We start from the raw sequence: 72,089 nt of genomic DNA, 5'->3' as shown, positions 1-72,089 counted from the left end.
ACATTTTTATAAGGCAAAGAGCGTGGAGTTCCCATTAGACTTTGCGCATAGAAGGATAGTTTTTACATATTTTGCTTTAAATTCTTTGCTAAAACTTCAATGTATTCTCAGTAGGTTATAAAAAAACTGATCACTAAAAGAGGAATAAACCTTCTACCAAGTTAGAAATTTAAAAATAATTTTATTAAAAGTTGATTTTAATAAAATGAACAATTATTAAAAAAAAATTAATGTTTTTATCATACGGAAAGTTTGAATCTCTATTCATAATTTAAATTTTTTAAAAACAACAAATTATAAAAATAAACTAAAAACAAAAAAATCTGATGTGGACCACATGACTTCCTTGTACGCCTATTAAATTAGATATTCTCATTTTTTACTGCACTTCATTTAAACTTATTTCATTTGAAAGTGAGATACGGTCCTCCAGTTCTTTTAATAATGTGGACAGTTACACAATTGCTGAAAATATTAGTGTTTATTAACATTGAATATTTATTCAATTAATAATTCAACAATCTTACATAAAGTATTAAGACAAAGTATTAGGATAGAGTAAAAATCCCTTTATTACTCGTGTTACTAGATCAGTATTATTCGTATCTTCGTGGGTTGCTGATTAACAAAAGTTTTAGATTTCTGGTGTGTTGTATTAATAAGCAATAATAATAATAATTAAACTATTCCATTTACTGAACTCCTGTATACTGGTTAAAAATGTTAATTTCGACCTTACTTTAATTTTTAATTATTGGATTATTTGGTAAATAATCAAAAATGAAAAAGAAACAATACAACATTAAGAAATATCTCAAAAAATTGCAAGAAGATGAAAATGAAGGGGAAGATTAAGAGAAGATGATAAATATAAAGAGGAAGAAAATGTTAAAACCAAAGAAAGGCTAAAAGGAGTTAAGAGAACATGATAAATATGAAGAGGAAGAAAACGTTAAGACCAAGGAAAGAATAAAAAGAATAAGGGAGGATGGTAGTTGTAAATTCTAAGAGAGAAAGTTTGAAAACTAGAGATTAGAATTTGTCCACAGATTAAGGTCAGAAGAATTATATCAAACCAAAGAGCGATTAAATGATTGGCAACAAAGACAAATAAATGAAATGATGATCAACTCCAATTTAGGGAAAATATTGTCCGAAACGCGAGAAGAATAATGAACTGAAAGGTAAGAATTTTTTGCAATTTATTAAAAATCGGGCATATATGTTTCAGTGTATATGTTGTTCTTGCATTTTTCAGTCTCTCTATAGTTGACTTTAAAGTAGATAAAATTGAAAACAAATTCCAGAATAATTAAATAAAATTATACAGAAATTAAACAAGAAAATTTAAAAAAAATACGATTAAAAATTATAATTTTCAATTAATATTAATAATCAGATGTTTCACCAAATCTGTTATATAAAAACATATGTAATAATGCGTATAAAATTCCTACACACATTTTTAAAAGTATAAAAATTTTATTTCACCGATAGCTCCTGAAAGTTTTCATATTTTTTTGGTTTTATTATTATTGAATTATTTATTTTAAAACATTTTTAACAAATTATTAAATCAATATATTTAAATTTTAAAAAAATGTTAAAATATATTACAAAAAAGTTAAAAAAACAAATTAAAAAAAAAAGTTAAAAAAAGATGTACTCTGAATCGAACCACATAGGTTCGAATTATTGAAAGAAAGGCAGTAATCTGAAGAAAATTAATTTTATTTTACAAAAAATTATTTTATTAAAAAATAGCATTCATAAAAGATAAATATTAATGCAACACAACCTCCTGGTTGTGTTGTAACACTGTTGCAATGAAAAGAAAAGGGTAACTTTAAAAGACTAATTATTATTATTATAAAATTATATTATATATAATTACGTAAAAAATTATATATATTATATACAAAAAAGTGTAATACAATATTGCTTTTAAGAACATTCAACAAAAATTTACAAAGAATGAAAAAATATAATTTCCTCAGAAGTAATATTATCTACTGTACAATAAAAATTCACAAAATATTGAAAATTAATAATAAAAAATGATAAAATAGCAGAAAAGTATTCTAAACTAAATTTTTCATTAAAAATAATTACTTCTTGTTTTCATTACTTTCTTCTTCAGGGAAATCATTTACTTCACTGCAGTTACTTATGTTTTGATAAAACAGATGACACTCTGATGGTAAATATTTAAGCAGAATTAACAGGTATTTTAATTGTGATATTGGTTTTGGATCGACTAATGACAAGTACATCTGGAAACTTGAACTCTCAAATTTTTTCATAAATTAACTGAAAGAAATTCTTTGTCAACATCTTCATATTTATAATTAATTCATCAATATTTTCTTGCTGAACTTTAATGTGAAAAAATTATATCAGGATTATTGGCTGCTTATTGAAAATTTTCATGTAAATAAATGGAAATGTATTACTGTACAGTCATTTTAAATTCTTGAAATCATGTAATTTCATTTTGCAAAGATACTTTTTTGAACATTGGTGAACTAGCTGATGTCAATCCCTAGGTATCAGTATCTGTAAAAATTCATTATTTCTTCTTGTTTCATTCTATCAGCGCATGGACATTTACTGCTTCCATATGCATATAGCATTTTAACAAGAATTTATGACTAATACACTTTATCTGTTGATATCGGTGTAAAGTATAGATAAAACACATATCCAAATTTTTGTTCTGGGCATAGCAATTGTCTGACCATAATACTATTTTTTCAGTTTTTTAATTGGCAATGTTTTGTTCAGCCCGTCTTAGAATCCAAGAAGATATTTCATTACCACCATGTCATAAATTGTGAAATTAATGTCCGTAACTTCCTGTAGTAGAAACTTTTAGATGTTTGTTAACATTGGTGTTGATAAATATTTTTGTAGATCAGCTGTCGACACATTTACTGTTATTTGCATCTTGAGTATTTTACTGTTTGGTCATAACACTTCCATGATTCCTTAAGGTGCAATTCATAATTACTTTAAATAAATTTACCATCTGAAGTTAATTCACCCTTTAATTTTTCAAGCATGAACAATGGCTCTCATATTTCAGGATAACATTTATGTTTTGAATAACATTTTGAATTGTTTCCTACGGTGTTTTCATAGCAGTTGTATGCCATCTGTAACTTGATCATTTTGAGAGCAATTGTGAGAAGGTGAGGTTCCCTCATGGGCTTATTTATTTGAAAATAAAGGATATGGTTCATTTACATTAATTTTCTACTGCAACATTTGTTTACCTATTTTTGCACAATAAACCGCAACTTTTACAGTTGTGCAACCAGTCGGAAAATTTACTATTTTACAGTGTTTGTTAATTAAAATTAACAATTTCAAAATACAAAATATTGAAAGCCTTCAAAAAAACAAGAATAATTAGCATAAGATCGATACAAAGCATTTTCAGTAAGTTTTTCCCAAATGCCAGGATAAAATTACCCACATTAAAGCACAAATATATATTATAAGCAGCTGTGACCACAACATGGATAATGTGAATTTTATAGGTAATGTAATTTCTATAACAAAAATTTTCCTGATTTCTTTATTTACTTACTAATGATTTTGAACATGTATTTAATCTTTTGTTTAAAAGCTGATTTTTCAATTTCAATTACCCAAAAATCAATTTCATGATAAGCTGCATATTACTGACCTAACAACTAGTCATATTACTTTGGCATATTACTAAAGGAAGTGGCACTAAAATTTTCAGAATCTTTGAGTATAAGCTGAAATACAATTGCAATTAGCATGTAAAACATTATGTTGAGCAGTCCACTGGAACTCTGACATATCATGAAAACTACTTATATTATTTTAGTGATTAAATAAGAACATTAGGAAAAATTAGCACATTTAGGAGTTTCTTTGAACAGCTATTGAAACATTTATGTCAACTGAAGACTAAACCTAAGAGTAGAAAAATGTAATAAAAACTTTCATCCTGATTTGATCTTACTTCATTTATTATTAACAAGGGCATAACTGTTTCAGCCCGTGATATTACAACCGTTTTATCTTTTTTAACATATTTTAAACACTAATTAAAAACTATTATTTTAACAAAACATATCCCATTCAAGAGAATAAATATTATTCTTATTAATAAATAATAATAATAATAATAATAATAATAATAATAATAACAATAACAATAAGAGTAACAATAACAATAACAACAACAATAATAATAATAATAATGAGATGTTTATTTAGAAAAAAACTTCTATAAAAATTATTAGAATTGTGAATGTTAGAAAGGTACTAAGATGAAATGAATACCATTATAATTGAGTTAAAATTACTTTATTTAATATGATTTTAAAATACAACAATACTGTGTGTTATGAAATTCCTTCTTCTATCAAATGTCACTTTGTGACTAGTCTCACACTAGCCACATTAAAATTATAAATACAAGTTAGAGGTATAAAAGACCATGTGCACATGATGTACTTAAGACTAATTGTTGTAAGAGATATACAGTGATATCTGCACTTGAGTTTGTCCTTATCTGCACCGTAAAATTTGTCCTTTTAGTCATTTTAAAAGTAGCTATCTAATTTATTATTCTCAACTGGGAATAGTGTTGTATACCTCTGGAAGGAGTGCCAAAAATACTATATGAATCATTCAGACCCATTTTTGACAAAAATGGCAATGGTGTCCTTTACCTCCAGACTACATCTGGTACACATGGCAATTTTTTGTCATAAATGGAATGAGAACCTGGTTTAGCCCAAGCATATCTTCTTTTCTGCAATCATTTAACGTAGTGAAGTGTATTTGTTCTTCTTGTTCACTTTTGTATTTTAGCTACAAATGAACTCTTTTTCATGAGATTTTTATTTATTTTATTTCTCACACTGAGTTGAGATAGTATGTACCAGGCATTGTTTCACAGAAAAAATGTTACATGTGAGATAATAATTAGATTTGCTTACTTTTAGAATAATGATGCCCATTGTACAAGCATTCCCACTGGTGAACAGACTGGCAAGAGCTAAATATTCACTTTATTTTGGTGGATTTATGAAGAGTGAGTCGGAGAAGAGAGAAGTTTACAGCAAAGTCTCGTAGAGTCAACCAAAAATGGTTGGTTGGCCTATTAGTTAATTTAGCAATACAGGGAAATGTATAAGAAAGGCTATAGAGGAAGTCAGACTACAAAATATAAAACAGATAATTGAGGATGTAATTTGCTAAATTTTCTAAAGAAGAAACGCAGTTAAGTTACAGTTTTAAAATCAGCAAAGAACAGAACAAAACAAAAGAGAAAATAGCATCAAACCAATTGATTAATAACTCCAAAAAAATTATGTTGGTTTGGCATGCTGGTGTGCAACAGTATATTTACTGATATCCTAATAAAAAAGACAGTTGGAAACACCATTTTACTATTAATTTTCCCTAGTAAGCCAGACATGGAAAGTTTCTTATTCTTGACAAAAAGAGATTGTAGCAAAAACTGTCTATGCTGTTTTTGTAGTCATGTCAGGTAACCAGCCTACTATAATTATGCTTATGAGATCTAACAGACCAAGTTTTTTATCTTATATTCTATAATATACTATATTATAGAATATAGTATTATAATAATAATAATAATAATAATAATATAGTATATTTATGGGGTTTGTTGCTAAATGACAAAGGAAATATCCGAGTTAATAACTGAATTCAGAGATATTCTATTTCTAGTTACCAATTTCATAATAATGTTTCTAAATGTCCTCCATAAATATCCGATTTAAATGATTGTTGTTTATCATAGATTATTCTAAATACAACAACAAAACTGTTTAATATTTCAGTACACAATTAAATTATATTGTAAAATTCTAACAGTTTTTTTTTCAATGCTTCAAGATAGGCTTGCCCTATTTGGTTTTATCTGACAGTGGTAAAAGTTCCTGGTATGATTCCAAGTATACTTAAATTTACAATTCTTCTCTACAACAATTATCCAGGAGTTGCTATCACTGCAGATTGTTACCACAGATATTATTTAATTTTGAAAAAAAATTAAAAAATAGATATGATTACATAAAAACAACTCTATGGGGTAAATAAAATCAAACGAGGATAAATTTTTTTTATTACAGGTGTTTACTTTAGTGAAGAGTAGAAATTAATCATTTCATCAAACAAAATAAAAATAAGATCTGTTTGGTTGCATTTGAGAGATTAATTTTTCATATGTAAAAAAAAAAGCAAATACCTATTTTCTTTAAAAACAGATTATTCAGATGTCAGCAACTAGTAGTATTAGAAACAATTTAATTTCTTAAACATAACTGATTTTTGAATATTTACACCTCATTCTCATGTCATTGGGTCATTGGAGGGAGGGAGGGTTGCTTATTGTTCCCTAGTTGAACAGATTGCAACATAAACATTTTGAAATAAAAGATCTGTATTATAAACTTATTTAACAATCTCATTACCCTGAAGTTTTTGATTCAAATCTGCTACTGCCTTTTCAGTATATTTTATATCTTTGTAGGATACTGAAATAAATATACTTATATGTAATATCTGAAAATTTTGTTTTGTGACTGTGTACTTTGTTATCTGAAATGATTTTAGGATATCAAAAAATGTTTTGGTAATGAAATCATCTCTGGACCTTCTATAATACATATTCTAGACAACATTTCTAATTTTTATTTTATTTATTTATTGTTTTTTTTTTTTTTGAGCCTTATTTATAATATTATTTTCTTTCAGCGTTACTAATAAGAAATGATTTAGATTAATCCAAATACATGGTCTCTTTTTTATGTGGGCTTTTAAAAATTTAATTTTCCTAGAATTTCAATTTCTGAATATTTATTTAGGTAGATGGTTTTTCCTAGTCCCAATAGTTACTAAAAGTAATAAATAAGCAAAATAAAGTTTCTGTTTTTAAGATCATAATATATCATGAAACTGACATGTGATTTAATGTTTCTCTTGCAATTTAGTTGTGTTCTTTTCATGAGTGAGGAGATCAAAAAATTACATCATAAAAATAAAGGTGATAAAATAAATTTTAAGTGAGATCATACTTAAAAAGAAAGCTTTTAAATGAATGAACTAGAGAATGATTGTTCAGCAAAAAAGTGTATCAATGAATGCCAGCAATCAGAGCAGCCAGTCAATCAAATTTTTTTTATTAACTTTTTTTAATGATATAAGTAAAGGCCATCAAGAAAAAAAGATTTATTCATACATATTTTCAAACCTATTATTGCATACATGTTAAAGAAAGGAGCCAGCCTTTCTTTAACTTGAATGTTAAAGAAAGTCAATATCTGTTCTTCAGTAGTCCAGTGATGGGCATGTATATATATATATATATATATATATATATATATATATATATACATGCACTACAGTGTATATATACATACACTTTTTTAGAGCTAAAATAAAATGTAAACTATATTCTATGACTAGTATTTGTAGAGAAATTTTCAGTAAGACTAAAAATGGAAAGACAATATTTATCATGAAATAATGAAACATTTTTAATTTGACAAGCTTTTTTCTGTTATATCTGTATTTTTTTCTTCACTTATATTTTTATTTTATTAATTGTGTTGAGGGTTTATACATAATAAATTAATTTTCTTAATACACTTATTCAGTAAGATTTCCTGTTAAATGTTAAAATACCATCAAAATTTAAATACAACTACCCTTTTTTTTAATTTAATTTTCTAATACAAAATAAATTATAATACAATTTAACTAATTAGTAGTAGTAAGGTATTAATGATACTATATTTGATAATTAAAAATGGTAATTGTAATAGCTCTATAGTGGAGAATAATAATACTAACAACAACAATAATATTAACCTTAGATTAGAATCAAATTTTAACAATGATATTAACCTTAAAGTTTTTCTCTGCTGGATCGGATCGTCTGCACGCCTAATCTAATCCTGTTAATCGTCATGTCCTAAAGTTACGTCAGGTTCGGTAGTTCAATACGCCTAATCAAGTTTGTTTGTCGGTCTAGTTCGGTGGGTCACGTTCGATAAGTCACGTCCGGTAAGTCACGACCGGTAGGTCACGACAGGTAGGTCACTGTCGGTAGGTCACTTATAGGATCTGTACCGCTGATTAGGTCTTCTAACTCCCATCTGTACGCTTGACTGGTTCTTCTAACTCCTATCGGGTGGGTCGGGTCCTCTCCAAAAGACAAAACCCTCTGAAAATTTAATTATTATAAAAGAGAATGTACTGTAAGTGAATTGCAAGTTACGCAAAGTTACTTCAGTCATTGGGATGTGCGCTCCGCAAGTGCAGCCATGAGATTGGCAAGACACTGTCTAAGGGATGTCCCCAGGGCAGCATGTTGGGTCCTTCATTGTGGGTGGTGAAGTTGGATTCTCTCCTGCGGTTGAGGTTACCCAGCAGGTGTTGCATCGTAGCTTATGCTGAGAACGGGCTCCTGCTGGTTGAAGGAAGCTCACGAAGGGAGGTTAAACTCCAAGCCACTCGGGCTTGCAGAATGCTTGAGCTGTGGGGTCATCAATACAAGATGTCATTTAGCCCACGATAATGCTCCTCAAAGGCCATTTGACAGTGAGTTGGCAAGTCTGTGTTTCAATAGCAGGCCAACATATAAAGTATGTTCAGATTCTAAAGAATCTTGAGGTGTTTCTTGATAAGAAACTGCAATTTAAGAAGCACCTTCAGTACATTGCAGAGAGGGCCAACAATATCTTCTTTGGTATTCGACATGTGGTCAATCCTGATTGGGTCTTAATTTCAAGACCATGAGCATCCTGTTTAAAGGCGTGCGCAAGGCTATTATACTACATGTGGCACCTGTTTGGGTGGATAGGCTAAATACTAAAGTTATCAGGACATATTATTAAGGGCTCAATGCCTAATATTGTTAACGGTAACAGGTGGTTACTGTACTATTTCACAGGAGGCAGTCTTGGTGATTGCAGGCATGAAACCGATAGACTTGATTGTGTCTGAAAAGCAGCAATGGTACGTTGCTAAGAATCTGGTGAGTTGATTTCGGATAAAGTTTGAGAAATTTAACAACATGATAAGGCCTGCCTTACAAGGCAGGCCAGATGGGATGAGACAGAGGGTGGGCGTTATACGCATAATCTCTTTCCAAATCTTATTGGTTTGCGGGACACCTCTTGGGTGCACCCTAATAAATATGACCTCTGGTAAAGCCCATAAGGGGTAGGAACAGAGAAGGTGGCAGAGGGTGTCTTCCCCTATGGGGGGTCAGGATTTAAAAAAGAGAATGGTGGCGTATTTTTAGTATGAGTGAAGTTTTGGAGAAAATTTGTTGGAAACTCAGAAGACAGTTACAAAGAGGTGATATACCAAGAGAATGACTGCCTAAAGTTGTTGAAGCTCTCAAGAAGCTGCTTCCAAACTCAAGGTTGGACACATGGTTTCTTCACCACAATAACACTCCAGTACACCACTTTAAAGTTAGCTCTGTGTATTTGGCCATGCTGGAGTAAAACTTTTAGAGCACCCTTCCTACACCTCCTGACCTCACTCACTCCATGTGACTTTGCTCTGCTCCTCCAGGTGAAGAACAGACTGAAAGAGAGGAATTTTATGAGCAATGATGACTGCCTAAATGTTTGGGACAATGAACCCAAATCTCTGACAAAACATGGCAGGGTTTCTTTGAAGACTGATTTTAAAGGATGGGGAAGTGTATAATTTGTGGTGGAAATTATTTTGAAAAATTATAAAAAATAAAGTTGTATGGTGAAACTTTCCTACTGCTCTGTGTATATTTGTAATTTATTTTATTTTTTTTGAACAGAAAGATTATTTTGAAGAAGCAAAATTATGGTTAATTTCTATGGTGTACCTTGACCTAGCCTTCTCTACACTTATCCTGTATTAGCATTAACAATTTGTAGTTATCCATTAAAAGGGACTTAGTACCCAGCATCATTTCATTTTGATTATCAGTTAGAACTGTTTCAGTATCTGGGCTTCTTTTACATACTTTTATTTTTCATTATGATATTCCCTGAAATATATTATCTATTGTTCTGTTTGGTCACATGAATATTAAATTTAAAGTCTTTCCTATCTATTTTGTTTAATTAAAACTAAATTATTATAATTTTGTAATATTAACTTTGTTTTCTTTTCTTTCAAGAAACGCTACTTTACATTAAAACCTCAACACAAAAGTGACAAGAAAAAGTCAGATTCATGCTGGATGATACCTCTTACATACACAACTAGCACAGAACTTAATTTTAAAGAGATTAAAGTTAAGAAATGGCTTTATTGTGATCAATTGCAGATAGATAACATAGCCTTTAAAAATGACTGGATTATTTTCAACATAAATTTTCAAGGTATTAAAGGTTTTTAAAAATTATTTATTTATACGTGCTATTACTGCAGTATATATGTTTGTAATACTTTTATCATTGTGTAATATTCCTATCAGCTTTATCAAACCTAGTCTTCATTTGTTAGATATTATACGCCAAGATTTACGTATAGCTATTTAAAATCAGCTAGACAGCTTATTCCCCTCAGAATTATTATTAATGTTTCATACATAACTTGAATAAAAGTGTAAATACAAAATTTTAGTCCATGATGATGAATTAATTATTCTTTCAGTACCATGAATTATTATGTTAAATATAACAGTGTTATTACAGATACTAACCACAATTTTTTCTATCCAAAATTTTCATCATCTAGATCCTTATCTCAGTATTTCTATTCATTACAGTAATATATTGGTCATTAATAATAATTAGTTAATTTTTTTTTCATTTAGTATTTAAAAATAAAGCTTGGAATTAATAAATATTTTGAAATGCAGTATAAATTAAGGTTACAGGTGCTGATGGGACCAAGTGATCAGCCACCCTTTTTCCTTCCTTGTTCAATTTATTACTATGAAAAAAACTTGTAAAAAGCACAAAACTACCCAGTTATCCAATATTATTACATTTATCTGAAACATATTGTATATTATTTCTCTATCAAAAGAAAAAAAAATTGTTTAATTACAGTATGACCTAAAAATTGTTAAATTTTTTATAACTACAAGATATCATTAATGTATAACTGTAGGTCCAGTTAGATAAAATACAACAATATGTTTAAAGCTGAGTACTAAATAGTTTTAAAAAATTGTAAAAAAAAATAAATAAATAAAATAATTGTAAAAAAAATTGTAGTTGTTTAAAATTATAATGAAATTCAACGCAATCTACTGATGGAAAAGACAACTCATACTTTAAACATTAGAAAAACAAATATTGAAAACCATTTCTGAGGAAAAATAATTGAAAATGCCCACCACATTACATACAGTTCTCTCACATTTTGATAGCATGATAATATGATATGTAAATAATAATGATATGCGTAGTAGTACTGACCACATTTTTGTGGACTACACCACCAAATGATGGATTACCATCGTTTTCCCTTTAATCCAATTCAGTTCCCTTTAATCCAAGTTTCCACAGGTTGGGCCTTCTACAAAATTTCTCCATCACCGTATAAAACCATTTTGTTCTTGGTCTTCTAACTGTTCCCTCTGCATGCATCATCCTGTTTGGTAATCTTTCCTTATCCATCTTTTCAATATGTCCAAACAACCTGAGCTTTCTTTGATCTTCCAGTTGACTCGACAAGACTTCCCAATTTCAGTTCCTCTCTAATCATACTGTTCCTTACCCCTTTCCCTTCTTGTCTTCTCTAGCATGCCCATACTTGACGCTCTATCTTTCTGCCGCCTGTCCAGATTTCTGCCGCATAGGTAAGAATTGGTACAAATTATGCTTCATACATAATTCTCTTACAAAGGTACTTCCTTGTTCCATATCAGTCTTCTTACTCTCTGATAAAATCCACTTTCCTTCAGAACTCTTTTACTTATTTCATTAACCTTTCTGCCACACTCAGAAAAAACTGTTCCCAGATAAGTAAACACTTTTACCCTTTCTATTTTTCTACCATTCGTAGTTATATCCATTGAATTTCCCTTTTTTCTGTTTTGCACAGTCACTTGACTCTTCTCAACACTAAACTGCATACTGCATTTCTAAATCTCTTTAGTCCACACATTTATTACACACTCTATATCCCCTTCGGACTCCCTCCACATAACCAGGTTGTCCGCAAATAACAAGTTGCTTGTTCATTCTGCTATTTCCTTTCTAACTTTTTTGAAGATTCCAATCATAATTATTATAAACAAAAGTGGTGATATCACACTTCTTTCTCTCAATCCATTCTCTATCCAAACCAATCTGACCTTCCCAGTCTTGTCCTGATGCAAATCTCGCTCCTCTCACAAATAACTTTAACCATTGTCTTTCTTTTTCTTTTTAATTTTAACCATCTGGATGTCTGCTTTATCTACATTCCTTTCTTCTAGCACCTACCACACAATTTCCCCGTCCATGCTATCAAAATGCCTTTACTATGTCCAGGAATGTCATTATAATTTTTTATTATAATCCCACTTCTTCTCACTCACTTGTCTCAGTACAAATATTGCATCCATAGTGGATCTATCACATCTGAATCCCATCTCTTTCTCTTTCAATTCCCTCTCAGTCCTTCTTCTGATGCGGTTTTCCAATACCTTTTCAAACAGCTTTACAATGTGTGAAGGTGTGGTACTACCTCTGTAATTATTTCACGACATCTTTTTGTTGTCTTGTTAAATATGGGGATTATTATTTCCTTTTTCCAGTCTTCTAAAATCACCTTCAATTTCCATATACGTACTTCTGAATAGTCTGTACAGCGGCTGTAAACTACAAACTCCTGCAGTCTTCACCATCTCGGTACTTAACTTATAAATTTCTGGTGCTTTGCCTCCTTTCATTCTTCTTAAAGCATCCTCTATCTCCTTCATCATTATGTAACATCCATCTTCCATCCTCACTCCCCTCACCACTCTCCTGTTTTTTCTCCCTTCTTTCCCCCAATCAACTTGGGTTTAGGAGTTCACTAAAATATTATTTCCATCTACAAAGAATTTCTTCCTTCCTTACTATTACATCCAAGATTGTTCTTAATAAACTTTGGATCTTCTCTCTCTTTTCTTTTAATTTTAATGACACCAAACAGTACTTTCTTATTCCCTTGTGAATCTCTTTCAGCTCTTCTATGAACTCTTTTCAACATCTGCTTACAACTTTCTTACTTCTCTTTTTGTTTCCCTAAATTTATTCATATCTTCATTCTTATGGCTTTGTTTCCATGTCTTCCATCCTATCTTCTTTTCAAGTGCCATCTTACATCATCATTCCACCACTTTGTTTCCTTTCCTTTTCTTTTCCCACTGGTTCTATCATATTTACCCACTTGGCTATATGTAACATGGTATTTTTTAAGCATTCCCACTCATCCACCACCTCTTTTATTTCTCCTTTAGGAAAGTATTTCTTTATCACTTCTTCAAACTCTTCCCTTATTTTGTTTTCTTTCAACTTCCATACTTTAAGTTTTCTTTCCCTGATAATCTTCACACTGGGAAGTTTCCCAAATCTAAACTTAATCATTACCAACCTATGGTTTCCTCCAAACTAAGTATGTTGCCAAATATTCTATAAGAGGTGTATGTTATATGTAACCTGACATACTGATGAGTGAACATTTGTTGTGACTGATTAAATTTTTATCAGCGTTTTTTCTGATTAGGTAGTTACAGAATCCATCTTTGGGAGAGGTGGATGTTTGTCGTACTCTTTTGTGTATGTGATACGACTTTGCAAAAGTTTTTATTTTGCGATTTTTTTTTAATTGTTAACAAATTTGCCTATGAAAACTAAGACCTTTATTATGCAAAATCTCGGGATACTGAGGGTGACCTTTCTCAATGGTCTCACCACCCTGACCTTTAAGCTGAAAATTTAATGATATCAATACCCTATTTATATTAGTAACCTGACCAATTTTGGTTAAAATCGGTTGAGTAGTTCTGTTGATATAAAGTGTGAAACACCGAATGCATACACATAGATGCCATCATTTCCATTCAGTTTTTTTGGTTTCCTTAAATGTCAAAACGTGATGATCCAATGAAAATCGCATATGCTCAAATTCTGATTATAAATCTTTTCCTTCTCCCTGCTATAGGGCTAGGGTTATAGCAGTGTAGTATTGCTGTTTTGGGTGTAGTAATTAACCTGCTAAGTATTATATCATGTTCAAAACAATTTTTTTTATTGTGTATTATCATAATTTCATCAACATATATTAATTTAATATTTTATATAATTTGTATTCCTAAATTAGTAACTATAATACTATCACACCTTCCATATATTGTAAAAATGTTTCTGATATAATGCTAATTAAAGGTACGCCCATTATTGAGCCATCTTCCTACACCAATAACCTTCAAACCCCAGACTTTTCCTCAAAAAATTATGATCATCTTTTATGCAATATTTTATTCATCTGCTAAATGAAGTTTTTGTTAATATTTTAGTGAAGCTGCATCAGAGGTTTGGAATACTGCTATCAAGAGCAAATTCAAAGGGAGGATGATCATAGCAGGATATCCCCTCAAAATCTTATGTAGAGTAATGTTATCATGTTTTTAATACAGAAAAACATGATTTGTCAAGAAAAATTTTGATAAATCAATTATTTACATCCTGATAATCATTTTTCATTGTTTCACATTAACAAGGTCTGTTTTAATTGCAAAATAATTTTGCTTGTTCAAGTACTTTATGATCAATCAACGTTTTTCAATATTCATAAAAATGTTTATAAAAACGTGTAAAATTTCTACTAAGAATATGTTTTTTAACTTACTTAAAACTGACTCATCAATAAAATTTAAACCTTTACCATAGATTTAAAGACTGTAGCAACAGCTACAGTCTTTAACAAAATGTCATCTATATTTAATTATATTTTTTCCATTTATTATTTTTTCTTAAACAGATTAAATTGATATACATAAAGTTATGTTTGTGATAAAAATTTCAATAATTTTATGAAAACTTTCAATATTCTCAAATTCATGATGTATTATGAAGTATAATTTTGTATAATGAAAAATAAAGAATTAGAATCATGAATTTTAGATAATTTAAAGCTGTTTAAAAGTTATTAAAAATTGCAATAATAAAAACATAAATTAGTCATCTATTAAGTATCTTTTTAAATTTATATAAGAATAATTTAATAAATTGCAAAAAGAAATAGAAAGATGACATCTTTGATGAAATTGGTGCTACCATCTAAAAACAATTTCAAAATACTACCATCTAGAATAACAATTTAAATTAAATTGAAAAATAATTTTTTACCAAGCTGAATAAAAACAATCTAAAATTTTTTAAATCTTTTAAGTTTTCCTGCCTTCATCAGCAAAAAAGATCCAGGGATACATCTATCCACGAAATGATTCCTGAAGGATTATCTCAAGAGTGTAGTAATTTTGGACAACTAGAGTGACATAAATACAAGTTCCCTTGAATAGCAGATGCATCTGATATGGTTCAGATGACAAAAAATGAAGGTTTAGTATAAAGAGAACCATAATTCTCAAAGTGATAGAGTTTACTTCAGATAATTATTTCACCTGACCAGAAACACCATATAAATGATAGGAAGTCTTTATACATTAATTTTTACTGCAAAGGAGTATGCATAAAGGTTGATAGCCTGACTATTGCCAACAAAAGTTATCAATATAAAAAAATCTTTTTTGTGAATCATGATCTAAAGAAGGTAGCTCGAGCAAAACACATCTAAATAATAAATACCAAATATATGTTATACCAAATAATAGTTTAACAATTCATGATGTGACTAGTGAAAATTAAATTTACGATTTGTAAAATTTAAACAATTTTGCCCCACCAGATAGATAGTTAGTAAAAGCCCTCATTGATGAAATAATAATTATAATTGTCAAAGTGTAATCTAATAACAGATTCAAGGTCAAGGAAAAATGGATTATATATTTTTGAGTGTTATGCTCAATACATCTGCATCTATATTTGTAGGTGATCCTTTTTGTAGTTTAACGCAACACTTTCATATTAAGATCCACTTCTAACTGCAACAATGTTTTCCTTCTGTTTTTTGAGAAAGAGTATGAAAACTTATTTAATTTTAATATGATGAACATATATCATTTTTAGCATTTTTCCAAAGAATGAAAGAAATATTTAATGGAGAGACCAAAATCAGGTTTTATACCATTTAAGTAAAATCATACATGTTTTACTCTCATAAACCACCTTAAAATGTAAAAATAAGAATTTTTTTTAATATCATTTTTTTTACTAGGTACATATTTCCATTCATATTTTATACCACTCTACCTTAGTTTACCTATTACTTCATCTAACTTTCGTTTTTTTGTACACTCTTATCTTTATATATTCTTTTTACTTTCTATATTTCCTTCCAAAACAAAATTTATTGAAATTCAGTGTTTTAATATGATTCACCAATCTTGACTTTAGTTTTATGACATCCTTTTATTTTATGATATCCTTCCACAAACTTCTCTTTTCTATTATTTGTCATAAAACTCATTTCAAACTTTATCACATAACCTTAAAATTTTCCTGGCACTTCATTTTAAAAATCTTTATTCTTTATTTTTATGGTTTTTCAATAGTTCATATTTTATTGCCACAAAGTCTTATATTCCCTATAAATATTTCTAATAACTTATTTCTAACTCTAAAATTTTTGTTTAATTTGAGCACATTTGTCTTCTGCAAAAATGTTTTCTTGGTTTGTTCCAAGCTGCTTTTGGTGTCTTGTTTATTTCACCATCCTTCATAATTTTACTACCTAAATTCATTTAACATTGTATACTAATAATATTTGCTTAGGCAACTGTTAAAAAGAATGGGTTTTGGGACAAATACAGAAACACATTTAATAAAAGGGAACTTTTCTTTTTCTGTTTAGCTTCCGGAATCACTGTAAGTTATTACTTTAGAGGATGAATCAGGATAATATGTATGAATATAAAAAAGTGTACTCTTGTACAGTTTCTGGTCGACCACTCCTGAGATGTGTAGTTAATTGAAACTCAACCACCAAAGAACCAACCACTGGTATCCATGATCTAGTAATCAAATCAACAAAATTTACTGAAATTCAATGTTTTAATATATGATTCACCAATATTGACTTATAAACTGCCTTTACTAGAATTTGAATCTTAGAACTCTCGACTTTGAAATCAGCTAGTTTGCAAAGACGATTACACACTAGACCAAGTCAGTGAGCTAATAAAAGTGAACTTAGAGAAAGCCAGTGATGCAGTACCTACCCACTGGGTTGGTCTAGTGGTGAACGCATCTTCCCAAATCAGCTGATTTGGAAGTCGAGAGTGCCAGCGTTCAAGTCCTAGTAAAGCCAGCTATTTTTACACGGACTTGAATACTAGATCGTGGATACCAGTGTTCTTTGGTGGTTGGGTTTCAATTAACCACACATCTCAGGTATGGTCGAACTGAGACTGTACAAGACTACACTTCATTCACACTCATACATATCATCCTCATTCATACTCTGAAGTATTATCTAAACGGTAGTTACTGGAGGCTAAACAGGAAAAAGAAAGTGATGCAGTACCTGTATAGAAACTGTTTGAACTATTAGAAGAAAGTAATGTAATCTTAGAGCCTTAAGGATTCTGTATATGGTTAGAAAAATCAGTACTAAAAGTGGGAAAAATTTTCTGCTCCATTTTCTGCATCAAAGAGAGTCAGCCAGGTTTGCTGCTCATTACTGTTTTTGTTGAATTCTATAAAAATAACTTTCTGAAAGAGTGGAGTGTAATAATGTAGTCAGATGATTATGGTAGTAACTGGGGAATTCCTAGTCTCCTGTTTGCAGACAATCAATATTTATAGAATCAATAAAGAAAATTAAAACATATCTGAGAGCTGGGCAACAGCTCAGCGAACAAAAACTAAACTGTTAAGTCTTGCAGAAAATATTGTTATTTCAGGTTAAATCTAATAATGATTAATACTAAGATATATGAAAAGTATGAATTAATTCCTTGCAGAAGGAGAAGTACTACTTTAAAAACGTACTTACAACAGATGATGAAATGCTAATTATGATTCTATATGGAAACAATACTGCAGCAATTTACACAAATCAAAAAAAAATTTCCCAGACGAAAAATTGGGTGCACATTGACAGTTTTTTTTAATGTGGAATCATAAATCAAATATGTAATCATAAATATTATCATAAAATTTTAAAATACTTAATAAAATTTCAGGAGAAGACCTGAGTAATGGAGAAACAACTTTTGGATCCTCTACAGCAATGTCACAGATCTCACAACCTTTTGACCAAAACTAAGGCAACTCTGTTATGTCAACTATCCTACTTACCCGACCACACACCATCAGACTTTCTCTTCTTTCTCAAAATGAAATCCTTTTTGGAAGAGTGATTTGAAGCTTTTAAAGAAATTCTGCAGATTTAAGAATATGTGTGCAATCCTGACAGAGATATCAGCACTGTTACTAAAAATGGTACCCGACCTGGAAGCAGTACATCGTCTCAGGAAGGGAGAACTAATGATATGAGGCTCACTAGGTTGTCAAAAAATAGCATAAAAATAAAAAAGAGCTTTTAAACGTATCTCTTAGAGTAATTTTTAGTGAAATAGGATGATAAAAAATGCACATAATAATATATTACAAAATGAGTTTAATAAATCACATTTTATATTTATAAAAAGGAAGTTAAATCTTAAAATAAATCTTTGTCATTAAATTTATTTATTTTTTACAATGTAGTGAAAGTACAATATAATGATCCATAATAAGTTCATTACGAAGACAATTTTTTCTTTTTTTTTAAATATGGATTTAATTCAACAAATAAGCTTAATGATTTGGATAACCAAAGTTTGATATGATAAGAAAAGCAGGTTTTTTTATGAATGAATAACATCAGCTAGGAATTGGGATTCAAACTAAAACATTTCATCTTTAGATGAAAAATAATTTTACATCATCTATTTTGAATGGAATTATTTTAGGCCAGAAAGTGAAAAATTAAGAAACTGATAATAATAAAGTACCACATCAATACAGAATATGTAAGTTGATTGATCTAGAACATGAGTGGAAAATATATGAATTACAACTTTGTAAAAATAAGGAAAGTATTGCGATGTAATTTTGATAATGGAGAAGTTTAAATAAACATGTGTAATGTGTTACGTTTTTACATAATGAATTTCCCTAAAGCAGTATATCTTTAATGAACAGAAAATTTAAACTCTAGGTTTCAATTATCCTTTATTTGAAATAGAGATATAATGTTTGTTTAATACAATTTATATATTAAAAATTTACCCATATACATTCTCATTACATTCATACTCCATAGTGTTTAATGCTACAAGTAATGGTAATCTACATTATGCCTTCAAAAGATTCATAAGAAATAAAATGTTTCCAAATGTTGTATAAATGGAATGTGTTAACCTACTAGAAATTCCATAATAATAAAAATAATTTAATATTATGATAATCTTTTCTGGCCATTATCAGCTCTACTTAGTTTTATTCCATTTAATTAACAAATGTAATAAATACTACGGTTGTTGTAGACTAACGTCTTGTTTCAGCATCTTTCTTCTTTTGTAGATTTTTAATACTTTCTTTAATAACACTTTTAAGTTTATCATGTTCTCTTTTATACCACTGAATGTTAGCTTGAGATTTTTTAAAACTATTTTCAATATCTGGCATATAATCTTTAAAAAAATGTCCTCTTGTTTTAAGAAATCCTCTTAACTAAAAAACAAAACAAGAAAATTAAACTAAATGATAATAATTTTTTTTTTGTACAATAGAAGAGCAAAACCTTGGTAAATTGACAATAAAGAAAATCATACAAATTATATTAATTAAATTAATATCAATTTAAATTATAATATTAAAGATTTTTAAACAAATTCTATTACATGTATTTGATCTTTGACCTTCTTAACAAGCTAACATAAAAAATATTAGTATTTAATCCTGCTTAATCCATGAATAATATCAATACCTCTAGCCAACAGCGAAAGACGTGTTAATCTTGGCACTCTAAACCCAACTTTCAAAAAATTAACACCTAACTTGGCATTAAGGCCCTTATAAACAAATATGGCATTCTGCTTTTTAGTGAGGGTAAACCTCAACACATAAACAGCTCCTGACAACTAATGTTATGCCTGTCAAAGCCTCTTTCTTGCAGATGGTAAAAAAAAAACTTTTTACCAACCAATTTTAGTGTTAGCACACACCATCTTATAATTCCAAACTCGATAGTTTATTTTTTTAAACCCGTGCAATAGTCCAAGATCAATCTAATTATTATTATAATAACAATATGCGTTAAAATGACAATTCAATATTTTTAATTTATGTATATTCAAAAGGTAAGAGCTTAATCTTAGTTTGCCAAGATATAATTTTTTGAGATTATATGCTTTCAATTTTCTTTTTTTTTGTTTAGAAACTACGAAGCATAATTTCCTTTCTGCCCTGTAGTACTACCATACATTGGTGCCCTTTATGTTGGTGTCATGAGCAGATGTTTATTTATTGGCAGTTTCCTAGCTGGTCTAGTGGTTAACTTGTCATCGCAAATTAGCTGATTTTGAGAGTTTGAAGTTGAGAGTTCTAAGGTTCAAATCCTAGTAAAGGCAGTTACTTTTATACGGATTCGAATACTAGATCATGTATACCGGTGTTCTTTGGTGGTTGGATTTCAATTAACCACATATCTCAGGATCTATCAACCTGAGACTGTACAAGACTACATTTCATCTATATTTATACATATCATCTTCATTCATCCTCTGAAGTAATACCATACAGTGGCTCCAAAGGCTAAATAGAAAAAAGAAAAAAAAATTTCCTTATACACCAATTTTCTTGACCATCACTGTTGTACAAATCATTTTAATCTAATCTACCTGAAGTTTTTTATGACTATTCACTATGTGTTTGATTTGATAATAAGTGCACTACAATTGTATGTTGGTTGTAATGAATAATATAAATTTTTTTGATATTTATTGTTTCTGATATTGTTTTTTTTTACAATATTCCTTAAATACTATTTGGCAAATTTAAAAATTAGAATATTTTACCATCTTTTTTTTGATTATACAGTTATACATTTTTAATCATAATAATGGCAGAAAAAATCTGACCAATCCTGAGAATATTCAAAGAAACAAGGAACATCTATTTATTTGTCTGATGAAATATGACCATAATTTCTTATAAACCAATTTCCCTTCAAAAAACATATAAACAAACTTGTTACTATGTTTTTATTTTTTCAGTACATAAGAACAATAGATTAAATGATCAATCAAAAAATCAGAAATTCTATTAAATTATAACAGCACATGTTAAAATATGTCAACAAAATGCAGTGTTGAATTGTTCAGGTGTCAAATTATGAATTTATATAACATAAATAACATATTAAACATTTTGACAATGAACATAGGGATTAATCAACCAGGCAGATTGTTTTTGGGTCATGTGATTTATAATTAGTTAATTTTATAGTATTTTGTAAATTCTTAGTACTGATAAACATTATTATAACCAGAGGTTTTTTCTGTTAACAACATTTCTTTCAGAAAGATAAATAACTGTTAATGTACGAGGGATTTTTAAATTAAACAAACAAATTTCAGAGGTATAAAGTCTAACAGAATAGAGCCCACAGAAAGCATATCAGTCAATATATATATATATTTTTTAAGTTTACTCAATGCTCAGATTTTCTCCAACCAAACTACACTGTTAAAAAAAAATTTCCAACTTACTTCGTTTACTTCACTCTCTGAAATTAATATAGAAGCCAAATGCATAAAGAATCTTCCAATTTCTAATTTTTTTATATTCGGCCTGAAATACGAAAGTAAAATTTAATTATATGCAACATTCAATTCAAGTAATAGTTAAATTTGATGAGTTCAAATAACAAAAACTTATATTAATTTTGTAACTCTGCTTAAATAAATACATATGTACTAATAAATTAACTACTTACAAAGCAATAAAATAAAACTGATTGAGAGTAAAGTTTAATACTGATTAAGAGATACAATTTGATTAGTAGGTCACCCCTTTAATCTTTTTTAAAAAGAAAATAATAAATAAAACTTAATTATAGCATTATTATTATTACTTCTTGGTTTATGGCTCCTGGAATAAACTGTCATTTCTAAGTTGTTCCTGAAATTTGGTTGAAAAGTGTTATTTATAATAATAATAATAATAATAATTTTTCCTAGGATTACTAGGTTGATTTTTTTTCAGCTCTATTCTACAATTATTTATTATTTCCTACTTCTCTTTTAGGACATCTTCAGCTTTTGTGGGCATTTAACATCTAACATTCTTCATGTAGTACTCTAGTCGTACAGTACATATTTTAAATATGATACATAATTTTAAATGTTAAAATATTACATTCAAACAAAATGTACAAGTAATTACATTTTGGAACTTATACTTTTACTATACTAAGTATACAAAGATGAATATTTTTTATGGAAGAAGAGAGGTAATAGTACAGTTACATATATGTTCGTGTTTTATTGCAAATTTACAAAGAAAAAGTAAACTCTGCAATAGCAGAACATTCACATAAGTGTAAAAAGTGTAATAATTGCAAAATATACTTGAATATTTAACTTTATACATGTAGCCTCAACTGTGTTAAGTGCAGGCAAGTATCTTTTCCATCACAATAAAATATTTTACAATAATTAATATATACACTTGTTATATGACTAAAATGCAATGAAAAAATGTAATAAGATGTATACCAAGGCTACAAAGGAGTGAAAGTATTAACGTACTTAAAAATTTATTTTTCTACCTACTAACTACCACTTTTCAGTGAAACATGAAAAGTAAAAATTCTGTAAAATGAAAAAGACCACACCATACAAAGATCAAATTACCGAATCGTTCTTTAAATGATAAGAAAGCAATCAACTCTATATATACAAGTGATTATATTACGTAGATTTTTTTTAGCATATAATCTGTTTCATTGAGCAGATTAGAAATGATAAATGAAATTTAAATTTAAATAATTAAATGGACTCCTCCTACTTCCGTTATTTCATCCCCTGTTCAGATAGCAGAGGAATTTAATTATTTCTTTTCCAGTATTTTAAACAACAATAATATCGATCCATTTCTAACAAACATTCAACTTGAACGTTTGTTAGAAATAATTAAACAGATCAGATTAAACAGTTTTGTTGATCAATCAGCATTTTTATTTGCTGTCGACACACAGGAAATTAAAACTTGTATTTTAAGTCATAGAAGCAATTGTTATCACCCTTACAAATTTAATAAATGTACCTTTCAGCAACAGAGGATTCTCTAGCTGCCTTAAGGTTTCCATTAAGACTTATGTTGTTATTCCCTTCCTTAATAAGGGTTTGGCACTTAATTTACAAAATTATATGCCAATTTTAATACTATCTGTATTTTCTAAATTATGTGAAAATCGACTTTTAACTTTTCTTCAAACGGTTACTTTAAAAATAAACTTTCAGCATGATTTAAAAAAAAAAATGTCTTCTCAAACAGCCACTTCCCAGATTTCGGAAAATATTTTAAATTCCAACGATAACAAAGCCCTCTTCAAGGTACGGAAGGCAGAGCGTGCTTCAAGAAAATTTTTCTTGGTTCCTTGCTATTTTTATTGTTTAATAACTTTTTTTTGTGTTTGTTCTTCTGCTCCCTGGGTCACCAATAAGTATTATTCAGCCCAATCGCTTAATGACCTGATCCTCAAAATCTTGAACCATTATCGTAACACTTTTTGCAGATGGCACAACTGTATCTGAAGATTATTATATAAAAGGAATTGAAAATTTTAAGATAGCAGCTCAAAAAATTATTCACCAGATGGATTATAAGCAACTAACTTTAAAAATGGAAAAAATGTTGTACTGTGCATCTTAGGTAGACATAATATTTTGCTAGTCACACGAATAGAATTCCCTTTAACAATAAATATATTTCTACTGCTAATAAAATGAAATTTTTGGGTATTTTAATAGATGACAATTTCTCAAGGGATGATCAAATTAATTTTGTCTTATGCTTGTGTTTATTTTTATGAATATGTAATTTTTGCTAAAAAAAAAAATGGTCACTTAATTTTCAAATAGCAATATCAACTTTGTTTTCAAGCCAGACAATGAAACTGTTTTTGTCCAACAGAACACAATAGGTTATGAAAATCTTATTATGCTTCCATTGCAGTTTTTAATAAATTGCTAAATCATTTGAAAAATCTTCCCACCAATTTATTTAAAATTTAATTAACATATCTTTATTTTACACAAACAATATTATTCCATTTGTAAATTTAATCAAAAACAAAATTTATCTACATCCTGTTCATGTGTATGTAAATATGTACTCAAAATAATTTTTAATAGTCATTTACTGTACGCTTCCTACAGTTAAGATATGTCACAAATGACATAAGCTAATTTTGTAGCACAAGCTTATAAGAAACCAACTCAAACCCCCTGAACAAATTATCCACTGTTTAGGCTTCATAGATTTTGTTTTCAAACAATGCAATAACGATTTCAAGCCTTAAACAATTTAACATGGTTAAATTGGTAACATTTCAACCAGTCTGGGTTGAATAAATTTTGAACAAGTGATATTAATTGGAGAATGCTCTTTTATCTGCTCTTTTATTACCTTGGATAATCCCAGGTGAATTGAAATAATGAATACAATGCATTGTTTCATTACATCATTATGTGATGGAAATGAGGTATTTCAGTAACCAAATCAGGCTCAACTTTAGAAATTTAGTTTGATTTACATGATGCAAAGTCCAATTTTAAATTTTAACTTATAAGGTAAATTTTAACTTTATAAGGTACGTAAATTTGTAAATATACTGTGTAATAATTAGAATGTACTTCATTTGATAAGATATGATTCTGAGGTTATAAAATTACATTGAATTGCTCAATATACAATGTAGTGTATATTAATATTACAATACCTATGGAATGATATTCAAGATAAGTTGGACAGGGCAATAAGGAGGGTAATGCTAATAAACAAATCAAGAAAACTGTTCAACAAACAAATGATGCTAGTAGTAATTAATTAGATTCAATATTAACCACTGAAGAATTTCACTTAGGTCAAAGTAAAAATGACAATATTTTTTTTTACTTATAAACTAAAAATTAAAGTAAATAAGTTGTTTAAATGTTATGTGTCTACAAAACAAGAATAGTAAATTGTAAAATTAAGTGAATGAACTGAAGTTTAAGGTGTATGTGTAACCAGCGTGTCAACTCACTTGAGATATAGTGTGTTCCATATGTTAAAAGAGAAAAGGTTTTTAACGTAAATCACAATGTAGCAAAGGTGGCATGTTTTGATTTAAAAAACGAGATATGCGTGCATCAACTAGACAGATTCGGATGTGAAAAAACATCTGAATTATTATAAAATTTATGTGGCTCGTTAGTCACCGGCCTACTGATCAATTCTGATCACTTTATCTCATTCTAAATAATCCTTCCACTTGTTGACAGTAAAGATGAGAATCAATCATTTGACTGGGTGGCAGCAGCTCATAATAGTGAACAATTCCTCTCCGATCCTATCCCCTGCAACACATACACTCAAAACATTATTTTTCTTGTCATTAATCTAAATTTTTGCCACTACTTTTGCAGCTACTCTACTTGCTACAACAATATTTTCCCATGCATTACTGTCATACAAGATCCATTTTTAATTGAAATGAGTTGTTTCAATTTCATTTTGTTTTAACACTGATTTTCGACTGGGAATTTGATCCATTCAATTTTTCATTGTTAAAACATATAGAAAAAATTGAGATTTTTTTGGCATCCAGCCATCTTCAAGTGTTCAAAACTGTTTCATGGTCAAAATTTAGTTTATTACTGTTATCCATGACTGCTAATGTGGCAGTCTTGCTCATTTTTCCAATGATTTTGTAAACTTTTCAGTCATTGGCTGATGACAGCTAGATGCATGACTGACATCAAACTTCCAAATTGAAAACACTTGAACCAGCTTTGTACTATGAACATATACTGCACTATGTTCATAAACATAGTGCAGTACATTTGAACATACTGCACAATAAACATCATGGATTTGTTAGTCACATTCTTTCCTTTCTGTAATAAGATTTCAGAATACATCAAATTTCTTCATTTTTTTATTAATTTTCAAGATCCAATAACTTTTATAAATGTAAACTAATGTGATCTGTTACCACATGTTATTCTTACTATCGCTAAGCACGATGCTAGCCTGTAAATGTCAGAGGGACTTGTAGTCCACTTACACACCTGCATGCACATTCTTCTCCCATCAAGCCAGCTGACTGCACAACTCTCCCACCACATCAACACTACGGTCCCACCACTCTCAGGTACCTATAAAAGACTGATGCCAGCACAGCAAAAGCATTCAGTCATCAACCTCCACTAAGAGAAGAAGAACAAAGAAGACCAAGAAGGAGTTCCCTGGCTGATCCAACATGGGACCTCCTGGCGAATGCCAACATCTCTGCCAGAGCTCCAGGCCTGGCAGGCCTGCCAAGAGGGAGCCGCTGGGTGCAGATGCCACCTTCACCAATCCAGCTTGCCAGGCTTCAAGTGCCCTGGCCGGCCTGACACAAAGCTCACTAACGCGCCAGTAAGCCTAGCAGTGAAGACGGAGCTGGACAAGCACTGTTTGAGGAGAACCACCTCAATTACGCAGATGGAAAACAACTGATGCCAACTCAACACTGTGAGGCTGCAGGGGCCATCACTGCCACGCTGTAGTGGAGACCCAGCCGCCACTGAGAGGAAACTCAATTCAATTCCAACCGACAAGCTCTAACTCCCCTACTACAGCCAAATCGATATCGCCAGGAACCCGCTTCCAGACCCTACAGTCCTTCTCAGGACTACCTCACAAAACCCACATATAAACTTTTTCCAGGCCATCACTCCACAAACCGCAAACAGCCTGTTTCTGGGTTGCCATGAACCCATTCGTGAACAGATAACCTGTTTAAAAATACACAGTGATATGTTACCTTTCAAAAACACTATATTATATAAATGTTTTGAAGTTTTAAAAACAGGTCATTTTATTTCTAAAACAGGTAACTTTATTTGAACAGGCTTTTTCATATAAGAGTTTTTCTTTATAAAATAAGTTATAAGAAACATCTCGTGAATAAGTAGAAGAACATCTACTTACTAATGATTTATTTACTGAAAAAATTGTATTTTAAAAATATTTAACATTTTCTGAAAAAAGGTAAATTGCGATTATCAAATTTACAGAAATGGGTACTTTATACAAATCTTTTATATCTATGTCCTTTAAACAATATAAACAATTTTTAAACAGTATTTACTTACAGTTTTGGTTTCAGTGTAAGAATTCTAACATCTTTTGTTGCAACAGCAAGAACATGATAACTACGTCCAAGATTAGGAGCAAATGCAATGTCATGAACAGGATCACATACAGTTAGTACTGAATCAGTCTTGGTCCAACGTCTTGAATTTTCATTGTATTCGTAGATTAATACTTTACTACCCGAACCAGTATTTGGATCATCACTACCAACTGCAAGCATTGGTGGATGTAACCTTAAATCACAGAGCAAGTAATTCAGCAACTCTCAAAAATTAAAATTAAAATTAAACCTACAAAAGTAATTGCAACAAGAAGTAATGCAGATTTATACGGTTTAGAAAATAAATTTCCTTATTATAAATATATAAGCAATATATTTATTTTATATATATATTCCTCATTATAAATAAATTTCCTTATTAGAATATATTTTAATATAAGATTTTTTTTACAATAAAAAATAATTTTTATTGTTACATTAATAAATTATATAGTACACTAACATACAAAGCACAGAATGTTTTTAAAGGTCAGTTTTGAATTTACCAAGCAGATAGAGCTTAAGTAACTCTGCTACTTTAATTAATAGACAACTATCTGCAACAACAGCTTAATCATCATGTAGTTAGCTGTTTATATTCATCCATTAATAATGAATGCTACAATCTGTGATCCAACAAAGTGTGAAGTACAAGGAGTAATCTGTATTTTGATGGCAAAAAAAACAATTTTATGGCTGAAATTCACAGGCAAATTTGTGAATTTATAGGGAAAATATTATGAATGATGCTAGTAAGACATAGTGCCATTCATTTTGAGGACAAACTAATTATCATGATAAATAACATAGTGCTAGCTGTTGGTGATAACAGATGATTTGACTGAAAAGGTTGAGAAAATCGACTTCACTGAGCAACAATTGTTTTTGATGTTTTCTGATTTGTGAAGTTTTGACTGAAAAGTTGAGCTACAAAAAATTACATGGCAGATGGCTTCTGAAGATGCTAACCTATACACACACACACACACACACACACACACACACACACACACACACACACACACACACACACACACACACACACACACACACACACACACACACACATGTGCACACAAGGGAAAATATCTTGCTGCAGCACATTAATTTTTGCAGCAGTATTATGAAAATAAAGGTGATGATGAATTGTTGGATCACATTGTTACTGGAGATCACACCTGAATTTGTTATTTGCAATCAAGGCAACTACTGCAACTACAGGTTTGCAATGGTGCATTCATAATCTCCTGGACCTAAGAAGTTCATACAAGAATGTTCAGTAAAGAAGCTTATGGCTACTGTTTACTTTGGTACAAAAGGGTGTCTGGCTTGACATATTTAATAATCACACAACTGCTGTTAATAAGTAATAAATTTTGTTCAAATTTTTCAGTTTTGTTTTAATTCCAAAACCGAACTTACTATAAAAACACCTTGGATTACTATAAAAGTACACTAAAATACTGCTACAGAAGTGCACTAACTGCTTGAAAACTGGTTAGTCAAACATTTCATGTTCATTTTTTTTCTTTTCTTTTAAGGCCGCAAAGGACCACTTTAGTCAGAATAATTCGTCTTTTTTGCTGATCTTTTGGCCTTTAAGTTCTTAGCTTTTACTTTCTCCTAATATTTAGTCATTCTTAATAATCTTGCTTTATGATCCTCTTCTGAATAAACCCTTTTTGTATAATTAAAAGTTCTTACTTTAAAGTTGGTATGCGGATCTTTAATAAAAAATTTTAATTTTTCGGATTTATTAAGTAAATCTTCGTAAGTCAAATTTAATTCTTGCACGTCTTCTTTAATTTCTTTTATCCATAATGGCGGATTTTTTAAAGACCAAAATTGATCGATAATTCTCTTAGTAATCCTATCCTGTGGTAACAAGTGTGCACAGAAAGAAAGTCGCTTCTTTTTCATAGTATCAATTAAGGATTCCAAGTTTTTGTACAGAAATTTATTAGGCAATAATCTGTACTGATTTTTGTGTTTATATTTTTTGTTTATGCAGGTTCTAGGAATCCTGCGTTCAACTTCAAGCAAAGGTTCAGTCCTATTTTTCTGATTTAATCTAAATAAGTCTCGCTCGCGTAAGTAATTACTGGTTTAAATACAGTTTTGAAATGTCTAATTTTAGTGTTAATCAAAGCGATCTTTTGTTGCAAGTATTTTTGGTTACTTGTAACACTTTAAATAATTTATTAAGTCTTTCAGTCTAACTTTGTTTTATTTAGTAATGTAATATAAAAATTTTTTCTTATTTTTTTCTCCTTATTTTCTTTTATAATGTAAAATATTTTTTACATTATAGTTATTAAAAAATTCACATCTGGTGACTTTTGCTAATGATACAAGATCACATTTAACAGCTCTTTAAATGATCTTGCTCATATAAACGATGAAGTAAATGATATGATTAAGGGCTGGTTTTCTGATAAATTAGTACATAACCAGGAAAAATTAAATTCAATGATTTTTGCTTATCAAGACATTGGGGATATTACAAACAAAACTGTTAAGTTAAAATTCTTAGGTGAAGTTACTGATTCAACTCTGAACTGGTCATCACATATTGAGTTCACTGGTAAATGTATAAGCAGTCTTTCTTTGTTTTATAATTTGAAGGAAAGTGTATGTGATGTGAGCCTTGCTTACTTTGGATGTATTCACAGTTATGTTAGCTATGCCACCTTTGCCTGGGGCCATGCTTCTAATGCCAGTTTTTTTTTTTTATAACAGCCATTTGCCTGATATGTCAAAAAAGATTTAAGATAATATTTGGCAAGTTAACTATTTCTATTTGAGCTTGATGTTTCTTTATGTTTTAATATTGAGTAAGGGAAACAAAGAAATAAATGAAGAGCCAATGTGACTAGCAAATAGTAGTTTTAGACTTTCAACTAATACATCTTATGGTTGTAACCCAATCTACTGTTAAGCAGTGAAGGGGTTGGTGTGATCACAAAGTTGTACACTAAAAGGAAAAAAGAATAAAATGGATTTTTGCCATTTCAACTAATAGTTTTATCTGAGTGATCAATGTTAATTTTTTTTTTTTGCTGCTTAATGAAAATTCAAATTGCTGGGAATGGTACCATCAGTAAAGTACAATAAACAGAATCACTTATTTATTTTATACAAATTTGTTTCTGTGGTATCCATGCAAGTAGGTTTTAACAGTCTTTGTATTTTACTGATGTAAATGTCTGCCGAGGCATTTGCCAAGGCCTGGCTGATGACTGTGAGATGTAATCAGTAAGAGGGTCTAAAGACAACCTCCGGTAAAGCCCCACAGGGCTTGGAACAGAGGGGTTGGTGCGGTGACCAGTAATGTCACAATGTTAGACATTGATGTCCTATGAACAGTAGGACATTGAATGTCTTATGGGGTTGGGAGTACTGATTAGTGCTCATTAGTAATATAAATCAAATCAATTTATACAGTAAAAAATCTGCAACCACCTAGCATTCGCGTATAATTAGCAGCATAAATAACAAAATCATTGTTGTAATGCATCTGTCTCTTATTAACCAACAGCAAACTTGTTTCAACAGCAAAACTTGATTACAATATTATCTCTGATTAAGATGGTAGTATGTGATTTATGTTTTTTTTTTACAAAAGATAAACTTTATATTAGTATTTAGTCTTATATTAGTATACCAACTGGGTTCCAATATAACACTGTTAAGCTAAAATTATCATGATCTAAGAGTTAAGTATCTTAACTACTCAAATGCAATTTAATCATGTAGCTTTTTAACTGATTTTTATCTGTCCAAAAAAAAAGGTTAATATTTAATGCAAAATAAAATGTTAATATAAGGTGAACAGAACACAGGAGCTACCTCAAAGTGTCAAGAACTTACGATTGTACAGAATAACAAAGGGAAATATTAAAAACATGAAAGAAATACAACCAGAAATTTAAACAAACTAAAATTGTTGGAATTTTATTAACAATTCTATTAAAAACTAATGTTTTTTTCAAATATTTAACTAGTAGATTATTTAATGGTTTAAAGAAAAGCCGCACATTTATAATTCCTATTCAATATATTTCTTTGCTGCAACAAAGCACTGTTGTTTTTAAAACCAGAAATTTTGTTGATATAATCTGCTAGCTGTTGTATATAGCAGGATAAAATCACTAAAGCTTCCTCCTTGTTGTTTTATTGAATATGCTTTCTTCTACTTCAGACTGATATTTGAGTTGTATTCCCTCATTACCTTCATTTCACCTCTTAAGTTCAATAATATTTGTGTATAAAAATTTCAACTGTTTATTTAATGTTTCAAACAATATTTCTTTATACGAGAGGTTATCTCTAAAATAAAGACCACTTCATTGTAAAAAAAATTTATTCTGAAAACATAAATATTTTTTATTTCTCTTAAACTATATACCTTACACTACTTCTCTATATAGTTGACATGAATTAAGACATTTATCATAGTGATACACCAGCTTCAATATACCGTTGTATTCTTCTGCTGCCAGTCCATTTAGCCAATTAACAGCATTTTTAAAGTTCATCGTCACCCACTAATCACTTACTACTCAAAAATTCTTTCAATTTCCAAAACAAATGGTAATCAGAAGGAACTAAATCCCGACTATATGGTGGGTGATTGTAAATTTTCCATCCAAATGTTCTCAGTAAATCACACGTCAGACCTGCAACATGTGGACGTGCATTATTGTGCAGCAGGATGACATCGTCAATCAGCCACACATATAGCCGATTTTCAATGGCATGCCACAACTTACAGTTTCACAGTAGGCTTCTACATTTATTGTCTTTCCACATAGCATGAAATCAACCAGCAGTATGCCAAACCGATCCCAAAAGACTGTGGCCATCAGTTTGCGTCCAAATGGTTCTGGCTTGACCTTTGTTGATCTGGTTGGTGATTGAGGATGACGCCATTCACTTGACTGCCATTTTCTCTCTGGTGTGTAATACGAAATCCATATTCCATCGCCAATAACAATTGAATTAAGGAACTCATCTTCTTTTTCTGTGTAGCATGTCAAAAAGTCCAAAGCAGATTCCATTCACATTTTTTTTGTGATATTCCGTTAAGACGTGTGGCATCCAACGTGCACCAAGCTTTCTGAAGCCAAAATGGTCATGAACAATGCGACCAATAAGAACTCTTGAAACATCAGGCAAAAGAACAGCCAGGTTGGACATCGTTGAGCAACATTATTTTCTGATTTCATCATCGACACGTTTCAACAAGTCCTCCGTGATCATCAATGGCCTCCCCGAACGTTCTTCATCATGCACATTAATTCTGCTATTTCTAAACCTTTCACACCATTTTTGGTCATTTCTTTCATTTATTACATTTATCACCGTACACAGCAACCAACTGCCTATGAATTTCAGCTGACTTAATGTTTTTATGACTTAAAAAAGGTGTGACTCCACGTATTTCGCAGTCAGCGGCAATACTGATTTTCTTTTTCATTTTACAACGTAATCAAAGACACTACAACGCGACAACAATGCAGTGTGCACATTACTAGCGTGGCCATGAACGACACAAGTTTGCCAACCTTAAGGAGAGAAATTTCCCAGCAGTCTTTACTTTAGAAATCCCTTGTAATTTGATTAATAAAGCTAGGTGGTTTTCTACACCTTTCTCTTTAACTCCTTTTGTAAAACCTTTCACCTTTAGACAACACCGGATGGATGGTGTTTAGTCTTTACACTACAAAAAGTTAACTGAAAAACAATAAACCAATATATTTTTTCACCATTGTACATAAATGCTAAAATTTGATAATTTGTCCCACCAATAAACAAGTTTATTAAGATACCTCTTTAGAACTTTGCAAACAATTCTCATAAGAATTTATGAGCATTTCTTTCATTTATTAATTGTCATGAAAACACAAACTTGCAAGATGTTTCTTAACTTTCTGATTAAGATAAAGTCAGAAAGAGTAAAGCTGGAACTGTATGGCATTCAAATCAGAATTTCTTTCTGGTACAATTTCAAAAGAGAAACAACAGTTTATCATATGGATAAGCATCATAATTTTGGAGAGAAGTTCCACAAGCAAATCTGCTTGAAAGCTAGTTTCTGAATGTCCAAAAACATTTCTTAGATTGAACATTATAATATCATACCCCATTCTAAAAAGTCAACAATATCAACAACAACCAAACATTGTATTACTATAAAACTGTACCAAATATTATGGCTCACTATTAACAAGAGATTTAGCGGACATGAATGACTAACCAGTACGAAGAATGGACACAAACAATCCACATTTCCAACATACATGACATCTGATATGGTTCCATTATGTTTCACAAATTTCATATTTTTTGGCCAATAAAAATTAATTTAAGTGCTCTTCTTTCTAAACATAAACTATGATGTGGTCAATCTATGAAAATATAAATTTGGGTTAAAAAGCTAACACCGAGGCAGATACAGTATTAAGGAAGAAAAATATGAGAAGTATAGTGCAATATTTGTGGGGATAGGTTCGAAGCGGACAGTTTGATTTCTTAGTATATACAATTTTATTATAACTTAAATTATTTTTACAATCAAAAAAGAAAAAGAAAAAAACAAATGAAATATAAAAGTAAGTAATATTATTTTTATTATGTACACATAATACACATTCAATAACACTACCAATTAATAAATAAATGAAAACTAAGCAAACATAATTTTTTCATTTAAAACCTTAGTAACATCTACAAATGCAAAGAAAGACTAACATATTAACAATTTAGTAATTGATACCTTGAAAAAGACGGATTCCATGATAGACAACTACATGGTAATTTACAAGATATTTCATGTTGTAATGTCCACTGACTTAAATTCATGACATCTGGAGCTTCATATATTCTTATCACACCATCAGCAGAACAAGTGGCCAGTAATAAACCTAATGATTTTGGCCCAAATTTAACATCTGTTACAGACGTACGGGAATCCACTAGGTTCGTTCTACGCACCCAGTGACGCATTCCTCTCTCCCCCGGTGTAGTACCCTCACCAACTAAAAAAGACATCCTGCTGTTATGAGCACTACAATGGATTAACAATAAAATTTAATAACTATTTTATTTACAAGTTACCATGTATGCTCGTTTTGACATCACACATACTTCATTATGTGTAGCATATTAAAACTTACTTTCATCCATCTCATCAATGCATTTGCTACAACAAAGACTGGTTTCTTAATTAGAAAAAATAATAACTGACAACGCAAATAAAACAGTGCATGTGCACAGTTTCAATTGTTTATTAGATAGCAGCTATATGACATTTCATAAGCAGCAATCTACTTGCTTTTCAGTGACACTGCGAAATCATTGGAAAATGACCCACCCAAAAAAAAAACAAACAAAAACAGACAGAAACTCTTCGATCTCTGCAGAAACCACACCCTAACCTTGAAATCCACACATTTCAAAAGGAAACCTCAAAATGTGGAAACACCCCCAACTATACTAAAAGAGAATGGCAACAAGACCATACCTTCATGGACAAACACCACCACAAGAAGATCTATAATGTAAAAGTCCTCTGAGGAATTGACAAAGGCTGAGATCACTATGCAGTCAAAATTAAAATTTTGACTGCATAGATAATTAAAAGGTTGCCCTAAAACTAAAAGAAAAATGGACCCTTCCAAAGTAATCAAGAATGAAAATTACCAAAAACCAAAATGCAACCAAAAAATCAACAATCACAGATAAACTTGAAGATCTAGACAACTTTAAACAAATCACAGAATTAGCCCCAATAAAATCCAGAAAAAACCATCAATGGTGAAACAGCAAATGTGGTGAAATAGTGGAGAAAAGACATCAAGCATGGCTATTTCAATCCCAAAAATCAGAAACATCCTTTCAAAATCTAGTAAAACGAAGAAAAGAAACTACCCAAACCCAAAGGATAATTAAAAGGCAACACCAAAAAGATAAATTTAAGTAAACAGAAGAAGAATTCAATTATATACAGTCAAGATTGAGACTACTACAAAACCTTAAAAAATCAGCTCCAAAAATACGAACCCCCAACCCTGTTAACAAACAATCAAAACAATAAGCTGGTCCACAACAATAAAGACAATGTGGAAATCCTATCTAAATATTTAAACAAACTCCTAAATTGCGAAGAATAACAGAACTCCTAACCTTCAACACCAACACCCTATCACAACCCTACAGGGGGAAGACTCCCATCTTATGACGATACCAGTCACCACAGCACCTACTCCGTTCTAAGCCCTGAGGGGCTTTACTGGATATCATATTTAGACCCTCTAACTGATTACATATCACAGTCATCAGCCAGGCCTCAATCGGGATGCCACCAATGTAAATGCCTCGGCAGACATTTGCATCAGTAAAATACATATCAAATTTTACCTTCACGTAGGCCTCAAACGAACATCTTCACATCCAACCTATCATGATTCCTCAAACTAACTGACCGAAACCGTGGAAGCACGAACCCCGGGCCTAGTCCAGATTTGACAACATTGTTTGTGACTGTGAATGCCTTAGAAAACGAATGAGTTTAAAGTTTAAATCAGTATTACACTCAAACCAATTAAAATTATGTCTTACACAACAAAGAAATTCAGGCCTAAATAAGTACCAAATAAGTCGACCAATTTAGGTCACCTAACAAGGGAAATGCAACCTCATTCCGGTCCACGCAAGAGCCGGGGACAACCCTTGCACCCCCACCTGGCCCCATCATGGTGTCTCACACCAACACCCCAATAACAACACCACTAGAAAACATCAACTCTCCCAAAATAAAAGAAGTATACCAAACACCAAGTAAGATGTAGAATTTCCAAGCAGGGGGGAGAAGATCAAACTTTTGTAGAGATATGGAAACATTCAAGAAGATCAGCAAATCTTCATCAACAGCTTGTCAACACACAGATCAAAGAGGAACTACCAGAACACTGGACGACAGCCCCATCCATCCACTGCACGAAAAAAGGGAACAAAACAGACCCTGACATTGACAGGAGAATCTCACTCCCACACACAATGTACAAAATTATTTCAAGAATCATCCTCAACTGGTTCGGTTCACAACTTGAGAAAGAACTAGGAGAATACCAGGGAGGTTTCAGACCCTGGAGGAGCTGTCCATACCAGATCATGCGTCTGAAGCTAATAATGGATTATAACAGGAAAATAAACACCGATATGGTGATAACATTTGTAGATTTCAAGAAAGCTTATGACATCCACAGATGTACACCTCAGAGAGTACATCCACAGAGAATACCTACTAACAATTCTAAGACACCTTGTACTAATACCAAATTAATAAACATGTTTAAACTGACCCTCACAAACACAAAGTAAAAAGTATAATTCAGAGGCGGGCTCTCAGAACCATTTGTGATCAAAACAAGACTGCATCAAGGTGATGGGTTCACTGCTATTATTCAACTGTGGTCCAGAAATGGTAATGAGGGAATGGCTCAAAAACTGCACCCAAAAGTAAAAATGGGCCAAAAAATCAAAACAAATTACCTTGGTTTCACCAATGGCTTGGCACTGCTAGCAAATGACATTGATGAAGCTAATCAAAGAAATTAGAACTTCAAAATATTGCAAATAAAATTGGCTTCATTCAAAAAAACAGAAATTATGCCCCAAAAAAAATACGAATAAACATAAATGGTAATAAAATCAAAATAGTAACGCAATTTAAATACCTCAGAGAAATAATAACAAACAACCTCTATCCAAAAAAAGAAGAAACAAACTAGCTGAAGCTCAAAAATTATCCTGGTACACTTAGAATAAAAAACGCCTATCAATAAGATAGGTCATTCCACATCAAATCAATGAAAATAAATCCACTTCTCAGATTCATGTCCAATAATTCAAATAAAATTTACAGGTTTGGCTCTACACTTGAAATAATGCAAAAAAATATTCAGATTTTTCAATCACTCAATTTTTTGTGTAATAAAAAAGCCAAAAATTGCATAAAGCAAGGTTTGGGTAATTACAAAAAAATAAATTTCTTAGCTCCTATAAGAGATGGAGAGCTCTCATTTTTGGTGTCATTTAAAATCTCTTTGAATGAACTTTCATATGATATGAAAGTTGATATGATATGAACTATTAATATCACAAAATCATGCCATCACTTGGCATAATTTTTTGATATTAATAGTTCAAGGTCACCAAAAATATTATTTGACCTTGAATGTATCCAAAAGAGTATTTTTCTTTAATTTTAATAAAACATCATTTTTGCTTCCTAATGTGTTATACATGTGGTAAACATTTCATAATGGGATTGCAATGGGATCATGTTAAAAAATAATTTTGTAATAATTAGGTACAGCAGTGAAGCTTTTGCATTGTTTAAAGAGGTATCCGTTGCTGAAAATAGGATTTTCAAAGTTCTGTGAACTCAAACCTAAGTAATGTGTTCTTGCAGGTGCAAATGTAACCCACAGTGTTTGAGTATGTACAACACATGAAAACACAAAACTTATGGTTATACATTGTAGAATGAAAGAACTGACAGAAGGTGATAGACCAATTAAGTCTTACAAAGATTTTATGAGGTATGTAGTGTGTGCTAATCCAACTGAAGCTTGCTACTTTGGAAATTGCAAAAATTGTCCTGGATTTGAGAAAGTCATGGGAAGGATTGAGGAAGCTTTCGAGCTCAACTGCATTGAAAACATCACCTACAAACAGTAGATACAAGTTCAAAAAAGAACATCTCTCAAGACATTAGTCAAACCTACTGAAGAATTCATCATTATACTTTTTGAAAAATTTCTGAAACTTCAACACTCATTTCTTGCTAGTCAACAATCAGTTACCTCACTCATCTGAAGCAATCTCTGAAAGCAGGTGATCATCATCTTGTAATCTGCGACTTCGCTGAGAACTGTTCATTCATTCTCCAGGATGCAGCCCAAGGTTTCCACTGGAATAATTCACAGGCAACAGTTCAGCCCTTCACAATCTATTTCCAAGATACAAAAGAACAAAAGCATTGATGCATACATCTCGTCATAATTTTCAATTGTCTCACAGATGATACAATAGCAACACACCTTTTTCAGAAATATTTAACTGGTTTCATGCAGTTTCATTTTACCACAAAACCAAGCCTGGCTTATTACAACAGTGATGGTGCTGCCTCTCAGTACAAAAACAGAATCAATTTTCTCAACCTCTGTTACCATGAATCCAACTTTGGGACCACTGCAGTGGCACTTTTTTTTTTGCCACATCTTTTGGCAAATGTGCATATGATGGTGTGGGAGGGATTGTTAAAAGACTTGCAGCTACACCAAGTCTTCAAATGACCAAAAATGATCAGATTATGACTTCACAACAGTTGTATAACTGGGCAAATAGACACATTGTGTTGATACATTTCCATTACAGTACAATTGAACATAAAGAACAGGCTATGAAGAGGAGGACAATGACAGCAAAAACTATACTAGTACTCAGAAACTCTACTCTTTTGTTCCACTGTACAAGAATCACGTGCAAGTGAGGGTGTTTTCATTTTCTAACAATTCAACAGTAGCAAGCACAACAAATATTGAGGACGATCATGAATTCACGGAAATGGTTGGGTTCTTGATCTGCAGATATGATGAACACTGGTGGTTGGATTGTTCTAGATTCAAATGAAGAAAATCAAAAGTGAAGATGAAGTTCTCATATCCACATGGACCTTCACCTTCCTTCCACAACCCAGACTTTGAGGATGCTTTAATGTACATAAGAGAGATGTTATTTCAAAAGTAGATCCCAGAGTAAGTCCAACAGGAAAAGTTTATAACTTCTCAAAGCAAGAAGTGGACAATGCTAACCAGAAGAGGTAAAAAGAGGTGTAATTCTTCACTGTGTAATTCTTCTGGAAATATCTTTGGAAGCTATACAAATTGCAGTAAGTGGTGAGTATGTACAAGTTCATTATTTTATTTAACCATGATCACATTGGAATGTGAAATGTTTACCACATGTACAACACATTAGGAAGCAAAACTTTTTTTTTAATTTGTAAAACTACACTTTTGGATATATTCAAGGTCAAATAAATTTTTTGGTTACCTTGAACTAGTAATGTCATAATTCCTGCCAAGTGAAATATCACATGAAAGCCATTACAAGAGCTTTAAAATGACACCAAACTGAGCTCTAGATCTTATAGGAGCTGAGAAAATTAATTTGTAATTACCTGAGCCTTACTTTTTGCAATTTGTTCACTTTTTTATGAGATCCTACACAAAAAACTGAATGACTAACACATTTCAAAAAAAATATTTTTTTGCATTACTTTACAAATGTGATCAATCCAGTGAATTTTGTTGAAACTTGAGTTGGTCAAGTTGTGAGACTTGCTGATTTGACATGGAATGACCAAAATGCAAAAATAAGATACTACAACACAGTTACAAAATCTGAAGCCACTAATGCAACAGAAACTCTCTTCCACCATGAACGAACAATAAAAGACAGACAGACTCCAGACAATCGAAAAAAGGACTGGAAGAACCTGCATCAATAAAAAGTACTATTGTGCTCAACAAAGTCGTGTACAAAAAGTTATAACCCATCACTGATACCATGCATAAGCGGAAACTAGGATTCTTTAGACATATCATGAGGATCCAAAATTCAAGATTTCTGCAACAGCTAGTATGGTACAATCTCAAATCAAAAAACATCAAGACAGGATGCAGATGGATCAGAGAAATAACAGAGTCTGAAAGAAATTGGCCTTACACCAGAAGACAACACAGATAAGATAAAATTAAACAAGAAAATCAAGAATAAAAACATTCACTTCACACTCACAAGAAAAAAACTAATAACAGGAACATTTTCAACAGTAAAAAGGGCATAAAGATCGGAACGTATGAAAAATACTGGGTGGACAAGGTCCAAACTGTTCCATCTAAGGGACTTGGATAATGGATCGACTAAAGTGATCCTCTGCGGTCATAAAAGATAATAATAAATTAATATACAACAGCATACAATAAAAAATTTCTTTGGTTTTATATAATTTTACATTTTTATTTTAATTTTTTGGTTTTACGAAAATAAAAAAAAATTGTTTTTATTTTATTTGGGCTAAAAGTTCATAAATATATAGAATATATATATTTTAGAAAATTTAATAACTAAGATGATTATAGATTTAATTTTCTAAATTAGTAAAGGTATTGACTGAAGCACATTACACAATTTGATTTATCTGTAATGAAAGATTGTAACAGTACTGCTATTATATTTACATTTATTCTATATAAACATTTTAAATGTACTTATAAGATTACCAGTAAAATGCGTATAAACAGTTCAATATTTGTTAAGTGAAAATAATGGTTAAAATTTATAAAAAATAATATTTTGATAAAGTTTACTAATCAATTTATAAAAAGAGGCATTCCAATCAATACAATTTAATTCACAAAATTATTCAATTATAAACAAGAATTTCATAACTTTAATTTATATATTAAATTCAATGAGATTATTATTTATACACTATTTCACAATGTAGTTTCTGGCCATTTTGATGTACTTGTTGCAGAACTTGGAAACTTCTTAATCCAAGAAGAGAAGTTTAATTTTCTAGTTTAACATTGGCCCAATATTAGTCAAGGGTCAATGATGATGAAAGGGTCATCATAACAACTTTATCTCCTCTCAAAATTCCTCAAATGGACAGAACAAACAATAAATCAACAGAGCTAAGTAAAGAAAAATATATGCACAGTAGATGCAACTCAATGAATGTCACTTGTACACGTCTTAATTTGTCACAATTTTATATAGATTTGAATACTAGATGTTGGATTCTGATGTTCTTTGGTGGTTGGGTTTCAACCACACAACTCAGGAATGGTCGATCTGAGACTGGACAAAACTACACTTCATTTACATTCATATATATGATCCTCATTCATCCTCTGAATAATACCTTATAGTGGTTCTGGAGGCTAGATAGAATAAGAAAGAGGAATTTGTCGTAATAGTATTGCTGTTGTGAAGCAAGTTATTATTAAATTTTTTAATAATCTATTATTTTAATTTGATAAATGAAGGTGTAATTCTACCTCAGATTTACACAAAACAAAATATATATCTTGTATTTTGATAATACAATAGAGAGGGAGAAGGGTAGCCCAAAACCTTATCAATGAATGCAAACAAACTGAAGTACTTATTTTAAAAAAAGTTGACAAATTACTTTTGAAAATCATGAAATAAGTGTTGGAAGTAAAGAAGCAATACTAAGAGATAATCACAAATTCACCAAATTGAGCTCTGTCTTTTCTTCCTTTTGCAGCCTGAACCTAAAGAAAGAATATTAATTGCCGTAGCAAAACTTCTGCAGTAAAATGAAAAGCATAGAGAAATATTTAAACTCTATAATAATATAGGATGGAACACATATGTACTATTTTATCTGCGTCTAACCAAGTAACTAAAAAATGGAGATTCAAACTTACCTTCAACCAAAAATTACATTAACACAAGAGGAAATAATGGCAACCTTCACTTGCAATTTTCACAGGGAATACTCTGCCACACTTCTTACAAAACAGATAACCATTAAAATCTAGAAGTCATTTCAAGATGAAAGTCTTCTGTTTGTCTACTTGCATACTGTTGTTTTAATTAAAACAATGGGTTAATTATTGGGGTTTTCTGCTGAAAGCCCAATGAGAACTCAAGAAAGATGTTCTAGGCCAATCTCCATATAGCCTTAAATTTAGTGATATTTACAATGTAATTTGTGTGTACAGATTTTTAGGAGGGATGAAACTGAACTAAATTGATGCAGTACAAATGATGACTCCACAGGGAACCAAACTACATAATTCTTTCTGAATCTAAAGTTTTCTGAGAACTAGAATAAGTAAATTACAGTGGTAATAGATTATCCTGAATAGTATTTCACAGAAATCAATAAAAAGGAAAAAAAAATAGCTACAAAATTCTTTTTTATACTTCAACCCTATGTTTACTATGTTTGGCACAGAAATAATAATTAAAACATAAATGAATAACCATTGAATACTATTGTTATTAAAAAATATGACTTAATTTGCAAAAAAAAACTATGACAAGTACATAGTTAAAAATGTACATGAATTAATAGGTACTACAAATTCACATAAATTTAAAATATTTTTACAATGGTTGGCATTCTGCTTAATGGAGATAAAATTTCTTTTAATATATCTGAAAGTAAAAATATTTTTTTGACCAAAGTGAAGGACTAAATGCTAAGTTGCTAGCCTTACGCAAAACACTTTTAAAAATATATTAAATGAACAAAAGAATTTAAGATCAGTGCTTCTAGTTGAAACAAAGTAACAATTCCTAGTAACAATGATGAAGACTTCCTAATGATGATACTTTTTTTTATGCATGATATAAATTTAGTTAAGCTTAACAGAACTTAAGCCTGAGTAATGTGCTCCTCAGCAAGGTAACAAAAATGAATTTAGCATAATACATTTATGGAATATGAATGATAATAAAATTATATCTATACATTTATTTAAAGATGACAATTTTTTTAAACACTTAGCTGGGAAAAGTGAAGGATTTGAACATGCACACTTGTCTTTCTAACCTTCAAAACTATACTCTGATATTTTCAGATGACAATGGTCATGATCAAATGTGACAGTAATCTAAAATATTTTTATCTAAATTTTTTGGGATGGAAATTATTTTAAACTACCACTTTTTTAAATGATGAATCAAACCAAATTTAATAAATTTTACGTTTTTAAAATGGCTCACACTGAGCAAAAAACATTGAGCAACAGCAAAAAACTAACACCTGAAAATAACAGAGTGCAATTATATTCAAATTCAACACCTTTTAACTCATATCTATAAAACCAAATACAACTACTGCCAAAAAAAGTGAAATTCATGGGTTTTTTCTGGTTAAGTCATTAGTAAAGATGACAAATTCTCCAGGGATGATAAAATTTATTTTGTTTGTAGCAAAATTAAACCATATATTTTTGCTTTGAAGCAAAAATATATGGTTTTTATATATTATAAAAAATATATTATTATATTTTTGCTTTATTCTTATAAAATATTTATTTTTCTTACATATGTTTAATATGTTTACATTTGATGAAATATAACATCGTCTGGGACTCCCTCAAAAAGTCAGAATGAGTTTTCAAGATTAAAAATGGTTAGATCACAGTTTGGCACCCGTAAATACAAAATGTGTAATCTGGTATAATGAAAATTAAAAATGTTGACTTTTACTTACATTTATATTTATAAATGTGCTCTTTGCTTAAAGAATAATCACTTAATCTTAAAAAATAATATTATCCACCTTTATCAAATCAGACAACAATACTATTTCTGTGTAATTCAATACAAAAAAAACTGTGTAATTCAGCTTACAAAACAAGGGACCATATTATTCTTTTGTTTTAATAAATGACCAAACCATTTAAAAAATCCTCCCACCAAATTTATTTAAAATACAATTAAAAAAATATATATCTTCTTTTACACAAATAATGTTTCAATAAGCCATTAAAAAATTAAAAATATACCAATTTCTTCCCATACAGCAGCAGTTCGATCGAATGAACAAGTAGCTAACACTTGACCATACTCTGGATGAGCCCATGTTACTTTCCAAACAGAACCACTATGTGCTTTCCATGTTGCGGTAAGATTCCATACATCACGTTCATCCTGATCCCAAACCTAAAAAAAACAACATAAATACTAATAATAATGAATAAAATCATTCACATGAGAAATAATTTTACAAGCAAGAAAATAAGAAAAAATAAAACTAATTTATATGAACTAAATAAAACTAATAACGAATAGAACTAATAAACGAACAATTTTAAAATGTTTGTTTAATATGGAAACAATCATCCCAGTTTATTAAAAATCATAAACTTTCCCAATTTCTAAATTTGTTGATAAAAATACAATAATTGGTAAGATCCCTAATAGAGATCCCTCACCCACTTAGCTTTTTTATATGGCTTTCAAGTAGTAACATAAAAAATAATAAAACTATTCCTTTTTACACATCTTATTTTTAAAAAAAGTGATTGCAAACAAACACTTACAAAATAATAAACTAAAAATATCAACCCTAAAATTCTACAACATCGTCTACTACAGATGGCCCTCAAGTTCACTAGCTAGATACCATCACTCTTTGTGCCTGATTTCATGTTTCTAAATTGTTATTCAGGAATATCAATTCAGAAATAAGTCTCAATGCATAGGAGAACACATTGGAGTAATATACCTTCATACCATTTTGGACCTAGCAGCTGGTGATCTAATCATTAAAATAAATGAATATGGTTGGTACACACAATACTGTGAAACTGAGTGTGGTAATAGTTAAACTAACGTATGTACAATTACTTGGTACCATAAAAATTTAGTAAACTATGTCTGGAGGTAAATGGAAAGGCATTCATAACCTTCTAAGGCCTGACCTTTACTTCTTAAGCATTCAAAACTACACTGGAAATAACACAAGTTTTTAGATTTAAATCCATTTGATCTTATAATTCTACAAAGACAAAACATTTCTGCAAACTAAATCTTTGTACTGACAACTGAAGAAATTATCAGTTTCGTGATGATCATTCCCTAATTCAAACAGAGTGGCTAAGCAAAGACCAGTCAATATTCAATCACATAGTTCACAAGCTTCAATTATTCTGACCTTAAACTGTAAAAATTAGAAGGTACTAAAACTAAATGACTGTTTCCAATATCATCAAGGCAAAGCTGAAATCTTCAAGTCACTTAACACCAGTCTCAAGCAAAGGTAAATAATTAGTTTCTCATGATAATTTTGGTAGTTTTAAACACAAACATCAAAGTCCAAGGATGTTTTGGTAAACACATCAATTTTTAGGAAAGGAGGAGGTAGCCTTCAGTCTAAACCATTTTATTCCATAATAACTCATGACATAATGAGACTTCACACACTCGTGAAGGGAAATGTATTGAGGTCTTACTTTTTGGCAAAATGAAACTGGTAATTGCCATTTTTGGTCCCAACCTGACTGTTGAATTTGCTAGACACTGACTAAATGAAAAATCTAAAGATTTTTATTAATCTTTTCTAAACTCCACCAACTAAGAATTAACATGATTAGTCTATTCATTTAACACTGAGGTATTTTCAGAAATCCCTAAAAACAATATGGAAATTAAAAGGTTAAATGTAACCTACACAATCAATTCACTGAAACTGTATGCATTCACTCGTGGAATAGGAAAAACTTTAGAATAAAGGAAACTTAATTTTAAGGGGTATTTCTTCTGCTGCACATTAATATTGAGTTAATTTGTAATCGGTTCTGGAGGTTTTTATCGATGCAAAGTTATAGTTGAAGTTATGGTTAAGTTTTAATATACGAAAGGCATTTAGGCCAGATACTTGGGGTAAGATCCAGATCTCTATATATCCAATAAACTAAGAAATTAACTACATAAAATAAATTAGATTCATACACTAATATAACCTATTAAAAATATTTTTTTTACAAAAACTAAGTTTTCAGTTCATAATGGATAATAGTTGCACGCGACTAACTAAATTCACATCCAAATTTCTTAAAACACCAAATATATTTAATTTAGATACTAACAAACATACTCAAATACTGTCAACTTAAATGAAAACTAACCTTCACAAAGTGATCACTAGAACATGTTGCCATCCTCTGACCATAAAAATCGTAGGCAACATCGTGAATAAGATCTTTATGTTCAGCATTAATAGTATGTGCTTCAAATAACATTAAGAATGACTACGCATTTATCAGAATACGTTAAAGAACATATAGAAGTTATTCTACAACCAGCAACATCTTAGCGCCCAACTTGCGTAAACACTAAACGAACAAATAATGGTACCAGTTAGTAATGGGAAGAATCGTGAACGAGTCGTTCCTTCGATTCGATTCTTTATACTGAACGAAAGAATCGAGAATGGGTTTGCAGGAGAAACCGATTCTTTTTACGATTCTTAACAATGAAATGGATAGGCGACGGGAAATCAAATCTTTCTCAATTACGATTCGATTCATAGCAATCTTTCTTATGCATAGCTTGTGGTGGGGTATCCTCCTACCATACGAAATTCTAGCCTGCGTTTATTTTATTTATTTATGTTTTCACACGTGACGCATAACATATTACATCACCATCACTAATGTTTATTGACATTCGGCAAATTTATTACTTCTGATTATAAAATGTTTTCATTAACTGTGATATTTAACCGAGTTAATCTTAAACAATTAAATTTTATCTTAAGCCCCATAAAACAATTTTTGTTTATCATCAACTACAGCGAATGAAAGCCAATTTTTTTTTTTTTTCAATTCATTAAAAGTATTTATATCTTTTTTTTTTCTTCTCAACCTTCGGAAGAACCGTCAGGAAATACTTCAGAAGGTGAATGGGGGTATCACCCTTATTCACCTATGAGTGTAAATGAAGTTTAGTCATGTAGTCTCAGGTCGACTAGTTCTGAAACGTGTGGTTAATTGAAACCCAACCACCAAAGATCACCGGTATCCACGATCTAGTATTCAAATTCGTATAAAAGTATCTGCCTTTACTAGAACTTGAACCTTAGAATTCTCGACTTCGAAATCAGCTGATTTGCGTAAACGCGTTCACTACTAGACCAAGTAAAAGTATTTATAACTAGAAAATTTATCTTTAACTAATTTCTCTAAAGCTATAAATGACAAAATGAATAATTTTAAATAATATAGCTTGTACCATACCTTATTTTTGAGCGATCCATTGATTCCGTCTTTGTTTTTTTTATCACATTGATGTTATTTTAAATTTACTTTATGTTTTTACTACTACGCGCACAGTTACACACACACAAATTTTGTTTTTAAAAATAATAAAAAAAATAAAAATTAAGCAAAATAAATAATTAGTTAATACCTTTCAAATAAAATTTATAGTATTTTACATATTTACATGTAGAAATATATTTTTTCGAAATTCTTTGATGCAAGTCTATTTCGCCTTTTTGTTATTAACTGTCCCGCTTTAAAAAAAATTCGTTCACAGGGAACAGAGATTGCAGGAATGCAAAGTCTAGTTTGCATTATTTTAAATAATCTTGGATAAATTAACCGCCTTTCTTTCCACCAAGAGAGTGGATTTTGTGTTCTTGAGATGAGCGGTTCATTTATATATTTATCTAGCTCTAAAATTCCTGCTACTGTTGGGTTTGAATTAGTTAAAATTGGTGTTACTTTTTTATCAAAATCTTCCCATGCAGTTGAAATGGAGGGTTCAATAATTTCTTGTTCGGTTTCAAACCTATCGCCTTGTTCGATCTGAATACTTCGAACTTTATGTGAAAGTTTTGTGTAAGCAGCTTCATCTTTAAAGCGAGGATCTAATAGCATACTTTCAAGCAAAATATTATTATTTTCAACATCCTTAATTCTATGTTGCAGTTGGTCTAACATCTTGTTACATACTTTAACGATTTCAGAATTCTGAGAAGATTTAATTTTAAGTACATGTCTTATCATCGCTCGCACCAATAAACAGATTTTTGAAATAGTGACAGTTTTTTTGAGAACTTATTTCAATAGTTATCTCTTCAAACATTCTCAATAATTTGTACATTTCAGCTATAATTGTCCACTCATCAAATGAAATATTATTTAGAATAGCATTCACCAAAGCGATAATCGAAATTAGTGGTTCTTTTGTTTCTAATAATCTATTAAACATGTGCAGGAGTGAGTTCCATCGGGTAGGCACTTCCTGTTTTAATTTTAATTCTTTAAAATTCATTTGTCGCTGCATGTTTTCAGGTTGGAGGCAGCATGAGAACTTCGTTTAAAAAATTCGACAATTGCCTTCGATTTTACTACAATTGGTTTTACTTCAGACACTGCTGCTTGGACAATTAAATTAATTGTATGGGCTAAGCAAGGAATATGGCGTAGCTGACAATTGCGAATAGCAGCTTTTAAATTTGCTGCATTGCCACTAACAACCGCTCATATTTAGTCAGTAATAGCCCACTCGTTGAATTTACCTTGTAATTCAATGGCAATGTTTTCAGCCGTATGTTGACTGCAGATTTCCATACAAGTAAGTAATTGTGTTTTTAAATTGCAATCATGGTCAATGAAATGGACAGTTATGGCCATATAATTATTATTTGAAACTGATGTCCAACTGTCAGTGGTTATTGCGCATGTTTCTATATTATATAATGACTTACGAATCTCACAAGAAATTCTATCATATAATTGTGGAATTAAACTAGTTGCAATTGTTTTGCGACAGGGACGCGAATACCCAGGGTTTAACATATGAACAAACTTCTTGAATTCTTCATCCTCAACGAACGAAGTAGGTTGATATTCTTTAGTTATTAATCAAATTAATTGAATATCTAACGGTCGGCTTTTACTTTGAGGGACAGGTTTTGTAACAAAGGAAGTAAGGGACAACTGTTGTGTTTTTTTAGGACAAATATGTTATTTGAAGCACAGAAGAAGGATTAGGCGATTCAACAAGGTTTGTTAATTTAAGGGCTAATTGCTGCGATTCATTTAGTTCAGTCGCAGTAGGCGTAGTAGGATTTAAGTTATAATGCATTTCTGAAACATAATCAGAACAAGGATTTTTTTTTTCTTGAAATATCAACTCCTGGGTGTTTAATTTTAATATGACGAGACAGAATACTAGTCGTCCCACCGGCATAGGATACTGAACTACGGCAAAAATTACACAAAGTTTTTTCAGGGCTTGCTTTGGAAAAACAAGTCCAGATGCGACTTCTTTTTCTGCAGCTCATGTTTATAAATTTAAAAACAAAATATTCTTTTTTAAAAGTGCTTATAAAATATCTACTTACGTAAAACCTAATGATTTTAAAAAAATAATACCGATAAACATTTAGAAAAAAAATCGTCTTCTGATTATGTAAAGTAAAAAAATCTTACGAAATTGAGTAGGCCCAAATAAAAAAATATAAACAAACTAAAAACACAACTCTAAATAGAACACGCATAGAACATTCACCATGAATCGACTGTCGTCTTTTATCAGTCTACTAAGAATAATTGTAAAATATATCTTGAGCATGACAGTATGCGCAAAAGAACGACAGTAATTAGTATTGTGCAACATAGCTTCCCGCCCGAATGAAATTACAAGTAAAAAGAATAATGATGTCATATAGAATGTGGGTGTAACAGTTTAAAATTTCCCTTCTCTGTTTAGCGATGAGGTTTGTTGATATAAGCTTGTTTCCGTAAAGGAATCGAATAAGATATGAAATAAGGAGAATCGTTGGGTAGATGGAAGGGAATAGAGCATGCGTATTAGAAGTGACAAGCTACTAAGTTTATATTACTAAACATCGAATTGAACTGCAAAAGAATCAGTTGTTTACCAGGAGTCGAATAAGAGTTGAAAAGCAAGTATCGAAGGAGTCGTAAAGAGAAGAATCCAAGACTTTTAGTATGTACGCATCAGTTGAATCGAACAGCAGTACGAAGAGATGAACTGCAAACTTGCTGAAGAAGAGAAAGAGAGCATGCGCATTAGCGTTTACAGCTCTGGTGGAAAGGAAAATAATCATTTAATCCGACGAACGATTCTTTTTTACGAATCCTTTCTGAGAATCGAATCGAAAGAATCAGTTATCCCACCACTACAAAACATTCACATCTGATGCTAACTTGAAGCTGTAATAATTCTAGCTGCAAATTCAAAAAATGAAATATTAAATCTGTTTTAACGTAAAATAGCTCTCTGGAAGTCAGAATTAGGAATTATAAAAATATTATAAATTATTCAGAGATAATTCTAAAATACGCACAAGATAATCTTTCGGGGGACAAAAAATCAGAAACTGTGATCCCAAAGCTGTAATTTAGGTTTTATCTGAAACATTATACTTGAATTTGGAAAAAAAAATTAAAATAAATTACTAAATTTGCGTACCACCACCCCTTAAACTACTATCAATTACGAAGCATAAGATAAATTTGGAAGGATACATTGGCAATACCTAACGGTGGTTAAAAATAAACTTCCTCTCAATTATTTGCAGTACCAAGAATATTAAATAAGATGATTGCCCCAAAAAAAAAACAACAAACAGTTCTTTAATATAGGTTAATTAAAGAGCGTGTGAATGATAATTTTGTATATAGTATAATTTTTTGAAACGTGGATATATAATCTATATATATAACCTATGATTCCAACTTGGGGTCATACGTCTAAATTGGTTCAATTTTTCAGCTGCTACAGTGGAATAAACATACATGGATCCTATATAAATTACACTCCTTTTTCATTAGTGTAAAAATTGAGATACACCAATATTCATTGTTCTTTCTCAAAACAGACTTTTTACTTTCAGAAATATATCATAAAGTAGAGGGAGATTCTAATCCTTTATTGATCCATTAAGTCTTTTTATTTTTTTAATCTTGTTTAGCATCTGGAAATCACCATTCAGATATTACTTCCTACGATGATATATTAGTGTAGTCTTGTATGTATGGTCTCAGTTTGACCATTTCGAAGCTGTGTGGTTAATTGAAACCCAACCACCAAAGAACACTGGTATCCATGATAAAGTATTCAAGCCGTATAAAAGTAACTGCATTTACTAGAGTTTCAATGCTGGAACTCTTAACTTCCAAAGTAGCTAATTTTGGAAAACACATTTACCACTAGACCAACCCGGTGAATTAAGCTCCATTAAGTCTATAGCCTCCTTCCCTTAATAAAAATCAGAGTATTGCTGTGTTTTTCCAAAGTACTATCTGCCTTCTAAAAAAAAAAAAAATACAAATTATGTTAAGGAAGTTCACATACTGTCTCTAGGGAGTCTTGTAGCCTGAAGAGAACCAACAAGAATTCTAAAGATTTGTAACAATAGAAACAAATCTACTTATAATTAATATTTTACACCTTATGATGCTTTCTGATTTGATACTTACAATTGATCTTAGATCTGAAGAATGCACATGTTCTAGCCGTTTTCAATAAAACATTGAAAAATTATATGTATGTTTTATAAATTAAACATCTTATTCGATAAATAACTGCAATATTAGTTATAAAAATGTCTACTTAGTAAGCCACATACTACATTTAACTGTTACAAAAGGCTGTTAATAATTGGCGTTTTTGAAGGCTGTGGATGAATTGAGTAGGCTGAGAAATGCTGTATGTAAGGATGCAGTTATATGTGGTGACTTCAATGCCAAGAATGTTGCGTGGGGTGGCGGTGTAACAGATAGATGGAGTCTACTTTTACCAATGTTCATTTCTCTTTCCACTTCTGAACACTTTTCTTTAATCCACTCTTCTTTCGCCCATTTGCACTTCCTATTTATAGCATTTCTTAATTGCCGATAGTTCCTTTTACTTTCTTCAACATTAGCATTCTTATATTTTCTACGTTCATCCATCAGCTGCAATATATCGTCTGAAACCCAAGGTTTTCTACCAGTTCTCTTTATTCCGCCTAAGTTTGCTTCTGCTGATTTAAGAATTTCCTTTTTAACATTCTCCCATTCTTCTTCTACATTTTCTACCTTATCTTTTTTACTCAGACCTCTTGCGATGTCCTCCTCAAAAATCTTCTTTACCTCCTCTTCCTCAAGCTTATCTAAATTCCACCGATTCATCTGACAACTTTTCTTCAGGTTTTTAAACCCCAATCTACATTTCATTATCACCAAATTATGGTCGCTATCAATGTCTGCTCCAGGGTAAGTTTTGCAGTCAACGAGTTGATTTCTAAATCTTTGCTTAACCATGATATAATCTATCTGATACCTTGCAGTATCGCCTGGCTTTTTCCAAGTGTATACTCTTCTATTATGATTTTTAAACTGGGTGTTGGCAATTACTAAATTATACTTCGTGCAAAACTCTATAAGTCGGTCCCCTCTTTCATTCCTTCTGCCCAGCCCGTATTCAGCCACTATATTTCCTTCCTTGCCTTTTCCAATGCTTGCATTCCAATCTCCAACTATTGTTAAATTTTCATCTCCTTTTACGTGTTTAATTGCTTCATCAATCTCTTCGTATACACACTCTACCTCATCATCATCATGGGCGCTTGTAGGCATATAAACGTTAACAATCGTTGTCGGTTTAGGTTTTGATTTTATCCTTATTACAATGATTCTATCGCTATGCGTTCAAGTTCTATGACTACTTAGTAAGCCACATACTACATTTAACTGTTACAAAAGGCTGTTAATAATTGGCGTTTTTGAAGGCTGTGGATGAATTGAGTAGGCTGAGAAATGCTGTGTGTAAGGATGCAGTTATATGTGGTGACTTCAATGCCAAGAATGTTGCGTGGGGCGGCGGTGTAACAGATGGAGTCTACTTTTAGAAGAGGTGTACTTTTAGAAGAGGGTTGGGACTCATCTGTCTCAATGATGGTGAGTTACAAACACTATTCCGAGTAAATGGAATGTCCTTTGTTTCACTGGGACTTGCGAGGACAGCTAGGTGTTGAAGGAAGATGACCTTGTGGTCACTTAGTGACCACAAGGCGATATATTTTGAAGTTGGTGCCTCGTGGTCGCTGGGTGAAGTAAAGTCCGCTAGGAGAGCTATAAGTGAGCGGAGTCTCCTGAAAGTAATAGGTCTTATAAATGAAAGAATTGGACATATGGAAGAGATTACTCCGTTGTTCCTTACGGAGATAGTGGTGAAGACCTGTGATGACACTTTGCAGAGGAAGAGGCCCTGTAGAAAAGCTGTCAATTGGTGGTCTCCTCAGGTAGCTGTGGCCAGGCTGATGTGCATACGGGCTTGTAGGAAATTCCAGCGTGCTAACTGATGGGGAAGAAGGGCTGAGGAGATTGAGGAAGCACAGATAGTACCTAAGTTAATGAAAAGGCGGTATAAAGATGACACAATGAATAGAAAGAGAAGAGTGGAGAGCTCTATGCGATCAGTTAGATAAAGATGTGCGAGGAGATGCCTTTCGCATTATTAGTGGAAAAGTTTGGACAGAAGCTACCGGTGCTATCAAGTGATGTGATGGAGAGGTGTTTGATGAAATTGTTTCAGAGTAGGCAACAGGGAGGGATAGAGGAAATTGCAGCTGTAAAAATTCCTCTTTTTACACAAGTTGTTGTGTGCCATAATGAAAATGAACTAAAGGAAAAGTTGGGGCTTGGATGACATTCTAGATGAGGTTGTGGAGGTGACGGCAACAAAGTTCCCGATACAAGTATTGTTTGCGTTCAATAAGGTTTTATTGGATGTTTTTCCGCGAGATTGGAAAACTGTAAAAGTTGCATTGCTGTAACCTGAATGGTTATAGACTACTGTGTCTCCTCAGCTGTATGGGGAAACTTGCTGAGTGGATGAATGTCATGAGGCTTTTATAAGAGATTGAGCGAGGGGACGGTTTTAGCCTGAACAAATTTGGATTTAGGAAGGGATATACAACTTCAGCAGCAATAAATAAAATCATGAAGATCGTTGATTAAGCTGCGTCTCGGACATGGAGAACCAGGTCCATCCCGGCGGTGGTGTTGTTGGACATGAATAATGCGTTTAACTCACTGCCATTTGGGTGGATCCTGAGTGAACTTAAGAGAAGAGGAGTCAGCCCATACTTGCGATGCCTTATTCAAGATTACTTAAGTGTACGATCCATGGTAGGCTGTGCTGAGAAGGCCCAGATTCAGATTGAGATGCAGGCCAAAGTACCAGAGGGTTCAGTGTTGAGGCCTACATTGTGGAATGTAGCCTATGATGGGTTCTCCGCATGGATTATCCAGTGCGAGTACCTGACGGTTTGTCTGTGGTTGTATTGGCTAAAACAGAAGATGGATTGGTGAGGAAGGTCAATGAAGCCATGCAGATGGTAAATGCCTGGTTGTTTGAGAGAGGTCCATTTGGCCTTACAGAAGACTCAAGTGTTGGTTATGGCAGGAAGGAGGCGGTTGGCTCCAATAAGTTTAGTAGTAGGAGATGTGGAGATTGTGCCAGTAGCCAGGGCAAAGTACCTTGGAGCCTGGCTCGATAATAACAGATCTTTTCAGCCTCATGTGGTCGAGGCTGTACAGAAAAGTAAATGAACAGTGATTCCGGTGTGCAGGCTAATGAGCAGGATTGGCGTACAGAGGCTATTTGCATCGGTGGCTCGGTCCGTCGTCATGTATGCAGTTCCAGCATGGAAATGAGTGTTGAAGAAGAAGGCCCGGAACCAATTGTTAAGTCTTCAGAGGCCCTTGGCTATTGGGGCAGTTAGGGCGTATTGTACAGTCTAAACGAGGCGGCATTGGTTCCCACAGCTGGGATGCCGCCGTGGGATCTTGTAGCAAACGAAATGGTGGGAAGAGCAGAAGGGTAACCTAAGAGTCAGGCAAAAGGAGAAATATTGGATAAGTGGCAGCAGAGATGGTCAAGGAGTCAGGTGGGTAACTATGAATTGGCTGTCAAGAAAAATGGTGAAGTAAACTATGAATTGACGCAATTCTTGACTGCTTTAACAAGTTCCTCTGTGATAGGAAGAGGAGGAGGTCGCTGGAGTGTAAGTATTGTGGGCAATGCGATACGGTTGAACACAGTGTTTAACTGTTGGTGCCATAACACCACACAATGTGATAGAGACAATGTTGCATAGCCCTACAAGCTGGAATCTAATTGTTAGAATGGTGGGCAACATTTAGAAAGGGAAGGCGAAGGAGGAAGTTGAAGAGGATGGAACCTAGTGGGGTAGAGTAGGGTGCGGCTGGATAGTTCATGAGGAGTGTGATGCTGAGGTGTCGCACTTCAAGTGAGTTAACGAGAACTCTTGCGATGAGTAGGAAGGGAAAGTGTAAAGACCAAGTCTCGGAAGTCCCCTGTTTCGGGTACCTCTGATTTGAGACTGGCAAATCAAGACAGAAATCTGGTTAGGGGACCACTGATTTGAGGCAGGCAATTGAGAGGACCTTGGGTGGTACCCCATATCGGAACAGCATAGCCGACTCCAGCATGGTTGCCCAGAAGGTTAGAGGCAATGGCACCCCTACGACCAAGTGTGCTTCCACTGTGGGTCTGGGCCTAGAAGGATGGCATCAAAAATCATTATTAGATTGGATTCTCTAAAATTCTTTTCCATCATGTATGCCACTTTGATAATGGCCTTATTGATTATTGCATGAACATCCCTTCAATAAATAATTAGTATAAAGTAGCTTTTTAACCACCGGTAAGGGATACAAATAATGTTACAGTTATATACTACAATATGTTTGGAAAATTATGTTAACTTTTATGTTATGTTAATACAATAGAAACAAACCTGCAAATCCAATTCTGATTAATCATTCAATCATATGTCCAGCTTCCCTTTTTAATTATTCTTATGCTTAGCTGTAGATCTGAAGAATACATGTGCTATTGCTGCTTTTTGAGGTCACAAATCTTTTTTATCATCAAATATTAGATGAAATCATAATCAATGATGATATTATAGTAATGGTTAAAATGTAGGTAAATATTAACATTATAAGTTTATTTCAATTTATTTGATAATGTAAATTATTTCATGTGTTCTTGCTGCTTTTTACTTTCCCCGCCTAGTGCTACAGCAGTAGAAGGAAATTATGGTAATCAATCAATTTGGGCATATGTGGTAGACACCAGATCTTTCTGTTCTGACACCTAAGGAACCCAAAAAACCGAGGGGAAATTTTCCAGTATTTGTATGTATGCGTGTGTGTTCAGTGTCGCACCCTAAATCATATTTTTATCTCCAAGACTACTCAACCAATTTTTACCAAACAGAATCTACTTCTTCTATATATGGGGCATTGCTGCCATTAAATTTTCAATTTAAAAGGTCAAGAGGGTGAAGCTGTAGAGCCAGTTGACCCTCAGTATCTCGACATTTTGTCTAATTAAAGTCTTATTTTTCTTAGGGCACATTTGTTAATTAAAACTATTTCTAAAAATCTTTTTGCAAAATCTCACCCCACCCCAAAAAAATTGTCTAAATGAACTAGTAGCTAAGCAGATATAGCGACTCATTAGTACCCACCAACACCACAAGGAGCACTAGTGTATTACTGACGTACAACTGCTGTAGTCATCTGCATGTTGTAATGTCAGAAGTGGGCGGAAAAATTAAATAAATATTTAAACAGTAAAAAGTATTTAAAGTGGCTGCTAACACTAACACACCCACACAAATGAAATACAGTATGTGCGCGCGCTTTGGTTAGATTCATTAAATTAAATAAACAAAAAATATTTTAAATCAAGCTGTGTGTGTAACCTGTGTATCAGAAAAAAAACCATGGGTGGGAAAGTCCACAACTATGCTCTCAGCTTTTTGAAGTCAGAAATAAAATTTTGTCATCAAATAATTAATGTAATCTTACAGCAATTCTTTCCTTAATTACCTATCATCATATACTGCCATATTATAGGATAAACAGGATTTGTAATAATGGTGATGATTGATGATCGCTGAACAATGATCTGTGACCCAATCGGTACTCACTGAACGATCTGATCTAATCGGTGCTCATTGAACAGGGATCAAGTGCACAATGAACGTGATTTATGACCAGATTGGTGCTCAATGAATAATGGTGATCGTGATCTGATCAATGACAGCTGATTTATGATAGTGATGATTACTAATTATTATGTTTCTGTTATGTTAATGCACAAAACAAACCCAACTGTTTTACTGTGTATTTGTGATTCTTGCTACTACAGGTGAATTGTTAAAAAGTTGAAATACGATTTGTAAAATAAGTTGTAAAGATGCTTGATTCTTAGTATACCACATATTATATTTTATTTTAAATGTAAATCTATACGAAGGATAGATTTACATCAAATTAAATGCTACATTATGCAGACAACTGGAGTAAAGACATACTATGAGTTTGTAAGGGGGTATGACACACACTGTGGGAGTGGCTAGAATAATGTTCTGATTTTTATAGGACTTTCTATAGAATCCCTTCTACAACTGTTTTTTTCCCGCAATATTCATATGGTTTACAGTAAATGGTAATGGTTTTTAATACATTTTGATAATGGTGATGATTGATGATCGCTGAACAATGATCTATGACCCAATCGGTACTCATTGAACGATCTGATCTAATCGGTGCTCATTGAACAGAGATCAAGTGCACAATGAACGGTGATTTATGACTTGATCGGTGTTCAATGAATAATGGTGATCGTGATCTCATCATTGACAGCTGATATATGATGGTGATTACTAATTATTTTGTTTCTGTTAATGCACAAAACAAACTCAACTAAATTTTATTGTGTATTTGTGATTGCTGCTGCTGCCCAACTGAATTTTAAAAAAGTCGACAGACATTTGTAAAATAAGTAGTAAAAATGCTTTATTCTTAGTAAGCAGTATACTATATTTAATTATGTAAATCTAAACGAAAGATATATTACATCAAAGTATTAACTGTTACATCATGCAGACAATTGGAGTAAAGAAAAGCTATGCGCTTGTGAGGGGTATGACAATCACTGTGACGGAGGCTAGAATAATGTTCTGCTTTTTATAGGACTTTCTCTAGAATCCCTTCTACAACTGTTTTTTTTCACGATATTCATGTGGTTTACAGTAGATGGTAATGGTTTTTAATACATTTTGATAATGGAGATGATTGATGATCGCTGAACAATGATTTATGACCCAATCGGTACTCATTGAACGATCTGATCTAATCGGTGCTCATTGAACAGAGATCAAGTGCACAATGAACGGTGATTTATGACCTGATCGGTGTTCAATGAATAATGGTGATCGTGATCTCATCATTGACAGCTGATTTATGATGGCGATTACTAATTATTTTGTTTCTGTTAATGCACAAAACAAACTCAACTAAATTTTATTGTGTATTTGTGATTGCTGCTGCTGCCCAACTGAATTTTAAAAAAGTCGACAGACATTTGTAAAATAAGTAGTAAAAATGCTTTATTCTTAGTAAGCAGTATACTATATTTAATTATGTAAATCTAAACGAAGGATATATTACATCAAAGTATTAACTGTTACATCATGCAGACAATTGGAGTAAAGAAAAGCTATGCGCTTGTGAGGGGTATGACAATCACCGTGACGGAGGCTAGAATAATGTTCTGCTTTTTATAGGACTTTCTCTAGAATCCCTTCTACAACTGTTTTTTTTCACGATATTCATGTGGTTTACAGTAGATGGTAATGGTTTTTAATACATTTTGATAATGGAGATGATTGATGATCGCTGAACAATGATTTATGACCCAATCGGTACTCATTGAACGATCTGATCTAATCGGTGCTCATTGAACAGAGATCAAGTGCACAATGAACGGTGATTTATGACCTGATCGGTGTTCAATGAATAATGGTGATCGTGATCTCATCATTGACAGCTGATTTATGATGGTGATTACTAATTATTTTGTTTCTGTTAATGCACAAAACAAACTCAACTAAATTTTATTGTGTATTTGTGACTGCTGCTGCTGCTGCCCAACTGAATTTTAAAAAAGTCGACAGACATTTGTAAAATAAGTAGTAAAAATGCTTTATTCTTAGTAAGCACTATACTATATTTAATTATGTAAATCTAAACGAAGGATATATTACATCAAAGTATTAACTGTTACATCATGCAGACAATTGGAGTAAAGAAAAGCTATGCGCTTGTGAGGGGTATGACAATCACCGTGACGGAGGCTTGAATAATGTTCTGCTTTTAATAGGACTTTCTCTAGAATCACTTCTACAACTCTTTTTTTCTTTTTTGCTTTCAGTGATATTCGTGTGTTTTACAGAATTAATTTAATTAATCTGTTTTTTTTTTATGATTCTTACAAATATCAAATTGATTAGACAATTTTTCAAACATTAACTAAACAATGACAGTTTTTTTTATCCTTTTTTAACCACACTAGGGCAACCGGTAACCGCCTATAAGACGTTGCATCGGTTGGCCTAATGTGACGCGGCGATGTCTAGCCATCCCCCATCAGCAGTGTCCTCCCAGCGGACAAGCACCCATCGGGGTCCCTTCTGGATCACCGAAACATCGTGACCTCCGCTTCTGGATGCCACCAAAACAATGACATTCTATGCCAACTCATTCCCACCTCGACTCAGAGAACCAACAGCAATCAAAGAATTTTATTGAGTAAAACTAAGAATTCTCTGGTAAATTTTAAAAATATCTTAGTAATTTTACTTATGCAATTAATAAGTAGTGTTCTTCTTACCTATAACCTTTTGACAGTTACATTACCTTTTTATTTTAATCTTTGCTGTCCCATCATTTCTGTCTGGAAAATATTGAAAATAAAATCTTACAATAATTTAAAATAAAACCAAATTAAAGCCTGACATAAAATTATGGTGTGTAATTATGTATTAATGATTAACAATTTTTTAATAAAATGAATATTTATGAAAAAAATTATAGGTAATGTATAAATATAAGTTTTTCACAAATTTTATTTAAATCTGTCTAAATAATTCTTAATTTAACTTCATTTATTGTAATTGAAATACTAGTTGCAATATACTTACACGGAATATTTTTGTTTTAAAAAAAAAATTAGTTTTGAAAATTGTTACACCGTTTTCACAAGCGATTGGTACTTTATGTGCGGTTGTAAAAAATTAGTAAATCGAAAAATCCAGTTTTTTTTTTGGATAAAAAAGTAAACCACTTGTTATTCAGTGTGGGTTAATTTTAAAAGCCTATTGAAAACAGTTCTTTAGTAAATATAAAAATTGAAACCCATGTTAAATTTAAAATATCAGTTGGTTTGATAGAGTTGACCTTCAAAAGATCCACATATTTCCACCATAGACGGTTTGAAAATAAATAAAATAAAAATCTCAAACATTTTTTTGTTTGCAAAAAAAATAATTATAAGATTGTTCCGTTCCATGTTGAGCCGTCCGGTGCTGTGATGTAATGGGTGTTAACACTCTCTGGCAAGTTAAGCCGTAAGATCATTCTACATCAGAATCCCGCACAGTGCGGTCGTGTTTTCACTTCAGTCCAAAGGGACTCATAGTTTCTTGATAACGTTCAAGTTCAATTATGACTAAAGTGTCATACGTTCTTAACTTTCATGTAAATATTGTAATTCAATCGAAATGACAAGAGTGACAGGAAATTAACTATAATGATTCAAGAAGAACACAGCGTTGCTTCATTCATCATCTACTATCTCATCAAAATTACAGTACACACTAGCTCTAAATTCTACCAAAATAATAATCGTACAAAAAAATTAGATATCCGGAATTAATATTTATTTTTCTAAAATCCTAAAGCATACGATTCAATAGAGAATCTCTGGTTAAAATATTGAGCGAATTTATGTCAATAACACTAAAACATTATAAAATAAACATACTCAAAATTGTTAATTTTTGGGTGGAATTTCCAAATCCTTTCAAATAAAAACTGCAGCGAGACAAAGTGATGATCTCTCACAAAATTGTTCAATTGCGCTCTGGAAAAAATTAATTGCAGAATAGAATAGGAGAATACAAATACTTAATAAAAATGAAAATATAAAAATGGGGACACAACATCTAAATATTTAAATGTAAACATTTTACTATTAGCTGATGATCTGGTAATTTTGGAAGACTTTCGATAGAGAGGAATGAAAATTCAAGAATTAAAAAAATGTGCAAATAAAATTAAGCTACAAATTTTATAAAATCCAAACCTTGAAAGTTTCAATATTAAGGTAAAATAATTACCCTGAATGTTTTAGAAAAAAAAAAGAAATAAATGACAACACAATAATTGAAAGTGACTTTCATCTTACAGAAACAAAATAAAAAGAACACTATAAAACCCCAGGTTTTACCAGAAGTGTTGTATAGTATGGAAGGCCTACTAAATTTCTTAGGAAAATCTAGAAATTGTTGAAAAAATTATTTTAAGAAAACTCAAAGATAATACTTATAAGCAACTCTGATGAAATTTACCAAAATTTTGAAAAGTTATACAATTAGAAAAACTCAAATTTTATATGGTTACTTCAATGGAATTGTTGAATCTAAATAAATAAAACAAATATTTAACTTTGTTTTAAAAAAAAGAAAACCAATAAGCTAGTTCAAAAGAATTGATTTCTAATTATTAAATAAATAATTTTTGATGAAATCTTTGATGAAAGGAAACACAGTGAATGGATCAAAGAAAGAAAAAAAAAGTTTAGGGAAAATGAAGTAATTTGGAAAAGAAAGAACTCGGCACACTATGCATGGGTGATCCTCACAAAGGCTGATCGCAAATTTTTCTCAAGAATTCCTAAGACTTATACATTTTTAAAACTGTAACTTTTTTTTAACTTACTGTGACAATGTTTTATGTCCAAGTGTCTTCATGAAAATAATTTCATTTAAGAACATTTCATTACAGTGTATAAACATTGATAAGTATTTTTTTGAATTAATGATTGCCTTATATTTTAAAACAGTTATTTTGAAGACACTTAATGCTAAACATTAATTTAAGCCGCTTAAGTAACAGAACCACCTATGTACACACCCATTTATGTTTCATTTACTTCTGTTAGATTATATAATTCTATGAAAATTTATTATAAAAACATCAAGGAAGTGTTCAATAAATATTACATTCACTCAAAAATGTGAATTTGACTTTAAAAAACAGTAGTTTTGCCTTAAAGTCTTACACTGTGACTTTAAAAAACACTAGTTTTGCCTTAAAGTCTTACACTGTTCCAAAGACCTACAAAATTTCTTTGCAAAAAACCTTATTGGGAACATTTTCAGGCAGGCTAGGAAGGCGATGGCTGATTAAAAAAAAAGGCAAAAATATGTTTTCCTGATATTTCAAACTAAAATTAAATACCTACTACACTAGACAAAAAATTGTTCAATTGAAAGCTTTATTTTAATTATTGTATTGTTATAGTGAATATGGTAGCAATATTGTTGTTATATAACTATATAGATAAGAAAATGTAATAAAAATACTTTAAATATGATTTAATGAGTTTTAATTGCTCTAATTTAAAATGTAAGTTTCAACTAAGAAATGGGATATGCCACGTTTAAAAACAATAATTGCAATTGTTGTATTTAAGAGAGCTTCTTAAAAACTGCAAATGCAATTATTTTTAACAGATGATTAAGTTTAAATATTTTTAGAGCGCTAGAAACTTTATGATTCTCAATATGGGCAGTAGGTAAAAAATTTCAAAATGCCTTATGCAGCTATTACTATCTCATTCCTATTTATTATTGGAAGGAGCCAATACAAATGACTTGGAAGAAAAATTACATTAATCTGAAACTCAATTATTAATAACTTTAGTTTTATGTTATTTTTGTCATGCCCTTCGATGAATAAATGCATTATGCATTTCACAAAAAGCATTATTACAAATTTGAATTTATAAATAAAGATTTTGAGGGTTACATTTATATCATTTGTGTGAGGAAGTACAAATATTAAACCCTTTAAACAAACCATTAAAATAGATAGCTGGGATGGGTAAATAATTTCTGCAACAATAACCAGTATGCCTTAATATTAAAAATAATTATTAACACGGAAAGTAGAGCTAACAACACCATGAATAATAAAACGAAAATATGTCCACGGGCACAAAAAATAATATTAAAGTTTCAAATAAATAATACATCTAAATTGACTATAAACATGACGTCTTAAAAGTTACTTACAGTTTTATATTATTTAGATAACACAATTAGTATTTGGTACAACTGAAAATAATTAATGTAAAACGGGTTTCAAAAATCACATTCATATTGTGTACAATTAAGAAAATTAACTATATGTCGTTCATTACATACTTTTAGTAGAAAACCTCCGAGCAAAATATTATTTCATTATTCGCAGAAACAGTAAGCATTCAAATAAGATTATTACAACTAACAAATCAATCCACATCGTTAAATTAAATATTAACCGTTAAGAGTACGTTAGAAAGGACGCTAACTGAGCACATCCATGTTAGGTAATGAATTTTACGCGTTCTCGCGTTGCTTACAAACAACCATCTTAATCTGCCGCCATTTTTATGCGATTTTTAAAATCTACGCGGGAAACAAATCAAGTTAAAGTGTTATAAATAATATTATTCTGGAACTTATCAAAACCTATTAAAGAAGACAGATTAAATAACAATATTATACTTACATTATTTATTCACACCAATTCATTATCTTTTTTCTATTTACAATCACAGTTTGTATAATTTTCTTGGAATATCCTTTCATTATTTACAAACTGATAGCCTGCGTTGTCAGTTTTAATTCAATTATTGAATTTATGACGGAAACAAACCATTGTTATTTATTATACTTCCAACAAATTATTTAGTATGGATTATATATGTATCTGTTTGATATTCTCTTACCTATTGCTTTTTATGATTCTATCTTAATTAATGCATTCTATTACTACAAACCTGTAAAATAACTTAGTTATCAGTTTTATATTCACTATAACTATCTACTTTATTATAACATCTATAATTTACTATTTTTATAAACATGTTTGTTATTTAAATATCTTTTTTTATTTTTGGTTTGTTTTACCTCCGGGTCCGCACTCAAGCAATTCATTCCGCAGAGGATGAGATGAATGTTTTGTAGCATGTGTGAAAAATGCCATGCCTGACCGGGATTCAAACCCAGGACCTCCGGGTGAAAGGCCGAGACGTTACCACTCGCGCCACAGAGGCCGGCTTGTTATTTAAATATATACACATTTATATATACTCCAGCTGGTCAGAGATACCTGTGTTCGTTTGACCATCTAGCCAGAAGGCTCCCCCCCTGGACTCACTGTGTGTTCACTATCCAAATGGATGCAAGAAAAATAAATATTTTACAGATATTCATTAAAAAAAAAGAATGAGTTATTTTAAGTAAAAGGATTAATTTTTGTTTCTTTAATGAATACCTTCAAATCAAAATTTCACTCCCAAAGGAGCTAGGGCCTTGATTTATGGCTAAAAACCTTCCCCAGGATAACACGTATCTACCATACAAATTTGAAAGCAATCAGTCACTTGGTTCTCAACTGATGCTGTTGCAGACCAAACTATATATATATGTTAGTACGTTGTCTACCCATTCCTGTATATGTATTTATAAGTACAATAAAATATTTATTTAATAACATTAAGTTTACATTACTGTAACATAAATATGCTCAAAATCACAAGAAGTCTATGTTTTAGCCCTAGTAAACTTGCAATAAAGTTTTTTTTTTTTTTGTCTTCAGTCATTTGACTGGTTTGATTCAGCTCTCCAAGATTCCCTATCTAGTGCTATTCGTTTCATTTCAGTATACCCTCTACATCCTACATCCCCAACAATTTGTTTTACATACTCCAAACGTGGCCTGCCTACACAATTTTTCCCTTCTACCTGTCCTTCCAATATTAAAGCGACTATTCCAGGATGCCTTAGTATGTGGCCTATAAGTCTGTCTCTTCTTTTAACTATATTTTTCCAAATGCTTCTTTCTTCATCTATTTGCCGCAATACCTCTTCATTTGTCACTTTATCCACCCATCTGATTTTTAACATTCTCCTATAGCACCACATTTCAAAAGCTTCTAATCTTTTCTTCTCAGATACTCCGATTGTCCAAGTTTCACTTCCATATAAAGCGACACTCCAAACATACACTTTCAAAAATCTTTTCCTGAGATTTAAATTAATTTTTGATGTAAACAAATTATATTTCTTACTGATGGCTCGTTTAGCTTGTGCTATTCGACATTTTATATCGCTCCTGCTTCGTCCATCTTTAGTAATTTTACTTCCCAAATAACAAAATTCTTCTACCTCCATAATCTTTTCTCCTCCTATTTTCACATTCAGCGGTCCATCTTTGTTATTTCTACTACATTTCATTACTTTTGTTTTGTTCTTGTTTATTTTCATGCGATAGTTCTTGCGTAGGACTTCATCTATGCCGTTCATTGTTTCTTCTAAATCCTTTTTACTCTCGGCTAGAATTACTATATCATCAGCAAATCGTAGCATCTTCATCTTTTCACCTTGTACTGTTACTCCGAATCTAAATTGTTCTTTAACATCATTAACTGCTAGTTCCATGTAAAGATTAAAAAGTAACGGAGATAGGGAACATCCTTGTCGGACTCCCATTCTTATGTTCTTCAATTGTTATTGTTGCTGTTTGGTTCCTGTACATGTTAGCAATTGTTCTTCTATCTCTGTATTTGAACCCTAATTTTTTTTAAATGCTGAACATTTTATTCCAATCTACGTTATCGAAAGCCTTTTCTAGGTCTATAAACGCCAAGTATGTTGGTTTGTTTTTCTTTAATCTTCCTTCTACTATTAATCTGAGGCCTAAAATTGCTTCCCTTGTCCCTATACTTTTCCTGAAACCAAATTGGTCTTCTCCTAACACTTCTTCCACTCTCCTCTCCATTCTTCTGTATAAAATTCTAGTTAAGATTTTTGATGCATGACTAGTTAAACTAATTGTTCTATATTCTTCACATTTATCTGCCCCTGCTTTCTTTGGTATCATAACTATAACACTTTTTTTGAAGTCTGACGGAAATTCCCCTTTTTCATAAATATTACACACCAGTTTGTATAATCTATCAATCGCTTCCTCACCTGCACTGCGCAGTAATTCTACAGGTATTCCGTCTATTCCAGGAGCCTTTCTGCCATTTAAATCTTTTAATGCTCTCTTAAATTCAGATCTCAGTATTTTTTCTCCCATTTCATCCTCCTCAACTTCCTCTATAAAACCATTTTCTAATTCATTTCCTCCGTATAACTCTTCAATATATTCCACCCATCTATCGACTTTACCTTTCATATTATATATTGGTGTACCATCTTTGTTTAACACATTATTAGATTTTAATTTATGTACCCCAAAATTTTCCTTAACTTTCCTGTATGCTCCGTCTATTTTACCAATGTTCATTTCTCTTTCCACTTCTGAACACTTTTCTTTAATCCACTCTTCTTTCGCCCGTTTGCACTTCCTATTTATAGCATTTCTTAATTGCCGATAGTTCCTTTTACTTTCTTCAACATTAGCATTCTTATATTTTCTACGTTCATCCATCAGCTGCAATATATCGTCTGAAACCCAAGGTTTTCTACCAGTTCTCTTTATTCCGCCTAAGTTTGCTTCTGCTGATTTAAGAATTTCCTTTTTAACATTCTCCCATTCTTCTTCTACATTTTCTACCTTATCTTTTTTACTCAGACCTCTTGCGATGTCCTCCTCAAAAATCTTCTTTACCTCCTCTTCCTCAAGCTTCTCTAAATTCCACCGATTCATCTGACAACTTTTCTTCAGGTTTTTAAACCCCAATCTACATTTCATTATCACCAAATTATGGTCGCTATCAATGTCTGCTCCAGGGTAAGTTTTGCAGTCAACGAGTTGATTTCTAAATCTTTGCTTAACCATGATATAATCTATCTGATACCTTGCAGTATCGCCTGGCTTTTTCCAAGTGTATACTCTTCTATTATGATTTTTAAACTGGGTGTTGGCAATTACTAAATTATACTTCGTGCAAAACTCTATAAGTCGGTCCCCTCTTTCATTCCTTCTGCCCAGCCCGTATTCAGCCACTATATTTCCTTCCTTGCCTTTTCCAATGCTTGCATTCCAATCTCCAACTATTGTTAAATTTTCATCTCCTTTTACGTGTTTAATTGCTTCATCAATCTCTTCGTATACACACTCTACCTCATCATCATCATGGGCGCTTGTAGGCATATAAACGTTAACAATCGTTGTCGGTTTAGGTTTTGATTTTATCCTTATTACAATGATTCTATCGCTATGCGTTCAAGTTCTATGACTACTTAGTAAGCCACATACTACATTTAACTGTTACAAAAGGCTGTTAATAATTGGCGTTTTTGAAGGCTGTGGATGAATTGAGTAGGCTGAGAAATGCTGTGTGTAAGGATGCAGTTATATGTGGTGACTTCAATGCCAAGAATGTTGCGTGGGGCGGCGGTGTAACAGATAGATGGAGTCTACTTTTAGAAGAGGTGTACTTTTAGAAGAGGGTTGGGACTCATCTGTCTCAATGATGGTGAGTTACAAACACTATTCCGAGTAAATGGAATGTCCTTTGTTTCACTGGGACTTGCGAGGACAGCTAGGTGTTGAAGGAAGATGACCTTGTGGTCACTTAGTGACCACAAGGCGATATATTTTGAAGTTGGTGCCTCGTGGTCGCTGGGTGAAGTAAAGTCCGCTAGGAGAGCTATAAGTGAGCGGAGTCTCCTGAAAGTAATAGGTCTTATAAATGAAAGAATTGGACATATGGAAGAGATTACTCCGTTGTTCCTTACGGAGATAGTGGTGAAGACCTGTGATGACACTTTGCAGAGAAAGAGGCCCTGTAGAAAAGCTGTCAATTGGTGGTCTCCTCAGGTAGCTGTGGCCAGGCTGATGTGCATACGGGCTTGTAGGAAATTCCAGCGTGCTAACTGATGGGGAAGAAGGGCTGAGGAGATTGAGGAAGCACAGATAGTACCTAAGTTAATGAAAAGGCGGTATAAAGATGACACAATGAATAGAAAGAGAAGAGTGGAGAGCTCTATGCGATCAGTTAGATAAAGATGTGCGAGGAGATGCCTTTCGCATTATTAGTGGAAAAGTTTGGACAGAAGCTACCGGTGCTATCAAGTGATGTGATGGAGAGGTGTTTGATGAAATTGTTTCAGAGTAGGCAACAGGGAGGGATAGAGGAAATTGCAGCTGTAAAAATTCCTCTTTTTACACAAGTTGTTGTGTGCCATAATGAAAATGAACTAAAGGAAAAGTTGGGGCTTGGATGACATTCTAGATGAGGTTGTGGAGGTGATGGCAACAAAGTTCCCGATACAAGTATTGTTTGCGTTCAATAAGGTTTTATTGGATGTTTTTCCGCGAGATTGGAAAACTGTAAAAGTTGCATTGCTGTAACCTGAATGGTTATAGACTACTGTGTCTCCTCAGCTGTATGGGGAAACTTGCTGAGTGGATGAATGTCATGAGGCTTTTATAAGAGATTGAGCGAGGGGACGGTTTTAGCCTGAACAAATTTGGATTTAGGAAGGGATATACAACTACAGCAGCAATAAATAAAATCATGAAGATCGTTGATTAAGCTGCGTCTCGGACATGGAGAACCAGGTCCATCCCGGCGGTGGTGTTGTTGGACATGAATAATGCGTTTAACTCACTGCCATTTGGGTGGATCCTGAGTGAACTTAAGAGAAGAGGAGTCAGCCCATACTTGCGATGCCTTATTCAAGATTACTTAAGTGTACGATCCATGGTAGGCTGTGCTGAGAAGGCCCAGATTCAGATTGAGATGCAGGCCAAAGTACCAGAGGGTTCAGTGTTGAGGCCTACATTGTGGAATGTAGCCTATGATGGGTTCTCCGCATGGATTATCCAGTGCGAGTACCTGACGGTTTGTCTGTGGTTGTATTGGCTAAAACAGAAGATGGATTGGTGAGGAAGGTCAATGAAGCCATGCAGATGGTAAATGCCTGGTTGTTTGAGAGAGGTCCATTTGGCCTTACAGAAGACTCAAGTGTTGGTTATGGCAGGAAGGAGGCGGTTGGCTCCAATAAGTTTAGTAGTAGGAGATGTGGAGATTGTGCCAGTAGCCAGGGCAAAGTACCTTGGAGCCTGGCTCGATAATAACAGATCTTTTCAGCCTCATGTGGTCGAGGCTGTACAGAAAAGTAAATGAACAGTGATTCCGGTGTGCAGGCTAATGAGCAGGATTGGCGTACAGAGGCTATTTGCATCGGTGGCTCGGTCCGTCGTCATGTATGCAGTTCCAGCATGGAAATGAGTGTTGAAGAAGAAGGCCCGGAACCAATTGTTAAGTCTTCAGAGGCCCTTGGCTATTGGGGCAGTTAGGGCGTATTGTACAGTCTAAACGAGGCGGCATTGGTTCCCACAGCTGGGATGCCGCCGTGGGATCTTGTAGCAAACGAAATGGTGGGAAGAGCAGAAGGGTAACCTAAGAGTCAGGCAAAAGGAGAAATATTGGATAAGTGGCAGCAGAGATGGTCAAGGAGTCAGGTGGGTAACTATGAATTGGCTGTCAAGAAAAATGGTGAAGTAAACTATGAATTGACGCAATTCTTGACTGCTTTAACAAGTTCCTCTGTGATAGGAAGAGGAGGAGGTCGCTGGAGTGTAAGTATTGTGGGCAATGCGATACGGTTGAACACAGTGTTTAACTGTTGGTGCCATAACACCACACAATGTGATAGAGACAATGTTGCATAGCCCTACAAGCTGGAATCTAATTGTTAGAATGGTGGGCAACATTTAGAAAGGGAAGGCGAAGGAGGAAGTTGAAGAGGATGGAACCTAGTGGGGTAGAGTAGGGTGCGGCTGGATAGTTCATGAGGAGTGTGATGCTGAGGTGTCGCACTTCAAGTGAGTTAACGAGAACTCTTGCGATGAGTAGGAAGGGAAAGTGTAAAGACCAAGTCTCGGAAGTCCCCTGTTTCGGGTACCTCTGATTTGAGACTGGCAAATCAAGACAGAAATCTGGTTAGGGGACCACTGATTTGAGGCAGGCAATTGAGAGGACCTTGGGTGGTACCCCATATCGGAACAGCATAGCCGACTCCAGCATGGTTGCCCAGAAGGTTAGAGGCAATGGCACCCCTACGACCAAGTGTGCTTCCACTGTGGGTCTGGGCCTAGAAGGATGGCATCAAAAATCATTATTAGATTGGATTCTCTAAAATTCTTTTCCATCATGTATGCCACTTTGATAATGGCCTTATTGATTATTGCATGAACATCCCTTCAATAAATAATTAGTATAAAGTAGCTTTTTAACCACCGGTAAGGGATACAAATAATGTTACAGTTATATACTACAATATGTTTGGAAAATTATGTTAACTTTTATGTTATGTTAATACAATAGAAACAAACCTGCAAATCCAATTCTGATTAATCATTCAATCATATGTCCAGCTTCCCTTTTTAATTATTCTTATGCTTAGCTGTAGATCTGAAGAATACATGTGCTATTGCTGCTTTTTGAGGTCACAAATCTTTTTTATCATCAAATATTAGATGAAATCATAATCAATGATGATATTATAGTAATGGTTAAAATGTAGGTAAATATTAACATTATAAGTTTATTTCAATTTATTTGATAATGTAAATTATTTCATGTGTTCTTGCTGCTTTTTACTTTCCCCGCCTAGTGCTACAGCAGTAGAAGGAAATTATGGTAATCAATCAATTTGGGCATATGTGGTAGACACCAGATCTTTCTGTTCTGACACCTAAGGAACCCAAAAAACCGAGGGGAAATTTTCCAGTATTTGTATGTATGCGTGTGTGTTCAGTGTCGCACCCTAAATCATATTTTTATCTCCAAGACTACTCAACCAATTTTTACCAAACAGAATCTACTTCTTCTATATATGGGGCATTGCTGCCATTAAATTTTCAATTTAAAAGGTCAAGAGGGTGAAGCTGTAGAGCCAGTTGACCCTCAGTATCTCGACATTTTGTCTAATTAAAGTCTTATTTTTCTTAGGGCACATTTGTTAATTAAAACTATTTCTAAAAATCTTTTTGCAAAATCTCACCCCACCCCAAAAAAATTGTCTAAATGAACTAGTAGCTAAGCAGATATAGCGACTCATTAGTACCCACCAACACCACAAGGAGCACTAGTGTATTACTGACGTACAACTGCTGTAGTCATCTGCATGTTGTAATGTAAGAAGTGGGCGGAAAAATTAAATAAATATTTAAACAGTAAAAAGTATTTAAAGTGGCTGCTAACACTAACACACCCACACAAATGAAATACAGTATGTGCGCGCGCTTTGGTTAGATTCATTAAATTAAATAAACAAAAAATATTTTAAATCAAGCTGTGTGTGTAACCTGTGTATCAGAAAAAAACCATGGGTGGGAAAGTCCACAACTATGCTCTCAGCTTTTTGAAGTCAGAAATAAAATTTTGTCATCAAATAATTAATGTAATCTTACAGCAATTCTTTCCTTAATTACCTATCATCATATACTGCCATATTATAGGATAAACAGGATTTGTAATAATGGTGATGATTGATGATCGCTGAACAATGATCTGTGACCCAATCGGTACTCACTGAACGATCTGATCTAATCGGTGCTCATTGAACAGGGATCAAGTGCACAATGAACGTGATTTATGACCAGATTGGTGCTCAATGAATAATGGTGATCGTGATCTGATCAATGACAGCTGATTTATGATGGTGATGATTACTAATTATTATGTTTCTGTTATGTTAATGCACAAAACAAACCCAACTGTTTTACTGTGTATTTGTGATTCTTGCTACTACAGGTGAATTGTTAAAAAGTTGA

At 32.0% G+C, this 72,089-nt stretch overlaps 1 protein-coding gene and 1 long non-coding RNA gene across 2 annotated transcripts; both read right to left on the bottom strand.

Annotated features, from left to right (window-relative positions):
• Positions 1–19,308: 19,308 nt before the first annotated feature.
• On the bottom strand, positions 19,309–46,544 carry LOC142321527 (nucleoporin SEH1-like). Its single transcript, XM_075359682.1, has 6 exons — positions 46,305–46,544; positions 44,181–44,337; positions 34,331–34,592; positions 27,512–27,745; positions 21,875–21,956; positions 19,309–19,835 (listed from the first exon to the last, which is right to left on the bottom strand). The coding sequence occupies exons 1-6, from the start codon at positions 46,416–46,418 to the stop codon at positions 19,650–19,652; spliced, it is 1,035 nt and encodes a 344-aa protein (XP_075215797.1). The 5' UTR covers positions 46,419–46,544; the 3' UTR covers positions 19,309–19,649.
• Positions 46,545–59,307: 12,763 nt separating this feature from the next.
• LOC142321529 (uncharacterized) lies at positions 59,308–63,683 on the bottom strand. Its single transcript, XR_012755653.1, has 3 exons — positions 63,380–63,683; positions 61,066–61,164; positions 59,308–59,976 (listed from the first exon to the last, which is right to left on the bottom strand). It is a non-coding gene; the product is annotated as an uncharacterized LOC142321529 (long non-coding RNA).
• Between the last annotated feature and the right edge of the window lie 8,406 nt (positions 63,684–72,089).

The sequence above is a fragment of the Lycorma delicatula genome, chromosome 3 (genome assembly GCF_047948215.1).
Source record: "Lycorma delicatula isolate Av1 chromosome 3, ASM4794821v1, whole genome shotgun sequence".
Taxonomy (NCBI): domain Eukaryota; kingdom Metazoa; phylum Arthropoda; class Insecta; order Hemiptera; family Fulgoridae; genus Lycorma; species Lycorma delicatula.
This window is presented reverse-complemented; position numbering and strand designations above follow the sequence as displayed.

What these genes read in the sequence shown, in the direction of transcription:
- LOC142321527 (XM_075359682.1), bottom strand. Translation starts at nt 46,418, where the DNA reads ATGTTATTTGAAGCACATACTATTAATGCTGAACATAAAGATCTTATT. An exon ending in CTTACACTGAAACCAAAACT is followed by an intron (nt 21,957 to 27,511) that starts GTAAGTAAATAC and finishes TTCGTATTTCAG; the next exon opens with GCCGAATATAAAAAAATTAG. An exon ending in CAGAGAGTGAAGTAAACGAA is followed by an intron (nt 19,836 to 21,874) that starts GTAAGTTGGAAA and finishes TTTGTTTTTTAG; the next exon opens with TTAAGAGGATTTCTTAAAAC.